This window comes from Borostomias antarcticus (genome assembly GCF_949987555.1).
Source record: "Borostomias antarcticus genome assembly, chromosome: 17".
Taxonomy (NCBI): Eukaryota; Metazoa; Chordata; class Actinopteri; order Stomiiformes; family Stomiidae; genus Borostomias; species Borostomias antarcticus.
In genome coordinates, this window is record NC_140250.1 from 16990016 (window position 1) to 17062104 (window position 72089).

Below are 72089 nucleotides of genomic sequence, written 5' to 3' on the forward strand. Positions count from 1 at the left end.
GGGGAGAAGAAGAAGGAGAAGAAGAAGAAGAAGAAGAAGAAGAAGAAGAAGAAGAAGAAGAAAAAGAAGAAGAAGAAGACATTTTGGGCCTTATCCAAGTGAGTGTAGTATTTGAGTATTTGAGAGCCAAACCAGAAAGATAAAGCTGGAATCTACGCAGTGGAAGATAAAGATAAAGGTGGAATGTACACAATGGGAAATAATCAATTATACAATATACGCAGGTAATAGTTAACTATAATGTCAATGTTTTATAAGGTACTGCAAAGCAGTATTCCAAACAACTTCATATCAGCTTCCTACGTTCCATTGCTGCCACTGGAAGAGCCATTACTTGCAAATCCATTCTATTTGAATGGGTTTTTTTTTTCTTTCTTCAAAAATGAAGACCTGTTTATCAACCAGCCTTCTAAGCCTCCCCACAGTCAGGCTGCTAGGCTCTGTTTCAGGCAGGCTTGGCTCCGGGAAGACCAACTGTAACCAACTTTCACTTAATTTAATCAATGTAATCTGTTGCAACATGCTTGTTTACACCTTACGGATTCACTGAAGCTGAATGCTCCTGTTGCTGAGGTAGGCCAAAACCTACTGTGAAGAAATCATGCAATGATTGCAGGGAATGCTGCCGACGTGAAACAGGTAGCCTATGGTATAACTGCACCTTTCCCTAGTTAGAAGTGTGGCCGAGGATGTAGGCTAAAATGCATGTTGGGTGTAGTTACACTTCTCGGTCAACATGGGGAGAATGTTCCCAAAGTCTCAAGCTTCGCTCACAACTCACATGAGGAAGAAACATTTCCACACACCCACTGAGGTGAACAAGAGTTTGACACATGGACCAGGGACGCGCACTGGACGTTAGAGGGGCAGGGGCAAAAGTTTAAAAAAGGGCACTTAGGTTGTGCTCCTTGGTTTTAACCAATACTATTAAAGATCTGCTGCCCTTGGCTGTTTCCTGGACCTCCTTCTCCTTCCTTTTCTAAATTCTTGGCATTGCGCTGAAAGCATAATTAAAATGAATCCTGTTTAATAACTTTGTAATGTTTCACAGATCAGATTGTGAAACATCTGATTTGATCTATCCCCAGAATGCTAAATGGTAAATAAACTGTATAATGCATTATTACTATTTATTGTTTATTAGCCTATGGTTGTTGTTCATCATCTTATGCTATCAGCAAGTAAGCATCTAGTTGCTCTGTGTAACTGTATAGAGTTCATATAATAAAACGACTACTATAACAACTACTACTACTACTATTACACACACCCTAAGGTAAGCCAGCAATCGTATCATCACTGCTTGGTGTCACACACGCACACACACACGCACGCGCGCATACACACACACACACACACACACACACACACACACACACACACACACACACACACACATACATTATAGAAAACTAGCTGATGGTAACAAGTACTTAGATAGGCTGTTCGTTTGTGATAACTGTACCTGCTATGCTTTCCTGACACAGCAGATGGTGGGGGGCCTGTAGGTTGTCATGGTGATGTTGTGAAGATGCACATTTTTACTCATTATAGAACATTAGCTGAATGATGGTAACAAGTTGGCCTACGTATATCAGATAGGCTGTTCATTTGTGATAACTGTACTTGCTAGTCTTTCCTGTCACAGAGTTTTCACAGTAGAGGGTAGGGTTGGGGGGGGGGGGGCTGTAGGTTGCCACTGTGATGAAGATGCATTACCTTACAGCAATCCAGAAGAATTAGGGATGTTAAAGGAGAATGCTCGTTTTTGACAACCTGGACCTTATTTACGCCATATTATAAGACGTTTGACTCACCGAGATAACTTTGGTGTAATTTGGAGGCCTGTAGAAGAAGCGTGCTGGAGCAACGCATGCGCGCTGTGCGCATGCGTGCTGGAGCAAGTGGGGAAGCTATTTTGTTTCTAAAGACGTTTGTAAAGATCATATTACAGAGGCATATGAAAAACCACAACAAGCCCTCGCTCTATGTAAGCACAACTAGCGATTCATAAATACAGATTGATGAAAACAACCGTTTCGCAGCAGAAAATAGATTTTTTAGAAGCTGCATTCTCAGTGCCCCGTCCGCCGCCATTACATGGATATACTTGGCTCGTGCTGGATTTTAAATTTCTTCTACAGGCCTCCGAATTACACCAAAGTTATCTTGGTGAGTGAAACGTCTTATAATATGTCGTAAATAAGGTCCAGGTTGTCAAAAACGAGCATTCTCCTTTAACAGTTAATCGACAGTCCGATAGGAATTTACTCGAGTAAGATTTGGTTACTCGATTAATTGCTTCTTCTTTTTTTAACAAACGTATTGTATCAACAGGAGCTGTGTGAAATGTAATCATAATTTAAGGTCTGATGTAGTTAAGGATAATTGGGATGCCGGGAAATTTCAACGACACAGCGGAAGGAAACACAAAAAGCAAAGCACAGTCCAGCGTGGGACGTTCTTATCAATTAATATAATATTGTTTGTTAAGGTTAACAGTTATCGTTTAATGAAATTCCTTGAAATTCCCATCCCTAAGTAGAATGATGAATGGTTAAGCTAGAAGGCTACAATCAAAATTGCAGTGTTTCTCTTAATGATGATATTAGAGAAAATTTAGCCTGTTTTCTTTAATTGTACAGAGAGAGAGCGAGAGGGAGAGAGAGAGAGAAAGAGAGAGAGAGAGAGAGAGAAGAGAGAGAGAGAGAGAGAGAGAGAGAGAGAGAGAGAGAGAGAGAGAGAGAGATGACGTATAAGATGACTATAGGTAATATTAGGCTACATTAGCTAACTAGCTACCAACACAATAAGACAACATTAAAAGTCATGAGGGAGAGAGAAAGACAGAGAGACTGGTTCTCGCGTTAGGGCTAAAAGGTAAAGCAATGGAAGGATACTGAAGTGTTTCTGTGGATGTGTATGTTTTAAAGAGACACAAAAGACGTCACGTAGTAGGAAGTCCTGCCTTAGCGAAGGCAAGGAAAATAGGACTTAACACAACATAGGAAATCTGTAGGTTAGAACACAGGGGAGGAGAGGCGTGTGTGAGACTGAGAAGAAATGAGTAGGAGAGGAAGAGACGAGGAAAGAGGGAACGGAGAGAGACAACCGAGAAAGGGAAAGGGGGACCTCAGAAAGAATGGCAGGATGGGAGCGCCATTCCCCCGCGCCCTCTGAGAGGTGAAGGTTGAAAGGTTAAAGGTTAAATACTAATGCGTAGGTAGAGGTCACGCTTTCATGTAAAATGCTGGGACTAAATGTAACAATTATGAAGCCTGTCACGCGTGTCATCATCAAAGAGGGAAGAATCGTATTCATTTAACAAGAATGTGGCACCAAGTGAAGTTTCGGGTTTCTGTCAGTCACGATTCTCTGACTATAACCTTTGAAGACAGCAAGCAAAGCTGGTCAGAGGGATTTTGACTACCGTATTTGTTTGACAGCTAGAGCCGTTAAAGAAAGAGTCAGAAAGGGCAAAAACATCAAATGTAACAGTTACAAGGTTTTGAACTGAAAGGTGAAATAACGACCATGTTTTAACCATAAAGGATTGCAATGAATACCAGGTGTGGGTCCTGAATGCCTTCTATACCTTGGTGGTGATGAAGTGAATTCTTGTCATTATTGACTGATTACCACCCCAGCTTTGTTCTGTGATGGTAATCAGTGGATAAACATAGGTAAGGAGGTTTTTAGACAGACAGACAGACAGACAGACAGACAGACAGACAGACACACACACATGCACATCCCAGAGGGCTGTGCAAAAAAAACAACAAAAAAACACACAGCTGAGTATTGCTTTTTTTGTTGAACGATACAACATTGCTTTTGAATTCTTTTTATTTCTTATTTTTTACTAAACACAAGGAAAATATACCGAACAATACAAGGAATAAATACAAAATGAAGAATAGAGTTCAATCATCAATACATTATCAATAGATTATCCATGTTTTAAACAGATTTAAAACATACTTAAATGTCCCTCATGTGATGTACATATTAGACTACGTGGTACACAGCAAGTTGTATTTTTACTGTTGCTCTATTTTTACATTTTCAGTAAATTATGTAGAGTATTGCAATGTATCGCAATATGTATCGTATCACAATATATCGTGACATGTATCGTGTCGTAAGGTCCTTGTCAATACCCAGCCCTACATGCACACACCAAGGAGGTGGTATACTGAGGCATACACGCATAAACACAGGTACACATGCACATCCAGAAACACACACACACAGACACACACACACAGACACACAAACACACACACACACACACACACACCACATCATTAGAAGCAGAGAGAAAAGCACATTATTCTTGTTTGCACACAGGTTGACATACATGTCAGGTTTGTGAGATGTCTGAGAAAGACAGAGTGAGATTATTTGAGTTTATTTGTGTGTGTTAGTGTGCGTGTGCATGGGCGTGAGCTACAGTGTGTGTGTGAATGTGAGGATAGGTCCTGGACTGATTCCAAGGGGACGTTATGAGCTCATTGTTCAAACACAGATTTCCACATTTCCATGTGTCACATTGGCCATTCCCAGGGCATGGTGCAGACAAACAGGGGAAAGGAATTGGAGGAGAAGTGGAGAGCACACACACACACACACACACACACACACACACACACACACACACAACAGAAAACACATAAGAACATGAAAAGCATGAATCCACCTGTGTTTTGAGATAAAACCCACAATTCCAATACCAATACGAAGGTCCACCGCATTTCCTTATTCATATTCCATCCATTTTTTTTATTTTCAAATAAAGTGTGTAAAGTCAGTGAATTAATACTGAGAATAAACACCAGTGGACACTTCCCACAAATAAAAACACAAACTCACTCCTGATGGAAATGTACTGTAGCATTCACAGTTCACACACATGCCTACTTTGCAAATGCATTCACCAATGCAGACGGACAGTAGCGCGGTCACATGAGCAAAGTAGCAACCTGCCGCTCTTTTCTCTCTCAACTAGGCCTGTTTCCACAGCAACCGTGCCCCTCCCTTTGGCTCGTAGGGGAGGTGTCAGCAGTGTGGTGTGTGTGTCAGAGAGAGGGAGAGAGAGGGAGGGAGGGAGAGAGAGAAAGAGACAGAGGGAGAGAGAGAAAGAGAGAGCAAGAGGGAAGGACAGAGAGATAGATAGAGAGCGATAGAGAGAGAGAGAGAGAGAGAGCAGCACTTAGTAAAAAAAAAAAAAAAAAAACTCCTGTGCACATAGTAAAAAGGGGAGGGACACCAAAACAACTAGAGGTGCAAATCTCCAATCCCACCTCAGAACTCCACGGGAGCAACTGACAGCGACAGCATAGCCTACCGCTGACAGATTCCTGACGCCTCAAATCACACACTACATTCCTCCAGCCTACTTTCGCCCGACTCTCAGCCCCAAACGGGATATTCAACTCCTCCAAAACCATGGGAGAAGACTCGTCACATGCCGAGCGCAGCAGCAACAGCAGCAGCAACAACAACCCAGCAAGCCCCGTGCAACAACAAGAAAATATGGAACTTCTCATCCCCAGTTTCAGCCCCCGTTCTGCCCCATCCTCCCCCACCAACACCCTCACCCGCCTGGGCCTGAAATCTCCCACGAGCCCCACTTCTTCAAGTCCGACCGACCGCGGCCAGGTGAGCGCGATTACCGTTGTCGCGCTACTGGACAAACTCGTCAACATGCTGGAAGCGGTACAGGAGAACCAGCGGAGGATGGAGCAGCGCCAAGCCGACCTGGAAGGTGCGGTGCGGGGGGTCCAAGGGGACGTGACCCGTCTGTCCAAGAGCCACACCAGCACTTCCAACAGCGTGAGCAAGCTGCTGGAGCGTTCGCGTAAAGTTAGCGGGCACATGAAGGAGGTGCGGGAGCGCATGGACAAGCAAGCCGCCCAGGTGAAAAGACTGGAGGCGAATCACACCCACCTGCTGAAGAGGAACCACTTCAAAGTGCTCATCTTCCAGGTAAGGGGCTAAGAAAGGGTAGTGCTTTTTGCGCGGGTGAAGCACCACGCTGGGGCGCGTAGGCTAGCCTACTTCTTGTGTCAGTAGTATAATGTAGTACGCAGGTGGGCATAGGCGGGGCATAAGTACAGCCTACAGGCAGGCAGGTGCAAGCTTACAGTATAAGGGAATTAAAGTTACATTCGTTTTGGGGGAGGTGTGTGTGTGTGTGTGTGTGTGTGTGTGTGTGTGTGTGTGTGTGTGTGTGTGTCCACGACAATGCACCGTGTTTTAAAAGTATTGGCTTGTTAAAGTATCTGTCTAATGTCTGTCTGAGAGCAATTGAAATATGTCTGAGGTGTGTGGTTGTGTGTGTTTGTGTGTGTTTGTGTGTGTTTGTGTGAGTTTGTGTGTGACTGTGTGTGGTTGTGCGTGTTTGTGTGACTGTGTGTGTTTGTGTGTGTTTGTGTGTGCTTGTGTGTGACTGTGTGTTTGTGTGTGTTTGTGTGTGGTTGTGTGTGTTTGTGCGTGACTGTGTGTGTGTGTGTGTGTGTGTGTGACGGTGGTGGCGGCGCCGGAGAGATCAGACCAAAGCCTAGCCTACAGGAGGACATGTCTCAGCTCCATGTGGAATACTCTAGAAGCCTGCGAAGTGTGTAAGAGAGCACAGTGTCAGCAGGGAGCCACAGTAGATGGGGTTGGGAGTGGTGTTGTGAAGACCTGTGTGTGTGTGTGTGTGTGTGTGTGTGTGTGTGTGTGTGTGTGTGTGTGTGTGTGTGTGTGTGTAGAAAAGGGGTGAGAGTACAAGGAAGGGTGTGTCTGGAGTGAAGACTGACACACACACCACACACAACTATGACTCATGCTGGTCCACAAATTTAATTCCGTTTGCAATTGAATCTACTGTACCATTGTATCCTGTATCATTTTTCATAATACTGTTTTACCCATTAGCCTGTGAACGTTTAGCTCTAGTCCTCCAGACCTACCTTACCCACAAGCATGGTGGTTTAGAGGTCCCAGAGCTAGCGTGCGTCCTCTGAGCTGCCTGGATTACATTCAGAAACACCTGCACCCCTCTGCTACACTCCCAGCGAGTGCACTTTTAAGTCAGGCACGCTCCAGGGCAGCTCTCAGAGCTTAGGCTGCCCTAACAAGGCCCAGCCTGTCACTGACTGAACACAGAAGTCACTGGAGAATAATAGTAAACGCATTAACTAGGAATGGTTCTCAGAGAGCACAGACCTCCGCCCGTGAATGCATTTTTGCGGCTCTGTGCGCATTGACAATGAACGGGGGGAAATATTTTGCTCCGGAGCGCAAGTCCAGAAAATGGATGGTGAATGGCTGGCACGGCCGTGTGGGGGGTTTGGGATTCGGATCATCTCCAGAATTTAACGGGTTCTAAGTTGGCCCACGCTACATCCCTCCACCGAGTTTCATGAAAATCGGTCTGGTGGTTTTTGTGTAATCCTGGTCCAAAAAACGAATGGACGTGTGAAAGGCCGGCTGTGTTAGGACGGCTCGTGGACCCGCCCCGTGATTTGGATCTGCTCCAAAATGTAACAGGTTCAAAGTTGGCCCATGCTACACCCCTCCACCTGTCCACTTCAATTTCGTGAAAACCAGTCTGGTAGTTTTTACGTCATCCTACTGGTAGACAGAAGGATGGACGGACGGAAGGACACACGCCACCAAAACATTACCTCTCCCTGCGTTGTCGCCAGGGGGCGGAGCTAATGGCTGAACAGAGATTCTGATGTGTGTTCAGTCAGTGAAGAGGTGGGGCATGTTGACACAGCCTGAACCCTTTAAGCTCTCAGTCTCTGTTCTTATCTGGTTTCCAAGGCGCTGAAGCAGTTGTTCAATAGTAGCAGATGCAACAAGGCTGCAGTGTGTTCAGCGTTACTGAACCGGCGGTGTGTTTGCGCTGCAGAACGCAGCCTGCGGTGGTAAACACAGTTGACTGACTCCCTGCGTGCTTTTATGGCCCATATAGAGCAACACGCTGCTTAATGGTGATGGGGAATGATGGCGCATGGTGATGAGGTCGTTCTGACTTTTATTGGTGCCATATTTGCCAACTGATTCAATGGTACCTTTCTACTTTTATGATAGAATGATTCGCGCTGTTAATCACAAATTTAGCACCCACATGTAGAACACTAAATGGCTGATCACAGCCGTCTGTGCGGGCAGGTACTTCTGGGTCTAGTACCTTATACTTACCTTAATATACTACTTAGCTCTACTCTAGAATGTGTCCTGGTTGGTTTCAGCTAACAGCACTGCTCTTTGGTAGCAGGTGAGGAAGGAATTATTTTCCCCAAAACATTAGTGGTCCATGAGTGGGGTCTTTGTGGGTGTAGAGGGTGCAAGAGAGAGAGAGAGGAAGAGAGAGAGAGAGAGGGAGAGAGAGAGAGAGAGGGAGAGAGAGAGAGAGGGAGGGAGAGAGAAGAGAGAGAGAGAGAAGAGAGAGAGAGAGAGGGAGAGAGAGAGAGAGAGGGAGGGAGAGAAGGAGTTTGAGAAAGAGTAAGAGAAGACCATCAAGCTGTCTGGTGGTTTTAATGCTGCATGTTCATTAGTGGCAAAGAGATCTTTCATGAATTAATCAAAATAGAGTAAGTGAAAATACTCCTCCCCCCATCTCTCTCTCCCTCTCTCTCTCTCCCTCTCTCTCCCTCTCTCCCTCTCTCTCTCTCTCTCTCTCTCTCTCTCTCTCTCCCTCTCTCTCTCTCTCTCTCCCTCTCTCTCTCTCTCTCCCTCTCTCCTTCCCTCTTCTCTCTCTCTCTGTCTGTCTGTCTCTCTCCCTCTTTCTCTTCTCTCTCTCTCTCTGTCTGTCTGTCTCTCTCTCTCTTTCTCTCTCTTCTCTCTCTCTCTCTCGCAGTCACACACACCACCCACCCACCCACCCCCACACACACACACACACACATACACACCCACCCACTCACACACACACACATACGCAGCACTTATTTGGTTTATCTTTAGCCAGTCCCTCTTTACCCTCAGTTCTAAGCGTGTGTGTGACCACTCTCACAGAAGCCACCTGTCATCATCCTTTGAAACCCACCGCCATCTCTGCCGCCTTCTCAGAAACTCCGCGAGAGACCGTCCGCTCCGTTGCACGCGGCAATAACAGAACGCCACGGCGCTTTTCAAACCACGCAGTGATAACGCGCGTCAGTCGAGGGCCTGACTCTGGGGCTGGCGAGGCAAACCCCTCTCTCTCCCCTCCATCTCTTGTTCTCATTGTTGGCCCGGGGCCGTCTTTCCACCGATAGAAGGACTTGGGATTCGACGGGGAACACACGGAGCCCTGTACGCACCACCCGAGGTGGAAACACCACACCGCTCCAAAGGACTCTGGGTAAAATATCGCCGTTATCCTGTAGCCTCACGGGCCGTGACGGGCCTGTCAGCCCTCTGCCGCTCGGCTGTGCTCCTCTCCCTAACGAGCCTTAACGAGCTGAGGGGAGGGGCCGGGGCATAAGTGAGGGCTCTTAATTACTAAATAGACCTTGTTTGTTTGTGTTTGTTCTCCAGTGCTTTTCCTGCCCCCCCTCTTCCTGAAGACATGTGTGGAAGATTCCAGATCATGTGCAGTGCTACAGTAACTGTTTGTGTTATGTGTTGTTGAAATTGGGGGAGGTGATACATTTTGTTGGAGTAAGAGGGTTAAGGGTCATTATGGAATAATTATAGAATGAGATAGAGAGAGAGAGAGAGATAGATGTCGGGCATCTCTCTCTCTCTCTCTCTCTCTCTCTCTCTCTCTCTATCTCTCTCTATAATTATTGTTGATTATATAAATTGGTCTGCTTACTTCCGGAAAAACAAAATAACCATCTTGCACTCTCTGGCTCTGTGCAAAAATTTGCAAAAGATTTATCCAATTATCTGAAAGGCATTTCCTCATAGAGCATTTCCACACGTCCGAATACCATTTACAACAGCACAACAGTATGTATGTACCTCACAATCATTCCATTGCTGTGCAGTTCACTTGGAACCGCACTCTTGAGAAGTCAACAATGCACCATTCTCTGCAAGGCATTCAGGTAATCTGTATGGTCTGGTGTCATGTGGTTGTTAGCTTGGCGCTACAGGCCTGCAGTATCAAAGCTGAGACCTGTAGGATGGGAAGTCCCTCAGATAGCTCGTGTTTATGGGACACGCAATCACTGGGAGGTAGGGAGGGACTACAAAAATGTAAGCTCTCTGTATCTCACTACAAAAACACTATCATGTTGGAGGAAAATATTCATAATCAAACAAACCGTGCTGTCTGATTTTTTTTAAACCCAAAACTATTGTAAATACACCTCGTCAGAAGACGTGCTGTAGCACATTCAGCGAGACTATAGTACATTAAAAAGTGTTTTGGTTTTGGGTGTTTGTGTGAGTTATTTCCATTTATATCATTATTTTGATCATATTTGTGTTTGCATAGATCCTCACTATAGTTCTGACTGAACTATTGACTAACGCCATCCGACTCCTGAATGAGTCTATATTAACATATATAGTGTTAATACCAATATACCCCCGGGATTATTTATTACAGCTATATATGTACATAACTCACCCATCAATGGAATTAAGCTGTATGCCCATCGGGCAGGATAGGGTGATCCATGCCTCCTGTCAAGCCCAACGCCTGCAAATAGCACTCCTCATTCTAAAAAAATTGATTAAGAGAATGAAAAACCACTTAGGACTTCAATTTGAACCTACTGTAACATTAATGGGCAATCATTTCTGCATTACTATAACAGTGATATTATAAATTGCATGCAATAATCCTAGCACATCTCTGAATTCTTTGTATTGTAACCATATCTTGAGAGTCAAAGCAAACTCTATATTTGAGTGTCCCCAGTGCATTAGGTCTATTTCCACAGGCTCTAGCAGGTGAGTGGTTTAAGGTTGCAGGTGGGATTTATGAATGTGTGTGTGTGTGTATGTGTGTGTGTGTGTGTGTGTGTGTGTGTGTGTGTGTTGCAGGTGTTTTGTTCCAGTGGACAAGGCTCACTAACCCTATCTTAAGGCATGGTGATACCACTGAGATACAAACAGTCTCTCTCTCTTTTTTTCTCTCTCTCTCTATCTCTCTCTCTCTCTCACACACACACACACACACACACACTCTTTGTTGCCGTTCTGATTTCCCCCTTTGCGGTCGGTTCTTTCGAGAACCAGCAGAGAAAGAGACGGAGAGATGGAGGGAGAGAACGAGATACAGAGGAGAGAGGAGAGAAATATGGATGGAAAAAGAGTGAAAGGAAAAACAGAAGGATGAGGCAACAGGGGGCAGGAGAGAGAGAGAAAGAGAGAGAGAGAGGGAGATTTACTGAACTGGAGAAGTGATAGTTATTCTTAGTGCTAGTGTGTGCTCTTTCACATTACACCACATTCAGGTTTGACAACTCTAGCTTCTTTCGGTCCCCCGAGCCAAAGCTATCTTGAGCTGAATGCCAGTACTGTACCCGCCTCAGATTCCTGGTTTGAACAGCGCGGCTTTGGCTTGGCAACTCCAAATTGCTTCGCTGATCTTTCAATTCACGTTCACAGTGTTATAAAATGAAACTTGAAACAGATCAAACTAGCAGTCAATAAGACAGTGAGGGATTGCTTTGATAACAACCAAGTAATTTTACAATAGAAACATATATCTTTAATTTCCTTTGCATACACTACAATTCCTACCTGAGGGAATATAGAAATCACACCAAATAATTACAGTTATTCTACGCGCACACAGACGAGATGAGATGTTCTACACGCCAGGTGTGGATTTATCTAAGGGATAACTGTCTAATTGGAGAGTTGCATGTGGGAGGAGGGTTGGCATGGCGCCAGCAAAAACCCAAGGTCTCACGTTGTGAAGAGGGAAAACAATGAGTGTCCTTTCGTAGCCTCCTTCCAGATCCTCCTCTCCAGACCTCGAGATGTTTGTCCCAGGAATTATCTACTTCTCTTTGTTCTTTTGTGACATTTGAAGCCCTAGCATTCATCCATCTAGGCTCAAGGTCCAAACATCCGAGATAGGGAAAAGGAAAGACAATGGCCGTCTTTTAATGTGGTTTATTCCAATAACCAAAGTCTCTAGGTAATCTATCTGCTTCCTTTCCTCCTATTGGACGCTGGTGACCTTTGACTCCCCTCAGGGACATTGTGAGTCAAAGTAAACATGGCGACGGTCACAAATGGCACTGATGAAAGATCCTCATATCCACACCGTCCTCGATCAAACAATGGTGCAGATACACACCTAACGAGATTAGCCTAGCTATGTCTTCTGCTCCAAATAAACAGTAAGACAACAGTAGCCACGGCTTTAAAATGCCACCGTGCTAGATCGCTAGCAGGCGAGCATGGGGGTTGGGTTTGAATTGGACATTGTGTTTCATAATTGCATGAGCTGTTAAGCGTCGTTTGTCCTCAGTTGTTTGCCCAGTTTGGGAGGGGTGGGAAAAGTTGTGCCCGAACTTGTTGTGACATCAAGTAAGATTTTGCTTAATTATGCTGTTTTGACGTAATGATTCTAAGCACACATACAGTATGTCAAGACAGCTGATGGTTAGTGGTTAATGGTTGTTTACTTATACTTTAGGTACCATAAGAAGGGCAATGTACTAGATCTAACTTGTCATAAGCCATTAAGACCTACCAGGACATGTACAATAAGATGTAATACCACTATGATCGTAACTTATTTGAAGCCATTTCTAGAATGCTACATCATTAAGGATTTTTACGGTAGATAATTACAGAAGATTAAGTATTAACTGTTTTGTGTGTGTGTGTGTATATTATGTCTACTGAAGTCCTATGCCTGTGTATGCCTTCATGTGTGCACACTCAAACATCCCCACCACATATTCCCTTAATATGGGGATATTTCATGTTACAGTGTGTTATGGCAACTCTCTGGTGGCAGACCTTGGTCCACGCCGGCGGGAGGAAGCCACTTCCTTCCTTCCTGCATGGCTGCCGGGCACTGACCCGGGATCAGGGGGGGAACAAGGTTACGTAACGCCAGGGTGGACCGCCCCCCCAGGCTCTGCGGAGGGCTAATCACAGCACATGCAGATGAAGGCTGATTTCCATGGGAAGAGGCTCCAGTATTGTTCTGTTTCCAGGATAGGGGGGGCGGTGTGGGCTTGGGGGGGGGGGGGGCGGTGTGGGCTGGGGGGGGGGGTGGGCGCAGTGTGGGCTGGGGGGGGAGAGGAAGGGAGGGAGGGAAGGAGAGAGGGAGGGGGGGAGAGAGGGAGGGGAGGAGAGGGAGGGAAGGAGAGAGGGAGGGAGGGAGGGAGGGGGGGGGGGTGCCGTAGATAAAGTTGAAATGAAGGGAAGGAGGAATTCGAGAGAGGGTCAAAAAACGTTTAAAGGGGAATTAGAGGAGAGCAGCTTCAAAATTAGGGAGGAAGATAGGTTTTGAGATTTTGGCTTTGAACCCTATTGCGTGTCAAACTGGAGCCTCTCTTTCCTTGATTTAATGTTGTGGTCTCAATTAAGAGTAATCCATCCGTCTCTGAATTCAGGGCTTGCACCTCTATGCTTTGAATCCATCCTTCCTTTCCTTCTCTTCCTTGATGTAATCTCATCTTGAACAAGTTTGTTTGGTGGAAAGCTATGCACTCACTGGCAAGCTTGCTTTGACCAATCCACGCTACTGTAGATCAGTGATCAGCCGAAGGGTCAGAGGAAGGAGGGAAGGATGCACTTTTAAAGTATTAAACATGACCTTTATCTTAAAGACACACAACCTCTCCTTTACTAAGTACCCTGTGTTTGTGTATCCGTGCCTGTTTGTGTGGGTGTGTGTGGGTGTGTGTGTGTGTGTGTGTGTGTGTGTGTGTGTGTGTGGGTGTGTGTGCGCGTGCGTGTGTGTGTGTTTGTGTATTCGTGCCTGTTTGTGTGTGTGTGGGTGTGTGTGTCTGTGTGTGTGTGTTCGTGCCTGTTTGTGTCATCTGACTCACACAGCCCTCCGGTAGCACCGGCCTGACTCCAACTGTGCCAACACACCTGTGCCAACATTGGCAGAGGGCACTGCGGGAGTCTTCCCTTTTCCAAACTTGTCTTCTGAAACGCACCTGCCGTTCACGGCACAAAAACACACTCAAGCACACTTAGAGCCTCGTGAATCAGGTGGAAAGGCACTCAGGGCCGAGTGGAAGGTCTGTACGTTCGGAGGCTTTTTGTCTGCCTTTTTCGATGTGGTAAATGTCACACCGTACATTTCCGTGCTCAGTATGGGAGACGCCACTACCGTATAGGGGAGGGGGGGTGATATCACTACACACTGCACCCTCCCAGTGTAACTGACACCCCGCTGAGCTCACCGGGCCGGTCGTGACACCGGCCCACCACGCCCAAACGTCTCCTGAAGAGCAGGACACGGCGTGGGATTGTCTTACAACCCCGCCCACCCCCCACCCCCCTTCCCCCCCACCCCCTCCCCCTCCCCCACCCCCGCTGCAACATGGGAACTTCTCCACAACATCGGTAGCAGGTTTACTATAGATCAAGTTGTGAGGTGAAGTCATGTTGGTTGTTTATTTATTTTTTTCCTGTGGCTGGTTCCTTTCTTCTTCTCCTCTTCTCTGCTTTCTATTCATCGTTTGTTCTCTTTCATCTTGTTCTACATTACAGACCAGTGTGCACTGTTGCACACGCGCACACGCACACACACACACAGAGAGAGAGAGAGAGAGAGAGAGGGAGAGGGAGAGAGAGAGAGAGGTCCCTTCTCTCACCTCTCTGTCTGGGTGACCTCCACGCTAATGAAGGCTGAGTTCTAGTTCTGGGCCATTCTAATTAGAGCAGAGCTCTCAATGGATCCAGAGTCACAGTGTGAGGTCCAGTGTATTCGAAACATGTAGACCCACATCATATTTCACACGCACACAAGAATTATGTACGCATGTACACACACACACACACACACACACACACACACACACACACGCACACATTCACCTCGGCATAGACAAGGACCTGGGAGGTAGTTGTTATTTAAATCCGTCAACATCAGATAACCATCCACAAAAAGTGTCGCTTTCTGTAGTGCTACAGTTTCAGTAGAAAAAAATCCATAACCTTTAATTTTCATTTTCATCTTTTAACGCTTACATACTAATGTTTTAGCATGAGAAAAGCTCCCTGGGCGTGGCCATGTTTGTCGAGCTGATGGTGAAACAGGGATAAAAACTCAGTTGTATTCATTGAAAGGAGGGATGGAGGGAAGTGGAGAGAAAAAGGGAGGGGTAACAGGTTACCCCAGAGAGGGGTAGTTGAAACCAGAATGGGAACGGTTGCCCTCGGGCGATATCACCATTCCTGGAGATCTCTCCTTCCTGTAGATCTCTCCTTTCCCACAGTGGCTCTGAGCACAACACTGGTTCCCTGACACTCTGAGCTACTGTGCTGTGGTAACGTTGATACGTCCTGTCAAAGACTATACCACCAAGACAAGTCTAGTCCACTTTTTATCTATTCATACTTCGTATTCGAACTAAAGGCGTTTTTAAGGTGAAATGAAGAGTGCGCTGGTCCTCCTTTTAGTTAGCCTAAGTTTCATTATCAGATTTGAAGTATCTGCGTTCAAGAATTGATCTGCGCTCACGGTGTGCATTGACTTGAAAGACGTTTCCACACAAACAGGTGAATCTGTGGAGAATTATGCTTCCAAACCAAAGCCTGATGAATAAGGACTTGATCACATATTCTTTTAGGATTTCCTAAAATAGGATGCCCTAGACAGCCCTGTCCGTACCGTAACATGAACACATCTGTTCCTCTACGCTTCAAAAAGACACACTTCCACCGTAAATCACTAATCTTAAAATCATCTGGACTGTCCAAAATAAACCCCATGCATTAAATTGAACCATCCGCATTGTATACAAATTAGTGAATCTGCACAGAATCTCCAATTAAATGCCTTTAATGAAGGGCTTTGTTTTTCTCAGTAGTGATGATGGGCTAGATAGAAACTAATGACAGATTTACACATCATCACTGACTAGAAGCTGCGAATGCTTGGCAGTGCAGTACACACGACCACGCCCGGGCCGTGAATCACAGCTGCATGGTTCAGATAAGGTATCTGCAGGTCCTGAAAACAAGACTGTATTTCTGGTATTGGAGTAAAACCTGTGCCAGCATGTTTGTAATGCATAATGAATGCATCAGAAACAAGCAAGCGACGCCTATGGCTGTTATAGCTTTTACAACCCATGTACACTTAAAAAAGTTGTATTGTAATACATACGATTGACAACCCTAATGCTGTGTTCACACCGGGCGCAAATTTTTCCGGTCGCGCAGCGAGTTTGCATAGAAAGTCAATACAATTTGCGTGAACTGGGCAGCAGGCAGCACGGGCTGCGCGAATCAGGCGAACCCGGTGGCGCGGCGGCCAGGATTCGCCGAGCGGCGACATTTGCAAAAGTTTAATTTTTTGAACTTTCTGCGGCGGATTCGTGTGGCAACCCATTGGATCCCACGGCGAGATTGGGGCGAACTGGGCGGCGCAAATTTTCTCGCCGCGCCTGGTGTGAACACAGCATAAAAGATATAGAAACTATAAAAACACTCAAACAACACTCATCCATCCAACCAACCACTCAGCCGTCCAACCACTCATCCATCCAGCCACTCTTCCATCCAGCTACTCAGCCATCCAACCACTCATCCATCCAACCACTCAGCCATCCAACCACTCATCCATTTAACCATTCATCCATCCAACCACTCATCCATCCCACCACTCATCCATCCAACCACACATCCATCCAACCACACATCCATCCAACCACTCATCCATCCAACCACTCAGCCATCCAACCACTCATCCATTTAACCACTCATCTATCCAACCACTCATCCATCCAACCACTCATCAATCCCACCACTCATCCATCCAACCACTCATCCATCCAACCAACCACTCAGCCATCCAACCACTCAGCCATCCAACCACTCATCCATTTAACCACTCATCCATCCAACCACTCGGCCATCCAACCACTCAGCCATCCAACCACTCATCCATTTAACCACTCATCCATCCAGCCACTCATCCATCCAACCACTCAGCCACCCAACTATTCGTCCGGAATAACAGAAAAAGTGCTTCCTAACAGAGGCGTGTCCTGTAAACACCTGAAAAAATGCGGGGGGATATTGTACTGTATTGTATTCATTGTACATGAATCATTGCAAATAGCTTTGATGTTTAATACACATCTTAGTATTATGTTGGCAGTCATACAAATCATCAACATGTGTCAGGGACTCAGTTAACGTTAGATGACGTATCGTGCTATTGGTTGATTTGTCGAGGTCTAAAGGTTGGTGGTCGACTGGCGTTCTTTCCAGAGAAGGTGTGCAGTTGGTGCTGAGTGAGCGATAGGCAGGGGGCGGGGCTGAGTGAGCGATAGGCAGGGGGCGGGGCTGAGTGAGCGATAGGCAGGGGGCGGAGCTGAGTGAGCGATAGGCAGGGGGCGGGGCTGAGTGAGCAATGGGCAGGGGGCAGAGCTGAGTGAGCATTAGGCAGGGGGCGGAACTGAGTGAGCAATGGGAAGGGGGCGGAGCTGAGTGAGCGATGGGCAAGGGGGCGGGGCTCTTCCTGACCTGGTTGGTCCAGTCCTCAGCTATGTGCTAATGACAGCCCATCGGCAGTTACATCGTCCTCCAGAAACGCTCAGCATCCTGTGGCTTGCAACATTGTTCCGTTTCCTAATGCCGCAAAACTTTTGTATGTAGCATACACACATAGCTGTCATGCTTGCTAGTACATTCATGCCTGGAGTATGTCTGAAAGTTCACACTGTGGATCTGACTCACTTAAACACACACACACACACACACACACGGCTGTATTTTAAAATACTGGTTCGATTTGGCAACAATGCAATTACTCACATACAAGGTGTATACACACACACAACACACACACACACATCACATCCACACACATACCTTCTGTGATATTTTTGTAGGTAAACAACCAGTTAACCTCAAGATGACGGTTGGTGGTTCTGTGCTTTCAGTGAGGCTGACACCTTCTCCAAATATACCAGGTACTCAGCAGAGCCGGCCACACCCATCCTTTGAGTTCACACTGTACCGTACTGTATCAAAGAACCAGAGAGTGTGTGTATGTGTGTGTGCGCGTGTGCGCGTGTGTGTGTGTGTGTGTGTGTGTGTGTGTGTGTGTGTGTGTGTGTGTGTGTGCGTGCGTGTGTGTGTGTGTGCGCGAGCGTGTGTGAGTGTGGCCCCTGGGCCTCTGCACTGATGTGGAAAACTGAACTCGTCAGCCCTCCCTTGCCTAGGTTACAGGTTGATTGCCCAACACTACTCCCCAACATCGTTGGGTTCTAGAGACAGGGCACTGCTATTCAATCTGACGTGATTTGATGAACAGGTTTGAATTCTTGACACAAAAAGGTTTCTTGTTCTTCTGTGTGGTGCTTTTTTCTCTTGTCATGAATGAATTACACACTTTAGTTATGTTCAGAATGTCACAAATCACGCCGGTGTCAAACGGGAGGATTTGGGTAGCGGTTTGAATTTCATGGGTTCACCGGGACTTAGACTTCGCTCCTCACACACACACACTCTCACTCTCACACACACATACACGCACACACACACACACACACACACACACACACACTCACACACACTCTCACTCTCACACACACATACACGCACACACACACACACACACACACACACACACATACACACACACACTCACACACACACACACACTCTGGGCGAGGCTGTGAGCGTGGAAAGAGACGGGAACATTGACCAGTAAATCATCTGGAGTGGAAAGTGTGTGTGTGTGTGTTCAGTGTATATCTGCATCATCGTACACATGAGGGAGAGAATGAATTAGTGGTTTTAGAAAAGGGGGAGTGTAGGATAACACAAAGCAAACGGAACGAGGGGAGGAATGGGAGGGAGGAAGGGGGGATGAGACGGGAAAGATGAGAAAAGACAAACACACCAATTTGGACGTCTCTGGACATTTGATCCCACTTTCTCTCTCTCTCTCTCTGTCTCTCTCTGTCTCTCTCTCTCTCTCTCTCAATATGGACATGAATTTGTTCATGGATGGAGAGATTGAGGAGGGAGGGGGAGAGAGAGAGAGAGCGAGAGAGAGTGGGGTAGTATTCAACTCATACAGAGAAACAGGTGGAATTCCTCAGATGTCTCCAGGAGGAGAGACATGTGGAGACTGGTCTCTCCAGCTCTCTCCATGGGCAGATGAACTCAACATGTCAGGATCTATAACACTTGAACTCTGACATCCGTTAATGGATGCCAAGGCATAAAGGAGCAGCAGCAAAATGAAACGCTATACATTTTGAGTACTATTTCATCCAAAATATACCCATTGACCATCATACTCAGGATCTAAACTGACTAAATTCTGTAATGAAGAGCAATTGTCCGACTTCTTCTAACTGTTTTTAGGACATGGATAAAGTAATCAATTAACCTATGTGTGTGTGCTATGTATGGATCATTCTGACTGGCCAAAGTTTATGTACTAATGTTGAGGCTAATTCTGATGAAAACATGTCAGTGTGTACGAAATGAATGCTAGATTACTTTTATATATATTTTATTCATTTATATTTACCAAATCATGCTGCCTCTCACATGACAGCAGATCCACCCCCTCCTGACATAAACCTGCTCTCTTTTCTCTCCCCCTCCCCTTCTCGGTTTCCAGGACGACAACGAGATCCCGTCCAGTGTCTTCGTCAAGGACTCGGTCAAGACCCCCCAGCCCGCCGGCCAGCCGGACGACGAGGCCGCCTCCCACGCCGCCCCTTCCGTCACGGGCGCCGGCGACACCAGCCGCTCCCATGAGGAGGGGCTCCACACCATCAGCCTCACCTCCGACGAAGACGAGGACCCCGCGGTGCTCCGTGAGGACGACGAGCTCCTGGAAAGCGAGGCGGCGGCGGCGCTGGGCTTGGGCACCGCCCACCACCCCTCCTCCGAGCGCTCGCGGGCGGAGAAGCTGAAGCGCTCCAGCCTGAAGAAGGTGGACAGCCTGAAGAGGGCGTTCTCGCGCCAAAGCATCGAGAAGAAGATGAGCAAGATCGGCACCAAGATCGTGCCGCCCGAGCGCCGCGAGAAGATCAAGAAGAGCTTCACGCCCAACCACCCCAAGAGCCCCACCGACAAGAGCTCCTCCTTCAAGGTCTCCCCCATGACGTTTAACATCAAGAAGGTGCGAGACGGAGAGGCCCCGGCGCCGTCCGAGGGCTCGCCTGACCGTGTGGCCCACGTGGAGATCCCTCCCCTGGGCAGCCTGGACGGAGACGTCCCCTTGGCTGAGGTCTACTCCCAGGAAGGCCTGGAGGGCGTAGAGGGGGGCGTGGCGGAGGAAACGGCCAGCCCCTCGACCCCGGGGTGCGCCGAGATCGAGCTGACCGTCAACGGAGAGGCGGGGGGCCCCGACATCGACCCGGACGCCGACCGTCCGGCCAAGCTCGCCTTCCCGGAGCATGACGACGAGGAGGAGGAGGACGACGACGATGAAGAGCTAGAGCGGGAGAATCCGCCGGCGACCGCAGCCCCGTTACCTGCAGCGGCCATAACTGTTGAGCAAGCATCTTAATCCCACACTACCGAGCACATACCCTGAAAAGTCACCACTTTATCCCACTGCCAATACCAGTCACCCCCCCCCCCCCCCCCCCCCCCGCCCGTTTCCCCCTACTGTACATCACCTACTGTACGCTAAACTCCATGACTCACATCAGTACACAACACGGACGACTTCTTAAACCTAAGCCCGAACCATTTATCACTCCAGCACCATTCAACAATTGACTATAACCCTCCATAAGTATCCTATCCGCTGACATATCGCCATCCAGAGGACCAGCAATCTCTCGCCAAGTGCCCCTTCTTCAGCCGGCCCTCTCTGGGGGCTACCCCCGGAAAGGCTCCAGGAGCCCGGGCCCCATAATTCACCTCCCCAGCTGGTTCACGGCCCGTCTCTCCCAGAACAGCACATCTCCAGGACTCTGCGCCAGCTATCTCCGCTCTGCTTGTCTGTCTCTGGGACTCGCTCCGTCTGACGAATGGCTTCTTTGTTCTACTGCCTCTGTGAGGGATGGTGGAAGGGCTGGCAGAGGCGGCGAGGCCCCAGGGCTCGCCGGGGCCCCCCGCTGTTGCCAGGGCGTCGGTATGGGGTGGGTTTCTACCGCTGTGGGTCTCGGTGTTAAGCTGAAGGGTGGATGTTCGAAGCGTTTGAGTGTAGATTCTTTTACTTGTGTCTTTAACGTTTTTGTGATCGCTGGTCTCAGAGGACATGTTAAGGGTGCGTCTCAATAGGCATGTTAAGGGTACGTCTCAATAGGCATGAGTGGCTCCTGTTCCGTGTAGCTTCTTATTCATCTCCATTGACTTTGGAAGACAGAAAGGACAAACGCAATATGTTGGCATAATGTGAGCGTCCACATACAGAGGGCTAGGTGATGAAACAGGGAGAATAACGTTTGTATAAACTTAGAGGACACATGACCAACTTTATTGATACCTGTCTGAGTGTGTGAATACCCTATCAGTGTGACTGTTTTATAGCCTGCGTTTCATGATACAGATTTTTTTTTTTTATATCAGGCTTTTCCTGTTTCTTTAACCCGCGCACGTTTCTAGCAGTACCAACACACGTGCTCCTCCACGTGCAAACGCTGTAATTGCCCTCACACGCTGTAATTGCCGTCCTGGAGGGACAGATTTTTTTGTGCATGTTTTGGAGGTCAAGGTCAAGGTCAACTTTATTTATATAGCACATTTAAAATCAAACGAAGTTGCACCAAAGTGCTTTACAGTATATAAAAATAAAATAACAGACAATACGTACAAAGAATACTGAATATAAAACTGCACCGAGAATCAAGAGGAAGAGTAAAAAAAGTCCGTCCCTATCAGCTGTACTCCGCTCTTCCTCCCTCACTCTTATCACCATGGGGGGGCTGATCTCAACTATGCGGACACGTCGTTCTCAAGGCTATGACCTCTGGCTACTGTTTTATATGGTGTGACATCCGCAAGACAGCGCGCAGAGGCAATGGAGCAAGATATTAATCTGAGCTTAATGGTGAACGAACGCCCCCTCACCAGCCTCTCTGAGAGGTACCTTCCTAAAACAGGTACCTACCTGTTTTAGTGATTCTGAAACACACCACGAGCCACAGATATAGTTACTTATTTAAATGTGACGATTAACTAAATGAAAGCGTTTAGCAGTTTAGGCTAAGCATTCGGGTGCAGGTTAGAGGGAAGGAGAGAGAGGTGGGTGGAAGCGGTAGAGAGAGGGAGAGAGAGAGAGAGAGAGAGAGAGAGAGAGAGAGAGAGGCATTCCTGGGTTTTGACGGATGACTGCTGGGCTGCCCATTTTTCATGCTCTGGCCTTCTCTACTGAAGTGGGGGGAAGGGGGGGGGGGGGGGGGTACGGAGGAGGCCCTTGTGGGCCACAGGTGTTCCGCCAGCAGAGGGGCCCCTGGGCATATTAGGCTCACACAAGAGAGGGAGAGGTGGGAGGATTAAGAAGGATATTTGGGCAGGCGAGGTTTATCAAAGGAAAAGAGCAGGAGACCAATTCTATTAGTCAGATGAGGGCTGTGGAAATCTGCATTTATATTAAAACACAGTAAGAAGTGGTGAAGTAGGGGATATGAGAGTTCATACTTGAGGACAAAGAGAAGATGAGGAAACAGAAGTGTAAGTTGTAAAAAGACAGAGGTGGCGACAATCTAGGTTTAGGGTGAGAAGGGCGTCTGAGGAGCAGATTGAGGATGGAGGAGCAGAATGTGGTGGTATGGTTGCAGAAAGAGTATCTGTACATAAGATGTACCTGGTCTTCCCTTTAGACCACGTTTTATAGATATTCTGTCTCTCTAACACAAAAACACACCCACACTCCCGGTCTAACTAAACCCATTTTACAACCTATCTTCTTTTGGCAAAAATGGGTTCAAATCCCAGGTAAACTCACAAGCGTTCCATTCTTGATCCTGAAGTTGAACTCTCACTCTGAAGCCTAATATGATTTGTTGGCATGTAAAAACTATGCAAGGGAAATGTTTTAGGCTTGATTCATACGTAAGCTACGCTGACGCGGTTGTGAACACAGGCTCTATGCAAGTATTTTGGTTCACTCTGAGCGCGCAGGGGTCACTGCAGGGGTCACTGCCTTGCGTCCCTATCGGTTCACGTGAAATAGTACTTGCGCTCGCGTTAAGTTACAATTTTTAGGCATGACACGTTGCTACGCAAGGACGTGTCAACGTCACCTTGCGTAGCCTTGCGTAGCTCGTGCTAGCGTAGAGTATGAATGGGCCTTTAGTCATTATAGAGGTCTGTTAAACGAAAGAACTTGATGCCTGTGATAAATTTTATTTTTTAAATCTACTCTTAAGGAGCTGGGAAAGACGCTCGGTCTTTCTCTCTGTGGCACGTTTCATGTTTAGGTGAAAATGCCATTATGCGTTACTATGGAAACTATGGAGATATTAAGTGTTAGGTGTTGAAAAGCACAATTATAATTCGGGTTGCAAACTTCTGGGAATATTCGTAAGTTGGAAACTTTCCATGGGAATTTATGGAAATTAACAGGAATAAACTGGAAATTTGGGGGGTTATTTATATTTTAACTGTATGTACCTGTCATATACAATTTTTATATACATATACAAATTATTTGTATATACAATACATATATGTTTTTGTTGTTGCCATAAGCAGACATGCAGGCAAGTATTTCTAATACAACTTAAGAAATAAAAAAAAGGCTACTCTACAACCCTGCTGTGATGTGCAGGATCCTAGGAATGACTTCTGTGCATGTGATGGAGGAATGCACAGGGCAGCGTTGAAATTCAACAGAATTTTCATTCAATCTGATTATTTTAACCAAGATCATGCTGCGAAATCTAGAATCGCATTTTATGTTTTTTTTTCCAACTAGGCCTACTTCTAATGCATCGTGTTCAGGTGCAGCTGCCCACCAGGGACCGGCGGTCTCGCCAGATCCGAGTATGGCCGGATCCCAGAGGGAGGGGCATATTGGGCCGCCGCTCCCCGAGGGTGGTCAGTTTAATCTCGGCTCCAGGGTTCGTCGCACCACAGCGACCCAGTCTGGTGTGGGAGTTCTGGTTGCAAGCTGAGAGAGTCAAGCTGTCATCTCTCCCCTTTGCTTCGCTAACCAGCTGGGCTGCACAACGAATCCTCAACAGCTAGTAGGGAGTAATTGGACACTAGGTCAGGGTGAATTGGCTACTAAATTGGGTGAAAATGGGATAAAATCCTAAAATAATTATATATAAGTTCCCTGTTATAGGCTATTTTCCATCCCTTTGCAACCCTAGTTATAATGCATTCATATGTCTAGTGATATGCTCCCTATTGTTAATATATAATATGAATGTGCTTATATGAGGGGTTTCTTATCCTACTGTAGGCCCTAGATACTGTATCACAGTACTGAAAATGTGTCAAAAAATTAAATATCTATGTACATTATGTAGAGGTATTGAATTACATGTGGCTGGTCTTGAAGGGGTGTTCTTTAGTTTATTTTCTAAAAATGTTTTACTCCGGATAAAATCCTCTGCTTCTAATTGCATTTGCAAAGCATTCTTGACGTTGTTATAGTAGTTTACACGGCTTTGCATCAACTTTGGCCAAGAGTGCTACAGTATAGCCACACACTATAGATACGATGGGAAGGTGAGTTACAGAAGATTAGGTGATGTTATATAGAATACATATTTTGTTTTTACTAGTTCAAAGCTTATGTAGTCACATCATTTCTTCAGTTTTGTAATCACCCAAGCCAAATAAGCTGTTTCACCATGGCAGGACATTTTCCCCACCATTTACTGTAATCTAGGCCTACTCTTTCCCTCTAAAACATAGTGATGAATATGCTGGCTTAAGTGGCCATTTCTCTTAGCATTGTAATACATCAATAAAGACATTAATACGTGGCTGTCTGTTGCTTGTGTGTTTATTCATAAATTGTCACACCATCATTTATTTTCATGATGTCTGATACACATTGGCTGTGACAGATACGGTGTAGCCAAAATGTTTTGCTTTTATTTCTTCTTATAAACCATTATTCAAAACAATGAAACATGATTAATATAGCGTGAGATTTAGCTGTGGACACCATCATTACAGCTAGCCTATACGGCCGCCAGAGGGCGTTTTCCAAATGTTATTTTCTCTGTCAAGGCATCTGTCTCCCTCTACTGTTAATGTAGCAAGCTACAGTTTTTTGGTTACATTCTAGTGTTTCGTTGGCCAGACCCCTGCGTTAGGACACGCAGTGTTGCGCTGTATCCTAATCTGATATATATTTAGTCTCGATACGCTTCCTTGCACATATAAAATGTCACATCTCTACAATAACACTAGTGCAGTTTTGACATGTATTTACTTACATATATGTTCATTTCACCCTTTTCGCTATCGTGTCACGGTGGCCGAGAGGTTAAGGCGTTGGACTCGAAATCCAATGGGGTTTCCCCGCACAGGTTCGAATCCTGTTCGTGACGATGTTTTATTTTTCGTCGTAAGTATATGTACGACTGCACTTTTGTGCTAGGTCATAGTATTTTAGCTGACAAGTGGCATGGAACGCTGGCAATTATGCAGCAAATACATATAATAGTAGAATACGCTAGTTCACATTGGATACAGTCCATGGCCTATTCTTGTTTAAAGTAACATGATGCTCTATCTGATTTGTAACAATCCTGTTTGTGTGGATACAGAATTTAACTTTAATTTATTTTTTTCTAGAACATATAGACAAACCATTCGAATGTCGGAAACAACCCCCAACTGAAAAGCAACAAGAAATGGGATAGAATACAGCCTAGCCTCACAATGCTACCACTACAATCAACTGAACTAATGCATACCCTTAATGTGTGCTAAATTACACTGCCTGTGACTAAACAACGTTGCTTTTCCGCACGTGTCCTCGTCGTAGATGCATTTGGTCCTCAGTCAACTTATCTGTCCAATCGCGTTGGTTGTTCTTACCGTTTTCAACTATAATGTCCATTGTCCAATCAGATTATGTATATTACAAATGGCAATGTGGCATGTACCAAATCCCAGTTACCCCTGTCGCCATTAGTATGGGTTTGTAGCTAATTTGAATGCATTTGTAATACGATTGTGTATCTGAAGATTAAGCATAATGCTTTTATTGTACATATTACACTTGCAGTCACTAAGACGTTGCGGTTTTTACACCATGTAGTTTCTCGCGTATCCCTTTTTGGTGAAACAAAATGGAGTAGCCCAAATATATAAAAATGACCGGTGTTACACGTATATTCAGTTTGGGGCATTGTTTCAGCAACGGTTAGAGGAGTGAATCTTGTGTAGCTTTTGTTAATCTAGAAGAGCCGGGGCTTTAGCTAGCTACCTTAGGTTTGGTATAATAATCATTAGTGCTAGCTATTAGGATCACCTGTACTGTTTTTCAAACAACTTAAGCGGCCATGACTAGCAACAGAGACACATAACAACTTGTGAAAGCAGAAGTTGTCCAGCTATTAACGTCAGCTTGCTGCGAGATAGCCACTTGCGCCATCATCGCTCACAAAGAGGCACAACATAGGAACTAGCTAGCATAAGTCGCTGTTTGCCGACATTGACAATAATACGTCAATTCCTGTAAACCAGGATACCGTCAGCCAGATAGCTTTGAATCCGGCTCGCTAGCTCGCTCAATCAATGCCCACACGCAGTCAGAAGGGATCAGTCTTTGTGAAGCTCACCATTGTGAGAAAACACAGACAGCGGAGGGCATATCAAGACAGAATTTATTTACGAGTCACTTGTCGGGCAACGCCAAAAGAGATAGACTAGCTTGATAGATCTTGTCTTGCCCGTTTCCTTGATTTGGGACAATTTCATACAATTCTAGGCAGACTAAATGCCAACAAGCTAGCTGTTAGCACTAGCTAGTAAAGAAGAAAGATGTCCAGCCAGAGAAGCAACCAGAGGTGGACAGTCTTTCTATCTTTCTAGTCACTGAAAAGCGAAAGCGCTAGCTGTCTTTATTAGCATTAGCTTACTAGCTAGCCTATCCGTTTCCACTTTCCTTGGATGGCATATGAGTGCACGGAAACACATAACTTGGCTAGTTAACAAGAGGCTAAACAATATTGAGCTCAACCTACTTTTTAAATACTCAGGCTAGGTAACAAATTGGTGGACTGGCTAGATGAGTCAATAGTATTCTTGTAGCTAGTTAGCTGCTGGGCTAGCTAGCTATCAGTTTGCCTACAAGCTCCACACGAGCTACAGCTAGCTACAGTTGTCTCTCTGGCCAAGTATTTTCCCAGCTAACTAACCCAGTGCCAATTAGCCACATCTTAAAGATGTCGAATCCCACAACCGAGGCTCTGTTCTTGATAAAAGACGTGAAGCCTGGATCGAAAAATTTGAATATTGTATTCATTGTTTTGGAAATAGGTAAGTTACTGTACATGTCAATGTGTTCCTCATGCAAGTCGAACTGGTTTCTGTTTTCTTAAAGGCGCAGCAGTGCAGTTGTGTAGCTACTGGGTGCAATCTGAGTCAGCTTGTTTTTAACTTAGGAAGTTAGTAATGGGATATGGCTTTTAATATGCCCTTAGTGTATCATGATCAACCATGGGATATTGGATATGTTGTTGTGTTGCCTTAGCCTTAATAACATGATAGAACATATTAGACTGTGCTTGCTCAAAAGCAATTATAATCTTGAATTACATGTTCAAAACTCAAAAAATTTCTTGTATGTGTTATTACATTAGGGCGGGTGACCAAAACCAAGGATGGCCACGAAGTACGCTCTTGCAAGGTAGCGGACAAAAGCGGGAGCATCGCCATCTCTGTGTGGGACGAGCTGGGTAGTCTCATTCAGCCTGGGGACATCATCCGCTTGACCAGAGGGTATGGGAGCCTCTGTCATTTCCTCGCAATGAAATGTGTTATCAGGAAAGGGAGATACCATACAAATTAAGATTACATAGACTTGGATAAAAGGCCTTATAATTATGCTATAACCTAATCTCTACCATTAAACCATTATCATTTTATTTGATTAGTCAATATTAAAGTCGCACTGAAATGAAAAAAGCATTCTGTCCCATTTTGGTTCACATAATTGGTCATAGTGTTCACCTATTCAACGATGTATGCCCAAAAAAAAAAAAATCTACTTTTGTTGTAATCTTATATCAAAGTATATAATTTCTTACTTCCTGGAAAACGGTAGGTCACGTGCAATGACGACAACAGGTACCTTAGATTTTAGGCCAATAATCTCACGACATCCACCCGTCAATCAACGCTATCCTTCTATCGAATCTGTATAAAGTTCTTAAAACCCGTCCACTTGTCAATGTTCCAATCAAATTCCTCTAAACATATGTCCCACCCTCATATACGTCAAACTACGGAAATACGTCAAACTACGGAAGTTAGATGATCTCAAACGTCCGTTTCAGTGCGACTTTAAGTGTAGGTCTATTGTCTTTAGATCCTAAGTCAGACCATGTTTTAGTAAGTACGTCAGAAGGTGGAATGCAAGGCACCTCCTATTATTAAAACAAAACCAGCTTGTACTTGAATAGAATTCCAGTTCATTTCCTAATGGGATCCACCTGTGCAGTCCTGAACCTCCACCCCTCTCTCCTCCACCCTTTCCCTGTCCAGCTATGCCTCCATGTGGAAGGGCTGCCTGACCTTGTACACCGGGAGAGTAGGAGACCTGCAGAAGATTGGGGAGTGAGTAGAGCTGATCCCAATCAGTCGACTATTTGGTCACTTTGCATTGAGTCGACTTAATTAGTTTGCACACAAATTAAGTCCTTATGAGCAGACCTGTCCATTCCGGAGTCCAGGGATGGCACAGCCTATGGCGTTCTGGTACTGAAATTATGTTTATATTATGCTAATATTATTTCAATTATTCAGCAATGAGCAAAAGAGAGCAGTTATAGTATGAGTATTACTGAGCACTGAGAAAGAACAGTTATAGTGTAGTTATGACTGGACACTGATTTGGAGAAATCTGTTTAGACATTTGAGGTAACCAAATGTGTTCCACTTGCCGGAACCGCAACCACTGGTGTAAATTGTGGCTCAAATGAAAACGCCAGTAGCCGATTTGTCTGACAATTCGCAAGTCACAGCCATGTCCAACTAGCTGGCTGTGTTTACATTTCAGCTAATGAGTGTTTGCCTGTTTTTTAGCTAAACTGAGAGCCAGTTAGCTCGCCGGGGAATTTACAGTAAGTGCAGTTCCCTGTAAACAGTCGAACATGCAAACGACTGTCAACCAAGATTTAGTTAACTTAGGGACAGCCCTTGGAGTGAGTGTCCATCCTGCCGTCTATTAATACCACCAGGAAGTTCTCGCCATTGGACTTCTGCCTACCACATGTCTCCTTCATGCGCTGCACTTCTGTTGTGCCCTTCTCTGTTGAAGGACTGTGTGCAGTCCTTCCATATGCTCTTTGCGTCGACGCTGTGCTCCATGTATTCCACGCATGTGGGTAGTATTAGCATGGGCTAAAATGAGCTTTATCTAGATTTCTTACACCTTGTCCTGGACCCTCTAAATCCCTAAAGGCCACGCGTAGTGGCCGCAGTTGTGTTTTACATCACAAAATGGACAGGCCCACTCTGTGTGGAGCTATAGTAAAATGGACAGGCCCACTGTGTGGAGCTATAGTACAGTGCAAAACATCTCAATTTAAACCAAGGAATGCAGCAATACCATGCACACTAGAATGTATGTGTCGTTATGTCTGTTTTGTCTTTTTTTTTTTTTTATGGACCTGAGCTGTCTTTAATAAAGTTTCTACTACAACTACTATAGTCATTTGTAGGGGAAGCCTTGCCCTCACTTTGATGTTCGTCTTTAACAAAGTAATGTAAACAAGGGAGTGATGTACAGAGTGGCGTTGATGCTCTTATGTGTATACGTTTATCAGAAATGTGTTGCCAATGTAGTTTCCTGCAGATGGACCTAACTGCACTCATGCAAATGGGAAATGAATACCTCCATGAGGTCATCTGTTTTAACTGGCAATCTCCATCTGAAGTCGTAGGATCTCCCCCTTGTACTGATATGGAATGCTAACTGTCGCTGCACAGCTCCCCCCACTGTCTAGCCAACTTGAAATGTTGTGACCATAAGAAAGAAGTGAACAAGCGTACATCCTTTGAGAGATGTCTGTGTGTGTATATATATTATTTCCACTAGATGTATTTATTACACCACTTCTTGCATTTTAAATCCTTAAGTGCACACTTGAGATGAGAGAGTACATAATCAGGATACTGGCCTTGTTTTTTGGCCTACAGTATATCTGCTAACGGAAATGATGGCCTATTATTCAGAATTTCCCCAGCAATGCCTGAGAGATGACACGCTGACTCATAATGTGGTGTAAGTGGCAGTATGCCAGCCCCGGTACACACTCAGATTGCACATGCCAAGAATAGCAAGGAAAATACCTACAATGATGTGCCTTCTTTTCATTTAAAAAGTCCTGTTTTAAATAAGCTTTATTTGTAGTATTGAATAGAATACACTTGAAATTGTTGAAGGATCATCAATATGTTTCCCCTATATGACATCACTTGATGGCAGGGAATGAAAATGCCCAGTTAGGTTATTGTGTGCTGTGACTGTCGACTGACTATCGAGTGTCATCCAAAAACTCTGCTCTCTCTCCCAGGTTCTGCATGGTCTATTCTGAAGTGCCCAACTTCAGTGAACCCAACCCAGATGCTCTACCCCAGACCAACCAGCAAAACAAGATTGTGAGTTCCACCAACCCCCCAGCCATCTCCCCAAACTGCTCACATCTTGCGAGATCAAATTGATGCCAAAGTATTGTGCGCATGGGAAAATTGTACGCGTAAAAAAAACGCTTGGGTGTGGAAAGGTTTCTCATTACAATCACGTCATGATTTAATTAACATTAGTTGTACAACTTCATTGCTTACGATTACAAGTTTTTCTTGTGCTTAGTCGTAATTGTCCTTTGCAGGTTGAGCCTTGAAGCTGCAGACAATCAAATAAATAACAAATATAAAATATATATAAACTATTTTAAAAGTGTTGTTGATGACGAATGGCTCCTATGAACTTAACTCTATAAATGGCCTAGTGTTGCTAGAGAACACGGGTCTAGTGCTTCCCCAATGGAATAAAGTGTTATCTTCAGTAATGTTAGTGAGGTATGATGATAATGTTGTTTTACCATGTCTCTTTTAATTTCTGTCGCAGGGTAAAAGTGATCAGAATCAGAGAGGGAACTCTCCACCCAATCAGAATTCAGGTACACCTACCCAGCCAGGTAAGTCAGGTGCAGTTTTTTGCTGACATAGTTGCTGTTGGAAGCCTTTATATGGTTATTCAAACATGCTGGGGTCAAGGAAAGTTAAATTTTTAAATCGTCAGTCAGTACTGAAGTTCATCCGATAAACGTATGAACTGAAGTGAAAATGACCTCAACCTTGTCAACGAATCAAAATGCTCTCCTGGTGTGATTTTGTAATGTGATGCAGACCCTGTTATGACTGCTCTTCCTCCTCTTCCTACAGGTAACGGTGCCATGCAACCTTTTGCCAATAATAATTCTCCTGCCAACAACCCCCGTGACCCTGCCTTTGGGGGCGTGGGGCGACCCAACGGCCGTTCCCCCGGCAACGGAGCCCCTCCAGTGACTGTCGGGGGACCCCTTAATGCCTCCAAGCCCTCGGTCACCATTAGCAACGGCAGGGACCCCCGGCGTGCCAAAAGATGAAATCGGGGACGCCATAAACGACTCCCCCTTTCCTCCATTTTAACCCCTCCCCTCTTCCCATTGACCTATCAGAAACACTGTCACTGAAAATACTAGTATCTGATCTATCAGTAGGGTATACAGGTTAACATTATTTGTTTATTTACTTGAGCTAATGTGCCAGTCAAGCCATCAGTTTGCAAATTCTCTTGACGTAGACGCAACACTCCAGTAGGACTTGTAAAGTGCAAAATGGTGCACAAAAAGTGACCCCCTCCACTGACACCGCCACCATCAGGGCCATTTCCTGTTCTGTGCCAGTTTTATTGAACACCCCCTCATGCGCTCACACACCTGCTCCTCCTCCCCGCCCATTGTGTTGGCTGCGACTGTACACCTACTTGAACACTTGATGCACTTTCTTCTCTTAATTTATAGCGGACATGTTGCTGTCATTTGATTCAGGATTCGTTCACTGCTGTTTTGAGGACAGGAAAGCCTCAAGGAGGCAAAAGGTGTCCTCGGACCGAATGGACTAGCAAGGCGTACTTGGAAGGGTCTCGCCCTTCTCAACCAAAAACCTATCAAAAGTGACCATGTGAAAGGAAAGGTGATAGTTAGATTTTTAACTGTAGGTTGATTTAGATAAGTAAAGCTATGGTTGTCATGAGATCAGAATTTGTTTTGTCATCAGTTGTGAATGATAACTTCATTAGCTGGGACCACGTAAGAACTAGCAAAAGGGTTCACCAAATAAATCTTAAAATAATTTTGGTTTTTCTGTAGTTTTTGATTTTTAGGAGTAAAGATAAGTGTGACGCCTTTTTTTTTTGTCTCAAAACAAGCCAGTATGTTGGAAATTATTTACACTTGCACACTATCCAAAAAGTGGAGCTCTTTGGTTTATGAGTCAAATTCCCAGAATGTGTAGGCCTTATCACGGCAAGAATATTAAACACAAGCCATAATGTTCAACGCCATAACCTTTATAATGCATTTGAACTTGCATATTAACTTGGACTGGCTTTTAAGTAGAAATACCTACAGTAGTCATTTCTAAGATGTGATGTTAATTTTTAATCAAGGGTGCCCTCTAGTGTTCACTTCATCCAAAAATTTAACTTTCATTTAGGGAAAGAAGCTATTGAGGAGTGACGTGTTACATTCCATAAAGTTGTCCTTCCTGGGTACCCTTCCATCCAAAGTTCACCTGCATTCATGGATTTGATAGACTTTAGGAGGTGGAAGTAGGAACAACTTTCAAAACTGACTGGGAGTGACTGTTTTCCATATGCTATTATAACATATCTATCACTCATTTAGAGAACTTTTGAGAATTGTATACATTAACACACCACCAAAAAAGTGCACCTGATCCAACAAGCCCTATAATGCACAATGTCAATATGCTCCAGAAATAAATCGCCATAATGTCCTTCTCATTAGGAGAATGCACAGGCCCTATCAATTCAGTCCATGAGAGCCAGTGAGCATCTGCTTCCTGCCATGTTTTCAAATATATTTGTATAGCTCATTTCATACACAGAGAGGCAGCACAATGTGCTTTACAGAGAGCAATGGGGGGCAAGTCCCTATTCCAGAGGGAAGCAAAAAAAAAAGAGTTTCATCCTGGGGCCAGAAAAGTGAGCTGTAAAAATTATTCCCTGACATCTCAACGAGAAAATCTAGCAAGCTCCTGGAAAATGTCTATTGGCTAAGAACATTTACAGAGCAGTAAACATGGGCTTAATAGCTACATCATAAGAGAGACATGACTAACAGTAGAGTGCACAAATAGTTACAGAGAAGTTGCCTACATGGTCAGCCATTATGTGTTAGCTATCCCTGTAGTCTCTAATATGATATTTGAGTGAATCATAACAAAGCACAGTGAGCACTTAGCAGAACAGGCTCATAGAGAATGCAGCAAAGCAGAGGTGGGGAAACAGAAAGCAGAGAGACAAGGGGTGGGGTTGGCTGGATAGGGACAGCTGACGACAGAGTGGGAAGGAGATGGACACGAGGAGGCACAGCAGGGGGCCTTCCAGGAGCCATTTGGCATGTTTTGGCCTTTGAGACGGTAAAGTGCACTAGGCTACTATTTCCCTCATCTCTAATCTTCTCTAGCTTGGTAAAGCTCTTCTGTTATTTTCTGTTTTACCTCACAGACCAAGTGAAAGGAAAAGCGAACGCAGTGGTCTGTCCAGTTTCACAGGCTAAACTTTTACACTACATCATTGTCTTTTTGTACTTTTTATTTATTTTTTATTTTATTTATTTTATTTAACCTTTATTTATACAGGTAAAAAACACATTGAGTTCAGAAGACTCATTTACAAGTGTGACCTGTTCACAATCATTCAACACTCGTTACACTAAGTTACAAACAACAGGACAGAATTACAAATAAAACATACAGGACTATGTGTAACAATAACAACAATAAAAGTCGGAAGTCTAAAAGTGCAAAGTGCATGGGGGATGAGAACAGGGGAGAGTTATCTTAGAGTGCAAGAACATGACATTGGCACACTCACTAAATCAGGCAAGTAGTCGCTTAAACCTTTTGAGAGAGATCAAATTGGACAACTTAAGACTCAGCTGTAAGGAGTTCCAAGAGGAAGGGGCTGCATATGAAAATGCTCTTTTGCCTCTCTCAGTACGGACCAGGGGGATGGAGTACGTTATGATGTCCTGAGAACGAAGGCCGTAGGTGGAGTGTTTGCGCGAAAGGAGAGTAGATAAGTAGGTGGGAAGCAGACAGCTTATACAGCTGTAGCCTACTGGCAGGTTGTGTTTCATAAAGCACTAACTATCCTGCATATCATGATTCATAGCCTACATCCACTTTTCCCATAAGTGCTAGTTTGTTACTTTCCGTTATTTCTTGATTACATTACATTTGTCATTTAGCTGCTGCTTTTATCCAAAGCGACTTAAAATAATTGCATTTAATGTAGGAAAAGCCAATGTAGGCTACTACAACTTGCCAGAACTCACAAGTGCATCTTCTTTCTAAAACAAGTGACTAAGAGCATAATCTAGCGCTGAATGCAAAGTGCAAGAATAGCAATCTAAAATACAAAAGGTGCTTAAGAAGCAGGATCGTGCTAGTACTTCTTGAAGAGATGAGTTTTGAGCCTGCGGCGAAAGATGAGGACAGAGAAGAGCTGTGACCGTGTGGATCGACCGCAGGGAGAGATGGGGCAACCAGTCGCCCTGAGGTAGCAGAGCGTAGCGGTCGGGAGGGGGTGTAGGATTTGACCATGGCCTGGAGGTATGAGGGATCTTCTCCTTTCATTCCTCTAGCCCAGGCATTCCCAAACTGTGAGGCGGGCCTCCCCTGGGGGACCCCAAAGAAATTCAGGGGAGCTGGAGGGATGGTTCGGAAAAAAAAAAGAAGGAAAAATATGTTTTTTTATTTTTTAAATGTCTGGTTTTTATGAATAAAATGTGATTTTAAAGGTCAGAAGATCAAAATAAATAATGGGAGAGATACATTTGTGGATAGTGCAGAGAGAGCCTCCCCCCGCAGGCATGAATTTATTGTGCGAAAACGTCATAACGTTAACTAGCAACAGGTGCCACCGAGCTAACTTAGCTGTGTAACGTTATGGGCTAGATAACGCTGCCTTGCATAATGGACAAATTTGGGGGGTTGGGGGCCGCGGTGTGTCACTGTTTTCAGAGGGGAGGCCCACATTGATGGAGTTTGGGAACCCATGCTCTAGCCTATAGACTAGGCCTACCAGACCCTTAAACCGGATGCGAGCTGGCCTTTAGGCAGTGTAGAGAACAGAGAAGGGATGATGTTGTTATCTGTACTTTCTGTGTGAGAAACACATTTGGCAACCTTGGTTAGGTACTGAAGACACATTACCCCACATCCTTTGTTACACAAAGCATCCCACTATAGACTGAAACTGATTTGGTCTGGGAAATTACAGTCCTGTTGCCCAAGTTCATACCAAACCTGTTGCATCCTGCCCTTGGTATGTATTCAACTAGGTAAAACCCACATTATCGCATGTAACAGTTGACGTACTACATGTGTGTGGTAGCCTAATATAGGCCTATATTTTTAAGGCAGCTTTATCTACCAAGGACCCTCCCCTTCGGGCTTCAAATCAAACTATCTATATACTGTAGCTCTTTTCATACACAGAGGCAACAATGCGCTTCACAGAAAGAAGGGGAGGGGAAACATATTCTGACCCTGCCACTCATTTTACAGAGGGAAGCATAAAAAACAGTTCACCTTTTTGAGTCAATATAGGAAAACTAACGATAATTCTTCCTTGACTTCACTCAACGAGAGGATTGAGCTCCTGGAAATGTTTGACTAAAGTATATTACCTATATAATAGAAACATACAGTCGAGGGTTGTGGTATATGGCCAATATACCACGGGTTGTGCTGGTCGACGGCACTCGGCTGTGCCTCATGCCTACAGTATGACCGCAGCACAACCCGTATAACACACCCTCTCATGAGTTATTGCCTCAATGACAAAGTAAAAAAAAATATATATACATATATATATATATTTGCAAATGTGTTTCTACTGATCATTCTTGAGATGTTTCTACAACTTGATTGGAGAACACCTGTGGTAAATACAATTGATTGGACATGATTTGGAATAGCACACACCTGTATATATGAGGTCCCACAGTTGACAGTGCATGTCAGAGCACAAACCAAGCCATGAAGTCAAAGGAACTGACTGTACACCTCCGAGACCGGATTGTATTGAGGCACAGATCTGGGGATGAATACAAAAAATGTATGCAGCATTGGCGGCCCCAGCGAGCACTGTGGTCTCCATCATTCATAAATGGAAGAAATTTGGACGCCCGGCCAAACAGTAATCGGGGGAGAAGGGCCTTGGTGAGGGAGGTGACCAAGAACCCAATGGTCCCTCTGACAGAGCTCCATAGTTCCTCTGTGGAGATGGGAGAACCTTTCAGAAGAACAACCATCTCTGCAGCACTCCGCCAATCAGGCCTATATGGTAGAGTGCCAGATGGAAGCCACTCCTCAGTAAAGACTTGAACCCAATTGAACATTTCTGGAGAAATCTGAAAATGGCTGTGCACTAACGCTCCCCATCCAACCTGATGCTTGAGAGGATCTGCAAAGAAGAATGGGAGAAAATGCCCCAAAATAGGTGTGCCAAGCTTATAGTGTCATACTCAAGAAGATTTCAGGCTGAAATTGCTGCCAAATGTGCCTCAACAAAGTATTGAGTAAAGGGTGAATACATAGGCTACTGTATGCACATGTGATATTTGAGTTTTATTTTTAATAAATTAGCAAAAATGTCAATGACAAAACCTTTTTCACTTTGTCATTATGGGATATTGTGTGTAGAATTTCGAGGAAAAAAATTAATTTAGTCAATTTTGGAATACGGCTGTAACAACATAATGTGGAAAAAGTGAAGGGATAAGAATTATTTCCGGATGCACAGTATTATACACACATATGATATGCATAGCATATATACTACATTATAACTTTAGGTAGTGTGCTATTTTGGACATTTAGCCCAATTTGTGGTCTGTCTACCATGAACCTGAAACATAGAGACCGACCATAATTTCACTGACTGTTCCAGTATTGAACTAGTTGCAGTTTGCAGTCAATGGAGAAAAGGCTCTCATCTTACAAAAAATGTCTTCACTCTGGTAACAAAATAATATTGTGCAGTATAGATGTGGTAATGTAGACCAAGTGACAACATGTGACAGGAGGGTTTAGCAGATGAGAAGTAGAGCAGGAAACGTACAGAGACCCACATGTCAACATGCCCCAGTCATGAGCTGGGAAGTTCCTTAAAAGATCAGGAGTTAAAACCACCCCGGAATATTTTTGTGTCGGTGATTTAATCATTGTAACCATATCAACTGATAACATTAGATTTTTAGTCATGATAATTATGAAGAATAAGATCCAGAAAATATTAAGACAATTGTTGCAAACATCGCATGTCCTATGTAAGACTGTACCACTACAAATAGACTGCGTCATACATTATAGGCAAGGTTAAGTGAGTCTATAGCCTATTTATCAAAGCTTCAACTGTATCTCTCTGTGTGTGCGTGTGTGTGTGTGTGTGTGTGTGTGTGTGTGTGTGTGTGTGTGTGTGTGTGTGCGTGTGTGTGTGTATGTATACGAGCATGTGTTATGTATTGTTTTTGAATAAAAAACGTGCTGTGATGGAGCATTGCTTAACTCAAGGTCAGTCCTTGGCTGATTTGCGTTGCACCTTCCTATTGGTCAGTTTCAGTTTCATTGTTATTCTTCTGCCAAGCAGCATTATGTTCTTTTGTCAATTGCCACATGGTGTCATCTGGTCATACTCTTTTAGTAAAGTCATGGGTTGTGTTCCTGTATACTGAAGTGCCACTGTGAAGAATTTGAACCCAACACTTAATGACCACCCGTTTTCAGGAATGTGGATGACACTTTTTTCAAAATAGAGAAAAAGGCATTAATTATATTTTGGCCACAGTATAATCATCCCAGGATTGCTTTCTACTGTATGTCACTGTGGCCATTTGACATTAGAAGTAGTTAATTATTTAGAGAAAACATCCACTGAAGACAAAATCTCTCTTGAGGGCAAATACAGGCTGATTTCATTCTGTGCTACCAAATGAAAAGAGGTGCTTGATTACTGTGCAGAAATATCAGGGGAAATATAGAACAATGACATTACATGAGAGATTACTAGAGGAAACTATCTATAAACAGATCTTACAAAAAAGATGTATATCATCTGAAGCCTATAGTTCTTAGCACACAAGAGGTTAGCACACTACTTTCTTTTTTACACACCAGAAAATATGGAACATCAACATGATATACAGTTGTCAGGAGTGAAAAAATCCAGGTCCTTCCAATATTGGGACCAATTCATAAAAGCAGACATCATTTCAGACTGGTAAAGAGGAACCTGTGGGCTGGAGGTGGTGGGGGGGGGGGGGTTGATGACGGAAGATGAGACTTATGATGTTCCCCTGACTGCTTGTCAAGTTTTGGCAGACACAATCGTTTCAAGATCAAGGCAAGATACCAACATGACAGGTGAGCATTTTTATGTGTTCATTTTCTGATATTGTGTAATTACATAGAACACATACTGTACCAGACTGGCGTACTTTCTCTCTCACTCCCTTCTTACATATATAAAAATATATTATTTAAAAATGTGTTATTTACTTTGGTGTTTACTTTTCATATGATAACCCAAAGAAGTCAGTATCTAATTGAAGTACAATTTGTTAGACAAGTAACAGTGTGATGGAAAGTAAATCTTAAGCCTTCCATGTGTTGATGAAACCTGACTTGTGAGACGTCAGATTCTGTAGGCTAATATTGTTTTTACAACTGCTCACACTTCCTTTGAACATGGAAGTGTATGTACAGTATACATCTGAGAAGAATGAACCCCCCCCCCCCTCCCCCACGTCCCATACTGTCCCACCCTCCTTTAAAATGTGCCACCAGTCATCACTGGTACAGTATACACCCACTTTACTCTATTGTAAAATAACTAACTGTTTCTGCACACAGACCACTGCTTTTTGTCTATGTTATGTTTCAGTTGAAACTGAGGATTTATAATTTCAATTACAATTTTCTCTTCAGACCCAAACACCTCCTTCTTGGTTTTCGACGACTTTGGCGAGTTCTACGACCAATTCAACTACACTGACTATTTCAATGGCTCCGAGTTCGTGGTGGACGTCAAAACCCTAACCTGTGAACCCTCCTCCATCTCCTTCATCGTCTATGTGGTCGTATGCATCTTCTACATCCTCATCTTCTTATCGGCTATTCCCGGGAACCTGCTGGTGTGCCTGGTGATTTGCTCTAGCAAGCAGGCCCTGACCCCCTCCGACCTCTACCTATTCCACCTAGCGGTGGCCGACATCTTGCTGGCTCTTACCCTCCCCTTCTGGGCTACCTCCATCACACAGGGCTGGGTGTTTGGTGACGTAATGTGCAAAATCGTAAGCCTCCTCCAGGAAGTTAGCTTCTATGCTAGCATCCTTTTCCTGGCCTGTATCAGCGTGGACCGCTACCTGGTGATCGTACGAGCCATGGAGACGCGGAAGGCCAATCGGCGCCAGGTCAGCTGGGGTGCTTGTGGCGCCATCTGGCTCATCGGGGGCATACTTTCACTTCCTGGGCTGTACAACGACACCTTCGTCCCCCACGGCCGCAAACAGATGGTGTGCGCGGAGTACTACGACCCGAGCACGGCGGAGGATTGGCGCCTGGCCACCAGGGGGCTCCGCCACACCTTGGGCTTCCTCCTCCCGCTGGGGGTCATGCTGGCGTGCTACGGCGTCACCATCGCACGTCTCCTACGAACCCGCGGAGGGTTCCAGAGGCAGCGCGCCATGAGGGTCATCGTGGCCGTGGTGGTGGCGTTCCTGATATGCTGGACGCCTTACCACCTGGCGGTCATCGTGGACACCCTGCTCCGGGCCAAGGTGGTGGCAGACAGCTGCCAAGCGAGGAACGTGGTGGACAAAGCGATGTTCGCCTCCCAGAGCCTGGGGCTGTTACACAGCTGCGTTAACCCCGTGTTGTACGCCTTCGTGGGGCAGAAGTTCCACAAGAGGCTGCTGCAGGTGCTGAGGAGGTCGGGCGTGCTGGAGAGAGTCTCGGCGTCCAGGGCGAGCAGGATCTCGCAGTCCTCCGAGGCCACCTCCACGGTCATGTGATCGAACAGGACTGATGGGGTCTGAGAGAACAGGGGTGGGAGAGGGTGTGTGTGTCTGTGACTGATAGGGTCTGAGGGCACAGGGGTGGGAGAGGGTGTGTGCATGGGCGATTTTATAGGGGGGGCAGGGGGGGCAAGTGCCCCCCCTGATTGGCCAGCCCAACTCTGCTCAAATTCAAAAAAAATAAAAAATATATATATTATTTTTTTTAACTAATTAACACAATTATTAAATACATAATTGTGGTTTGTACCAGTTTGTGTTAGGTCATCATTCATTTTAAAAGTGTATTTATTACTTAAACTAGGCTACCTTAATAAAAAAAAAAATCATAATCCACCAATGGCACAACTCGTCCGTCGACCTCACCTATTTCCGGTTTGATCTGTTACCGCAAAAAAATGAGATCTGACTGTACTGCTCAGTGCTCAACAAGCTACAACTAGACAACCTGCTCACAATGGCGAAAAGAGCTATAAAAACAATTGACCACTTCTTCATAAAAAAAGAAAATAAAACTGGCAATGCTAATGAAGAGGCTACCACTCAAAATGACCCCGCAGCAGGTGCAATCGAATGCAGAAGTGCTCCAGAGGCTATCGAAGCTAGCACTAGCAACTTCACCACATGGATGTATTAATAGAACGGCGAGGAAGCTAGGACCAGCAGGCAGTTGCAGTTTGATGTTGTGATGTTGGGTATGGCCTAGTGCTCGGTCATAAAGTCATTTTGACATGCTTGTGGTGTCTAGATGAAGTTTGAAACTTTGTGCATATTGAATTGTCATACGGATTTCTTATTAGCATACTGTTCCCAACTGGCATTCTTTGTAAATAGATGGGATGGGATGGCAGAACAGTTTTTTTTTTCTCACGTCAAAATGTTGCCCCCCCTACTCTCAGAGGGTAAGATCGCCTATGGGTGAGTGTGTGTGTGTGTGTGTGTGTGTGTGTGTGTGTGTGTGTGTGTGTGTGTGTGTGTGTGTGTGTGTGACTGATAGTGTCTGAGAGTGTAGGGGTGGGAGAGGGTGTGTGTGTGTGACTGATAGGGTCTGAGTGTAGGGGTGGGAGAGGGTGTGTGTGTGTGTGACAGAGGGTGTGAGAGTGTAGGGGTGGGAGATGGTGTGTCTGTGGGCTGGGGGTCTTTTTGTAGAAAAGAATGTAGTGTATTGAAGTGTCATATTGAAGTGTGTCTAATATAACTTGAGTGCCACCCTGTGGTTAAAAACTTTAGTCAGCCATTCAACATTCAGTGTCTGGATATTTTGAGGAAAATATATAATTTTAGAGAAATGTACTCATAAATTGACAACTGAAAGTGTGTGATGTGACTTTAACACTGATTCGTAAAAACATCATTAAACAAAAAAAAATCATTAAACATGTAAATATTGCTATATTTCTATGATAAATTGTGAGGGATTCTCGATTAATCAGGGCTCCTCTGTGAAAACTGAGTCTTTGTAGTCTGTGACTGCTGTTTGGCTCAGCAGTTATGATAATTATTTTGTATAATTGTACATATACTGTAAGTTCTTTACTAATGTATGTATATTTTTTGCTTTTCATCTTTTCTGTACCATCTCTGTTCTTCTTGTCTTCTTGTTGTTGTAATGCCACATAAAGATCATATAAAACGAAAAGCCAAAAAATGCAGGAAAAATAAAATACAGGAATAAAAGTTATAGTGCAGTGTATGAATGAATACTTTTTTGATTTAATAAAAAGCAGCAGCAAAAAGAAAAGTCTTCAGTCTTGATTTAAAAGAACTAACAGTTGCAGCAGACCTCGACCCCCAGACCAGTTTTCTTGAAGTTTGTTCCAGATATGTGGAGCATAAAAACTGAACGCTGCTTCTCCATGTTTTGTTTTAACTCTGGGGACAGAAAGAAGGCCTGTGCCAGACGACCTGAGAGGTCTGGGTGGTTCATAACGTAGCAGCAGATCAGAAATATATTTTGGCCCTAGACCATTCAGTGCTTTTAGAAATACAGCTGATACAGTAGCCTATATCTGTGCTGCATAGCACATATCACCATGGCCAGTTACCATTGTCATAATCTCATCTTTTTTCTGTTTGTTGGTGAAGTGACTGCATCCCTCTCTAGCTCCACCATAATACCCTCACGATTAAGGCTATATATCTTATAAAAGCTATTTCTCCAAAAAGTTGACGCGATTATGAATCGGATTGCCGGGAGGAGGCATGTTCGGATCACTTGTGAGTAGGTCTTAGCGAATTAGAAGTCCTCTTGACTTTGAATGAATGTTAGCAAGACAAAGATGGTAGTGGACTTTGGGAGAAAGCAGGAAAGGAACTACTCCCCCTTAATCATCAACAGGACCCCTGTAGAGAGAGTGGACAGTTTCAAGTACATTGGCGTCCAGATCACCAAGGACCTGACATGGTCAACACACATAGACACTGTGGTGAGGAAAGCACGTCAGACTGAACCACCTCAGACAACTGAGGAAATTCAGAGCGTCCCACCAGATTTGACGGAGCTTCTACTCATGCATGATCGAGAGCATCCTGACTGGGAGTTTCACCACCTGGTCTGGGAATAGCAACACACAGGAGCACAAGACCCTACAGAGAATGGTACGGTCAGCTGAACGAACCTTAGGAAAGCCACTCCCTCACCTCGAGGACATCTACACCAGAAAATGCAAGACCAAGGCCAAAGATCCTGAAGGCTTCGGCCACCCAGGAAACAGACTGTTCTCTCTGCTTCGGTCAGGGAAAAGACATGACTCTAACTAATGTACTATATACAGCACCACTATATCTAGTGGGTCAGAATAGCTTTTGTATAACATAACCATACAGGTACATGTACATGCAAACAAAAGTATCTCCTTTCAAAACCTTTGTTTATACTCGTAAAGCACTGAGGTTTCCCTCATTTACAGTGTTGATGATAATAATAATAATAATAATAATAATAATAATAATAATAATAGCATAAACGTAATCCATCCATACCGGTATCTTATCTTTATACTGTATAGATTGGTACTTATATAATTGGTCAATTGTGTATTTAGTTATCCCTCCTCTCTCCTCCTTCCCCTCTTCTCCCTCCTCCCTCCCCTCCTTCCCCTCTCCTCCCTCCTCCTTCCCCTCTCCTCCCTCCCCTCTCCTCCTTCCCCTTTCCCCTCTCCTCCTTCCTCCCTCCCCTCTCCTCCCTCCCCTTTCCCTCTCCTCCTTCCCCTCTCCTCCTTCCCCTCTCCTCCCTCCTCCTTCCCCTCTCCTCCCTCCCCTCTCCTCCTTCCCCTCTCCTCCCTTCCTCCCCTCTCCTCCCTACCCTCTCCTCCTTCCCCTCTCCTCTCCTCCCTCCTCCTTCCCCTCTCCTCCCTCCCCTCTCCTCCCCGCCACTGTGGCCCCTGTCCCACATGGTCCCAGGACCACAGGGTTGGCTAAAAATGACAAGGGGGGGGTCGGAGCCATTGGGGTGGGGGGACTGGGAAGCAGCAAGCAGCTGTCATTCTAATGCGTGCCGGGGCCGAGGCTGTCATTTCCCTGGAGGACCTGGACTGGCAGTGGTGTGTGGGGGGCGGTAGTCATGAGTGAAACGGCTTAGCTTAGCTCGTGGGACACAGGGGGCAACGTGAATACATTTTGGTTTCGGGACCTGATGCGCAGTGAATCAGAAACGGGGCGGAAGTTCAACAGGACTTCAGGGACTCTCGGAGTAAGAGAAGAGACGCTTCAACGATCCAGTACGAGAGTTTTTGCGTCTCTAGTCGTGGAAGACTGTCACCCGAGGGTGGAAAGGGACCTGAAGAGGTAGGGGGTGAGAAGCAGAGGCCAGCACTTCCAAAAGGCAAGACGGGGAGCTGTTAATGCAACATGATCCATTGGGTCTTGCCCTAAAAATACCACTGGGCAGGAGAGTTAGCACTGCTCTATCTGCTTATAATTGCAAGGATAATACACTTTTTTGTCTCCCAATTGGACTTGGAGGGTCGTGATAATTGACAGAACCCCTCTCGTTCAAGCAATCTGAAGGTAATTGTTAAAATCCAAATTGATGAATGACATTTGGCTGCATTAGTGTCATATTGATATGAGAAAATTCTAGAATGTTTGTAGCCTCTAAAGGGCTGTGTAAAATTACTCTGGTATTAGAAGATGTAGTCCACAATGTAGATCAAAAAGCTCAAGACTAGATGGTAAACCTACTTATAATCCAAGTACAAATCTATTCTTCTTGTATGATGAATTGATGACTTGCTTAGTGTTCAGGCTTCCAAAGAAATAGAAACTGGGGCCCACAATTGGACCCTTCCTAGTTGTGATTTTAAGGACCCAGAACCCCAAGCAACCTTTGCAACAATGAGAAAGGCCGAGGTCCAGATGACCCTTAAGAAAGGAGCCGACGAGGGTGTGCGTGGGGCGGCACCCCCCAGCCCGATCATACCCCCGAAACGCTCCAAAACCAGCCCGGACCAGGTGGTCCCGGACCCCGGAGCGGGCTATGCGGCCCCGTACCCCACACAGACCCCGCCCGTGTTCATACGCAAAATGAGGAACGCCGCCGTCGGGACCGGCTGCGACATCCGTCTGAAAGTGGGGGTCGCCGGGGACCCCCAGCCATCCCTCTACTGGTACCACAACGACGACCTCCTCAATATGGATAACCAGGAGTACGGGGGTCTCTGGATCAGGGACTGCAAGCCCAGCGACGCTGGTCTCTACACCTGCATTGCCAACAATCACCTGGGGGAGGTTCGGACTAGCGCCGTGCTGGCTGTGCTGGATCTGGGGGAAGGTAATACCCAGGACTCCTTAAAGTGTGTTTCTGTGTTACTAGCTCATGTGTTTCAACCGCTGCTCTGTTCTGTTCAGCGTGAAGGTTTGGCACACAAGGCCCTGCAAGCTGCTTTTGGGGATATTTTCGTGCCGTCGCTGGTTAAATGCCAGAGGCACACAGGTGTGAGTCAAGGGTCATCTTTCTTGCCTAGTCAGGTCATTAGGCAACACAAATGGAAGAGTTGGCCAATGACCTGTCCTTCATTTAGAGAAAGAGGGGGGGGATTTGGCCATTACAGCAGCAACAATGTACTGTACAGAATAGATCAGAGTAAAGAAAATACATAGAAGAGTACAAAATATATACATGCAATATATATATATATATAGAGAGAGAGAGAGAGAGAGTGAGTGAGAGAGAGAGAGAGAGAGAGAGAGAGAGAGAGAGAGAGAAAGAGAGAGAGAGAGTACATACATACATACAATCTACATAGTGTATGTCTGAGCCTTTTATGCAGGTACTGTCTTTAATCAATATAGTCCTAAACAGGGAGCACATACTGTACATTGGGCGGCCATGTTCCCCGTGCATCATTCATTCTGCAAAAGACTCCTGTTTGGCCATGGGTTCAGATTGATTGTTAGTTAAATAATTTATTCATTTTACAGATGTGAGAGACAAGGTTTTGTGGCAGTTCTGGTTTAGATCAACACAAAGTGACAGTGTGTTCATTTTCTCACTAGACGGCTGATTTATCAGACAGTACCACTTCAACAGGGACTAACGCAGAGGAACTGTAGCTTGCTTTAAGCTTCTTGACAAACACATTCTGGTCAAGCTCCATAATGTTTGGATTGTGTGGATTGTATAGTTGCTATGGGATGACAGGAAATTAACGCATTAAAATGGTGACAAAAGTAGAGACTACATTACAGAGACTTTATACGTAGAGTTATGTATGCATCCAACAGTATAGGTTATATTGTATGACTAAATTAATTATTGACTGGTATTTGATATAGTCAAATATTTCAATATGGCACCATTTTTTAATTGTTGTTTTAATTGTATCTATCTACAACAGCACTTTTGAATGCAATTGCTTTTTCATGAGGCTGCTGTGACAGGTGATTCATTGAGATGAATGAAATAGGCCAGTAATAGAAGCACAGTCATCTACTGTATAGAAGGACATAAGAACACACAGGAAGAAGACAGGAACCCAACACAAAAATCAAATGTTTTATAATTTGGCAATTGCTAGTCTTGACTGTCCATGGTCATTGCAACATGCACAGGGTTTGGGCTAACATTTTAGCACAGGATGCCGATACATTTTCCACCTCAGAAAAACATCACATAGCTATGCAATCTGTTTCTTGGCCAGCTTTGGTTTCTGAAACAGTCTCTTCTGCAGTTGAAGTTGTTTCTGAAACTGATTAGTGTTCTTGTGACTTTACACGACCCTGCTGACGGGACAGTCTCCATGTGTCTTCACAGAGAAACTGCAGTGCCTGATCCACACGCTCAGTGGATGAGTCCCAACACCTCTACGACCCCCTGACAAGACCTTTAAAGTGTTATTTGGATAGAGTTTTAACTTTTCAACTCCAGCCTCTCTCTCTCTCTGTCCTCACTTGAAACACAACATTGCAGACTTTTATCGTGACCGACTCACCTACAGCTGTCCTATCACTCATCACTGGTGCCTTAGCTCTCTCTCTCTGTCTCTCTCTCTTTTGCCCTCTCTCTCTCTCCCTCTCTCTCTCTCTCTCTCTCTCTCTCTCTCCTTCCCCCTCACCGACCACCATCTCATCCCTCCACAGTTATTTATACCACGGAATGTGCCAGGCCTCAGATTTTTGTGATGTTAATAGGCCACGGTCTCTCGTATTACACAGGAAGACATCACAGTTAATTTTAGACCCCACCCTCTATGAGGCTTTGAGGGGAAGGGGTGTCTCTATTATCCCAAGTAATCTGAATGACCAAGGAAAGAGTTACATTTAGATTTTACTCTGCATCCTCCCCATTGCAACCCAAACCAACGCCAAGGGCTCCTTGATATCTCTATACTGTAGATTCTAGGGATGTACAGTAGTACACTCCATTGGATTATTGGGCAGAGGAGCATGGGTTTAGCAATGCTGAATTTGGATCTTGAAGTATGGGGTGGTTACCTGTTGCCACATTTGATTCCTATCGCCAGTGCTCTGCACGGTATTTTAGAGCCTTACTGGACCTAACCCTGATTATGTCAAAAACATATGACAGCAACATGACACTGACCAACATATTGTTCCTTACATTCTTTTTTTCTGTATTGAGTCTCATTGACTGCTGTACCTGTAGAACTCCATTCTATATTTTAGCTTCACTCTCAAGCCTGCTAATGTGCATGTGCAGGAATTTAAATTTGATTAGCAGGAGGCTATTAAGAGGAGACTTCATGTATATACTGTAAGTAAGAAAGCTGTATTGTTTGCAGATGCAATGGGTGATGATTTCTAATAGTGAATCGTGTTATTGATATAGAATGAATGGTGATATGGAGAGCATTTTGACACAAGCCCACTGGTTGTTAAAGATTTTGGCAAAATGTAAGCAGTTTTGCTATTGGCATGTTGCATTGTCAAAAGAGAGCGAGCAGCTTGTTCTAGTTTTGCAGGTGACAATTTAACACCTGGCTACACACACTCCATCCAGCTAGTACTACTAAATGAGAATTTGGACCATTGGACCATGTCCAACACAACACCAGCAATATTTCCACTCTCGGCACAAATCAGTGGTCAATGTTTCGCAAACAACTGCTCAAACTGGCAGTATAATCTAGAATAAACATTCAATGTTGTTATATATTGATTACATTGGATGAATTAATTACTGCAGAGCATTTTTGATATTGATAGTGTCATTTATAAACGTGTAAGGGGTAAGTGGCCAGCTTGTATTGTAAATTGACTGTAGATTACAGGGCATGCTCTCTTCCTTGATAGAGTGAGATATGAGACTTGGTAGATATGAGAGGGCTTGACAGGTGTAGCTAATAAAGTCACATGCGGGGAAATCCCCTACCTATCACCATTTTGTCCTTACCAGCCTAGACCTGATTACAAATGAATGTTTATAAAGATACAAAGTTAAGGAAGAGAAGCTGTTTATCCTAAATTGGGATACAGCCCTGGCCCAGTTATGTTATGACATTCTTCCCTTCCTTACATGAGCATCACAACCTCAGTCCTCAGTCTGATCATTGGTCTGAGGAAAAACGGAAAGACACTTATACCAGCGGCACTTTGGCATATAAACTCACAAAGCACCATTATCTTTCAAATCATCACTTTTTGTGTTTGTGATTCTCTTATCGTAAGCGGAGAGTTAAAGGACAGTTCTCACAAAAGGTAAAAACTCCAAAAGTTGTCTGATGCTGAGAGGAGATGCCAGGTCCCATGCCACCTGTTGTTTTGATCCAGCTACATGCCTTAGTCTCAAATGAATTGAAAGGATAAATGTCAATGTTAATTTTCTCATTCGGTCGCAAGATTAAAGCACACACAAACTTTGGTTTTAGAGTGAACTGTGGCTTTTATTTTTGGGTAGTATTTGGGTAGCTTACCATTAGCATATTGGCATACATGCAATGCTTTTATGTTCTACTGTTGTCAGCATTAACTATATAATCTATTTTCTTGTTCTGAAACCCCCTTCTGCCTCGGTAATGAAAGTGTGGGTCAAGAGGTCAGGTCATGGAGCTTAATTGCATTATTACAAATATAACAACATGGACTAGTGTGTTAGAAAAAAAATCTTCTGCTGAAGTGTCTGCTAGCTCCTCCCAGATCTCCGTAGTCCCTGGCTACATAGTGTCACATTGTGTTGCGAGTTAATTAAAGCCGCCACGTCAGAGCTAAGGCCTACTTGCGCACGTGAGGCGAATCTTGCTTCAGTCAAATTCTTATCAGAACTGCTCAGAGAAGCACTTAGCGGCAGGGTCTCCTGCTCAGTTCAAAGGGATTATTTATCACTCAACACGCGAGTGTGACAAATATTTGTGTATCAGTAGCCTAGCCTATGGCAGTCCTCACTTGGAACATAAGATGAGTGACATTTCAGGTTATAATATATTTCCTCAAAATGTTAGCTGTGCAAGAACGTCAGTGGTAGGCTATTGGAAATGGACGTTTTTTCCCCACTAACACATTTTGTATGTCAAAACAGACTACGGTTTGTAATTCCACTTGATGGTCTGAGCGTCTGAGCCGTGTCAAACCAAGCATGAGTTCCCCTGTTGCTCTGTATTGGCGCTCAGGTTGAAAACAGCTGTGAGCTGAATACAAATGATTTCACACGGGTTGGCAATTTGTGCAATATTACGCACTTTAGGGAAATGTAACCACATTAAAATATGTAAACGTGTATTTCATGAACTGTGGGACAGTTGTAGCCTACATGCACTAGTGCAAAGTGTAGCCTACCTGCTAAACTAAACCAAAGCTGAATCCTTTATACTTTATTTTATATGTCCTTCTTCCATCCATAATAGTCTACATTTGATATAGTTCCACTTCATTGGAGGTGGTGTTATTATTAGTCCATCACCGGGTTCAAATGTTTCTTATCATTGTTGAAGGACTAATAGCAAGTGTCACGGTTTGTGAGCCGGAAGAAGAGGCCCATCTCGGCAGCAGTGCCCGGGGTGAGACGCTGACAGGGGCACCGGGGATTTCCAGCCCATTGCTTCCATTCCTCTGAACATATGAGAGGTGGGAACAGCGAGTCAGAGGTGGGGGGGAGAGGGGCGATGGAAAAGTTCAAGAGGATCAAATGGTATAGAGAGAGAGTTGAGGAGAGGCGATTTAAATTAGCCTAATCAATTTTCTGACCGAAAGCACACTTCCAATAAAGCATGAATGATTTCTTTCAAACATGCAATAGGCCAAGTCCTAGCCTACGTGCTTATTTGTTTTACCTCGTTGTTCGCTGTGTGAAGAAACCTGCCGATTTCCCCTAGTGTAGGTGTCCGTGTGGGTCTCCTGACTTCTTTGTTCTTTTCGTGTGAACAGTGGTGCTGTTTTAATGGAGATGTTCGAGGCGAGCTTACCCGGCTCAGTGGATTGATTCAGCAGGGCACCGTAGAGGCGGAGGTGCAGTGAGATGTGTTGCCATGCAATGTTAGCCTGTTATCCCCTTAAGTACGAAATCCCCACACTCAGTTATTCATGACAGACGGTGAGGGTGATTGACAGCCAGTGTTGTAATTAGGCTACATGAATTATTTAGGAGAATGAAAATCAGTGCAAAGTGGTCTGAAACTTCCCATATCTAATTTCTCAGTCCTTAATGATAGCTACTAGCCTATATTCCGTCCAAATAGCTGATTACTGGGAGCAACCAAGCAGTAGGCTAGTCTAGGCCTACTTGTAGGCTACATAGGCTACTAGCCTTAAGACAAAACCAGTGATTTGTTTTCTGTCACTGAATAGTAGTGATGCGGAGGCGTGAGGGGGTTCTGTGCCAGGCTACCCAATGCAAACGGGACTGGCTCATTAAAACAGTAGAGGAATATTAGCTTCAGAGACAAAAGGAGAATACAGAGGGAGGGAAGAAAAGGGAAATGTCAACCGTTGGGAGTAATCTCTGAAGGGCTGCCTCCCCCCCCCCCCCGCTTCTCAATCGATCATCCCGTGTGTAGCCTATAGCCTATCACACGGCAGGGAAATGTTCACACTGTTGCTGCCTATTATTGTGAGCGGGAGCTCCTCAAAAGCTGATGATCGCGCGCTGCTTCCTGGCTTATCTTCCCTGCAGATGTAGCATCGGGGCTTTTCACAAGTGCGATGCCTCGGCAGAATTCCTGACACTCCGACACTGAAAGCAACTTGTTATGTAATGGACCTAAGTGCCTTCGTTCCTATGCTTTTCTGCATTGCTTTTGCTTGAATGGAATTTCTGAGGCAAAAAAACAACCCAAAACATAATGTGATCAGAATCAACCTATGGCAAATGATTGCAGACTATGTATAGAAATATGGTAGCGTTTTACTCATGTCTCTATAAAAAATGATCAGGTAGGCTAAGCAAAAATGATGCATGGAAACCCCCGGCTTCACGAGGATATCCCTCTTGGAACTTCATACCCAAGATGGTCACACAAAGACCCTCCGCGTCAATGAAGAAAACCAGGTCAAAGAAAACCCCCCAGGTAAATCCAAGTTACCTTTATTTTAACTTTTTCCCTCTATTTGGTATTCTACCTTGATTGGCTAATTCAGACATAAGGTCTGAGGATCAGTTAAGGTCCAGTACCATTATTGTATTGCACTGTGTTGTATAATCTGTATATAATACGATATTCTATAATCCCATGTTCAAGACATTTTCAGTATGGGAAGGGACTAATCTACACTGATTTACAGTAGTGCTGCTTGTGATATGTTCTACAGAATATGTGTCGCTGCTAGGTTATAGTCACATGCATGAGTAGCCTACCTCACAGCAATCAAGGCGCCTGTTTTGAGAATGCCTGGCTTCGATGCCTTGGAGACTGAGATGTTGACAGGTTGCTGCAGCTGTGCAGAAAGTGCTCACCAAAGCCCCTATGAATATGATTAAAATGATCAAGCAATCCAGCCATCTGGATCGTCGCCATTCAAGCAGCGCATGACAAAAAATAGAACAACCACCAGATGAACTTTGAACTTGTTATGAAGCATGATAGAGGTACACAAGGCACTCTCATTCTCAACCCTCATTCCCTATAATACAATGTGATATATTTTCAGTTGACCGAGTTGAAAAGTACTTGTGGAGCATGCAAGTTGCTGATTGATAGATATTTACTCTGAATGGTGAGTTACTGACATAGCCTAGCTGTCAGATAATTAGCCACCACTTTGGACCTGTGCCAAGACAGTAGCATCTTGATTCTCAGTTCCCAGAGTGTACTGATACTACCTTGCATTTACTTGCCTTGATCACAATCTCAGATAGGCTAAATGTTACTATCTTCGATACAACCTACAGTTATTTCTGTGGATAGCCTACAGTATGCAAGATGTCAAGATGTGGACAAAAGCACTGAGTTTTACAACAACCATTAAAAACCTCTGTCAGGTAGATGATATTCTGCAAATGCTGACATGATTCTAGACGATATTCTGCAAATGCTGACATGATTCTAGACGTGGCTGAACCCATTCCTCTTCTTAAAGTCAGAGGCTGTGAGCGAACTTGGGGGGGGGGGGGGGGGCAGTCTGGTTTTAGTAGCCGGCTACGTAGCCTATGTCGGCCATATTGGAAAATGTAACAGGATCCCTGATGTTTGCTGGCTGGGCAAGGGAGGCATGTTCCACAGGGTCTTGGAAAGACAGAGTGGTCATGACACCTCCATATCGTCACACAAGCTTGCTGGCCCTGGCGTCATAACTCTCACTGTGGCATGCCAGTCAAGCTGAGTGACTGTCTTCACACTGAATCAACACTAGTTTCAATGGATTGTCCCCAAACAAAACTGACAGAGAATATATTGTATGTTAATGTATTGATATATTGATAACAATACATTACACATACACATTCTAGCAGAATCATTCAAGATGGGGATGGGGATGGAAGATTATGGGCGATAATGACTTCATGCATGGTTTCTGCTTTAACTCGTCCCCATATTTTTCTCTCCTTTCAGAGAGCCGGACGCTCAAACAAACCATTTCGAACATCAGCTCATGGCGTGTTTGGATTGAAGAGAAACAGGTTATTTGAACAAATCTTGCCATTACTGTGCGTAGTGTAGCATTTATAACATGGGAAAGTACAGTATCAATAAATTCCTTGCAGACCAAACTTTAATCGTCTGTTTTTCTTAAATCTGTTTTTTCTGCCCCCTATTGTTTTGCATGTTTTGGTCATACTCTTTCACCTGAGAAAACGATACTACTATTGAGCCAGTGTAGCTGGGAGTAACTATTGAATAGTGATTCACATGACAGTACAGTTGAGTTACAATAAAGTTGTAAATTAATCTTCCAATACGGTGAAACATTTGCATTCATTTACATAAGGAATAGTCATGATCATCATGATCATCATCATGATAGTTGACTGCAATAGTTGCCGAATACATTCACATCAGATGTTTTGTTTCTGGGTCTGAAGCAGGAAGCTTGACGTGGAGCTTTCTCCCACGATGAGGTGGACATCTTAGAGCTGCATAGTTACTGATGACTCAGTGGAGCTACATCTATTCTGAGCTCGACCCATAACTTTGATTTGGTGGAGCAGTGGACGGTTTCAAATCGCCTCAACGGTTTAGTAGGGAAGTTTTTCAGATGCTGTGTAGGGCTGTTATCGAGTCAGCCGCAATTTGGGATTGGCTTAGGTCTGGTCCGGGGTGTTAGTGTCAGGGACCATATATTTCTTCATTACCGCTTTTCACTCTGTCTACTTTTCAGTCTCTACATATAACATACTTTTATTACTCACAAAAGCCCTTTGAACAACTTAGAAAATATACGGCCATTTTATGCTGTGGATATGTGCTCTTTAAGTGCAAAAAAAGTTGTTTATGTAAAAGATGGGAGACGGAAAGTCTAGCCACCGCAGAGAAAAGGCTATCGTTATTCCAAAACCATCCAAACTCTGGTGAGCAATGAGATAATATTATTTGTAGAGTCTGAATCGCAGACGGAGTGAATAGCAGACAGCTTTACTTATGCCCTGGACCAGAGCTGTGGGGTCGGCTGTGTTTTGCTGATCCCTTATCTACTGAAGACATAGCCAAAGGGAATCCGATTTATAAGTGCTTTATTCCCATGTGAGAATAAAAGTCTGATAAGCCTGATAAAGAAATGCTTTGTCATTTTGTTTCCGGTACTCCAAAAAAGGTAATTCAATTCATTATGTTTAGCATATCACAGTATGTCTGGAGTGTCTTAGAAAGCCTACTTGGTCCAGCTGCTAGCTGACAGTAATTGAAAAAAAGATGGAGGCATTAAATTGGTTTCTATAGTAACCACACTGTTCTCTGTGCTTCCTCTTGCTTCCACTGTGGAAACGCTGTTTTCCTCTAGTGCAGGAAGCACAATAATGGTAACTATGCTTCATGCTTTGTCGTTTTATAATGGTGTCCTTATGGTTTCTTTACCTACCTGTCATTGTCTACCTGTCCACATGTACGCTGCACTTCAAGGCCTGATGGTACCTTTCCAATGTAACGTCAAACTCTTCTCTCATCTCTGTCTTTTGCTTCGTATTCCCTCCAATTACCTTGTTCAATCCCTGGGGACTAACAAGACTTACGTTGTCTGTGCATCTCTCTTGTAGACTCAGAGACGACAGAAGATGAAGGTGAAGAGTCCTATGATACCAAGGAGGAGGGCCTGGGTCTTCAGGATCAGGCTGTGCATGCAGGTATTCCCATTCAATCCTCTCCCCAGATGTACAACATCTACAGAACACTACATTTCTATATTTCAACAACTTTCAAGATGGTTCTCAGGATAATCATAATCAATCAATCAAAGCTTTATTTGTATAGCGCATTTCATACCCAGAGGCAACACAATGCGCTTTACAGAGAACAAGGGAGGTGGGCATACGACCCACTCTCTACATATTCCAGAGGGAAGCAAAAAAACAGTAATCACCTGGGGGCCAGAAAAGTGAGCTGTAAAAATTCTTCCCTGACCCCTCTCAACAAGGCGATCGAGCAAGCTCCAGGAGTATGTTTGTCTACCGGCTAAGAACATTTATAAAGCAATACATGACATTAAATTACATTTCAGAGTAAGAGAGGCTAAAAAAGCATCATAGGAGAGAGGACATCCTACGGACATGCTACGACATCCACAGCAGAGACGGGGGTATCTATCGGACTCCGGGAGGTCTGCTGGTGACAGTGGGGCATCCACTGGACCTGGTTAGAAGATAGGAGGGAGAGAGAGAGGCACTAGGGAGAGGGAAGGCAGAACAGGGTTAGTAGCACATAGAGCCATAAAAACCACACAGATATTTAAAACAGGCAACCTGGAGCAAGCTCCTGGAATATATTTGTCTAATGGCTAAGAACATTTATAGAGCAATAAATTACATTAAATTAAATTTTCAGAGCAAGAAAGGCTAAGAGCATCATACACACTCCTGCGTCTTGATTGGAAGGTAAAATTGCATGTCGTGAGGGCAGCTGGGATGACGTTGATATTAACACTGTCAACTTCAACTTGCTGAAAAATGGTCAGAATCGCTCATTTTTTATCTTACACACTGCAGTTTCTACATCATAAAATCATGCCGAGGGCTGTGTGCGCATTGTTATAAATAGAGAGAAAATGTGTACTCTGTTCAAGGTTGCTATGGATTTTGCTAAGAATTGCCTCAAGGTTAAGATTACTCACAACTATCCATCTTGGTTTGAAGGCAAACTTGTTACCATGTGGAAAATGTGTTACTGCATCCTGAAAAATGCACAGTGCAATTTAAATATCTGGTAACACATACTTTACTTTAAAGATGCCATTATTTACTATGTTACTGAACAGTAGTACCTATAGTAAAATCATTGTAGTCACACAGAATATGTTATGTAATTACATGGTAATACTGTTACTATTTAGCGGCATAGGTTATTGCACGAATGGAAGGAGGTAAGAGTAAATAAGAGGGCTCTCCCCAGGGGTACAGTATGTGGATGTGGATATTGTTCTTCTTTTGGCAGGCATACATTGATCAATGTGTGTCCTAACCTAAGCCACTAAACTGTAATACCCTGACTACAGATATGCCGATTTCTAGTCAACATTAATTCTGATTGTGTGCTTACGATTATTGTTCCATTTCTCATCCCTCTCAGGAGACAGTTGGGGAGACAATGAGAATACAACACCCCAAACGACCAGGTAGGCACAGAAAGAGCCATAGAGGAAACAAGTATGGCACTTTATTGTGTCATCCTTGACAATTTATTGTAATGAATTTACTACCATGGAGAGCTATATACATGTACAGTATGTGTATTTTAATTGTAAATGTAATCAATCAATCAATCTGTACAGTACATCAATATAAAAACAATTGTGCAAAAAATATTATTGTTGTGTTTTCTTCATCTGTCCCATCTTCGTTTCCTCCTATTTGTAAAATATTAACTCTAGCAGACCATTCTTATCTCCTTCTAGAAGTCAATCCGAAGATTTTTTAAGGGAGTCTCCGCTTCAGGCTCTCCCCCCCTCCTCCCCCAAAATTATCAAACGACCTTCCACCTCTCCAATGCCAAGCCGCTCTGGTTCCACCCCAACTACACCCCTCACCCCACGCAAGAAGGTCGTGGTGCCAACTGACTACCAAGACACAGTCCCTGGGGAGTATGAGCAGAAGGTCAAGCAGCCCAAATCCTCAGCGGGCGTGTCTCAAAGCAGCACCCAGGACTCCCGTCCTCAGACCCCTGTCAGCGAGTACTCCCGGAAGGACCTCACAGCCAGACCATCCCCCAAACTCACAAGAGCGAGCTCCAAGATCTTTGAGAAAGTGCGTGGTGTTGAGGAGAGAAGGCGAAGCCTTGACCCTCCAGAGGGTTCCATCTCTGGACGTTCCTGGGCCGGGTTCAACCGCGCCGGGTCTGTCGACTCGGACGACGGAGGTAGCCGGTTGGGCATCTCAAGAGAAAGCTCCAAGGAAGACCTACGAGAGGCTCTGAAAGAGGATGCCGCAGAGAGGAGGTCCATGTTTAGGCAGAGGGCTGCCTCTTTGGAAGAGAAGCCTCGCTACTCCCAGAAGGTTCAGGACATAGAGAATAAGTTCACCGAAGAGCTCCAACGCATCAAAAAGCTCGTGGGGAAACCTCACATGAAGAAGTCCTTCTCCACTGAACAACTATCCCTGAGGGGCAGGCAGCGCCAGCCTATGAGGAAACTGGAGCCTATTCCTCCTGAGGTCCTCCAGAAACTCCAAGAACGGGAACGTGCCCAATGGGAGAAGGAGCAAAAAGAAAAGGAACAGCCCAGAGAAATCTCACCGCCAAAATCACCACGACCAGCAAGCATGCAGCTGCATGAGCAGCCATCGTCCCAACCCCAAGAGATTGAGCGTCCTTCTACAACAATCAATAGATTAGGAGAGGTAGCAGTCACTCCAGAGTCTATGCAACTGGCTGACTTACCGGGACAGCGCTCCATAAGGGAGATAAGTAGAGTCAGTCCAGTCAGAGAGATCTACCAGAGGTCTCCTTCACCAGCAGCGTCTCGTCAACAAAGGGCAGAATCACCGAGCAGAAACATTGCCGATATGGCGCTACGCAAGTTGGAACGAAGGCCAGCAAGTCCCCTGGTGCAGAGGATATCTCGAATGCCAGAATCTCCACACGCCCAAGAATCTCCTACCCAAACATCTCCCAAGGAAGAGTTGTCGGGAAGGAAGACGCCTGTTGAACTCATACTAAGAAAAGTAGAAAAGAGACCTCCAAGTCCATTAGTGCAAAGAAAACCTACCATCATACAAGAGCGTCCTGCCCAAGGGCCACCAAAAGCTCCAAGGCTGATGGACCCACCCATCCCATTGGAGGAGAAGATGGAGTTGGAGCTACCCAAGTCTGCCCCTAAGCTTAACATCCCTACTATCATTGTTGAAGATGAGCCAATGGAAGAGGACATTCCTGCAGAGCGCGAACAGCCTCAAAGGGCTCCTGTTTCCAAAGATGTCCAAACCCAGAAGACCAAAGGAAGAGGGCGTCGCACTAGACCCCTGTCTCCAGAGTTAGGTGAGATTATTTTTATGACTATATTTAATTTATATAAAGAAACCTTGCCTACGTTTTGTGAGTAAATTGATTTCAGACTGATCTTTGATATCTGTGCACAATTGCCTACCTTGGCACTTTTTTCAGTAAATTGATTTCAGATCGATCTTTGATATCCGTGCAGATTCTTCAGATGATTCGTACGTGTCTGCAGGAGAGGACCCATTGGAGGCCCCTTTGTTTGAGTTTCCTCTTCAGGACATGGTGGCGACTGCAGGTACCGAAGTGCTTCTGAAATGTATCATCGCTGGGACCCCTCTTCCTGAAGGTGAGCTACCTATATCTATGTCCACCTCATCTTCTACTTTCAAGGCTTTTTAGATGTGAGCCAATTAGTATCTTGATTATATTTCTGTATTATAAGCCAACTGATATCTCAAAGATATCTTTTTTTGTCATGCAATGTCAAATATTGAAGTTAGCAAAAGACCTCAATTGCATATGTTTGTGTTCATCTAGTTACCTGGAAAAAAGACAGTACTAAGATCACTAGCAGCGTCGACTATGTGGTTAAGGTGGAAGGAGAGCGACACACTTTGCTAATCAAGTGGGCTAAACAAAGTGACGCTGGAACCTACTGTGTAACAGCAGTCAATGAAGTGGGCAAAGTGTCCAGCTGTGCCACGCTTTCAATCAAAGCAGGTAAGAGTGATGCTCCATGGGACATTCTATGACAGTTTAGAACAGTAAGATAGCATTACAGTTTCTTTTGTAACTTTTGTTTTTCTTGATAGTGATAGATGCAGTGTAAGAAGTGCCCATAGCCTCTACTTTCACAACAGCTCTCTGGAATGCTAATCGCGGTTTAGCTTTTAACAGGTTTTATTTGTATACTTTGCTTCAGAGAGATGAGAGGATGAAGTGAAAACGAGTCACATCATTGACGGTTGATCAGTTATTTTCACTGAAAGATTAAGTGTTATCTCAATGTACCCATCGAAGCCTCTGCATTTGGGCAGGGAGCTAAAGCAGTTATTGACTGAGAACAATCGTCAGCTAATATCAATGCAGAAGATAAATGGTTTTCTAGAGCTTTAATTACAAAGATTTTGCCAATCGGTGTGCTCAAACCCAACTAATAACCTTCAGGCCATAAATATATTATACAAAATGTTTCTCATTCACAGTGTTGTTGTTTTTTTGTAAGTATAGAGGTGGAATATGTGCACTTTCCATTGAATTCTCACATCACCCCTTCACTTGTAGTCTAATCTCCTTCTACAAAAATGTGTGAGCAATATATCCCAGCTGAGCAGCCTCACTTACAGTTACCATAGCAACCCAGGGACAAAATTGAACCTATAAATTGTTAAGACATAGCCGACTATTGTCTCTCTCGATATAAAAGTGCTGTTGGTTGGATGCAGTCCAATCTTGAAGACATTACAGCGTGACCATGTTGTGTTATGCACAGCAACAAAAACTAAAGCTGGGATTCAATATTGTTTTACTAATTTCTGCAGAATAGAAATAAGGCAAGGCAAGTTTATTTGTATAGCACATTTCAGCAACAAGGCAATTCAAAGTGCTTTACATGAGACATTAAAAGCATCAAGACAAAGTGATGAAACAAAATGTAAAAAAAAAAGGGCAAAATGCTGGAAAAATAAAATACAGGAATAAAAGTTACAGTGCAGTGTATGAATTAATAATTATTTGATTTAATAAAAAGCAGCTGCAAAAAGAAAGGTCTTCAGTCTTGATTTAAAAGAACTGAGAGTTGCAGCAGACCTAATGGAGAAATAAAGGAGACATTAAATATTCATATTTGACCTAGAATAAGAGTGAGTGAAAGGGCAGCAATATGAGCGAGCAGTATCTTCAAATTACACAGAGAGCTAGGTTAATATTCAGAAGTATACAATTAACACTTTTGATAGAAAGATTACTTATGAATTTGGCACATTTATTTGACACATAAATATGTTTTTTAACTGCATCCTCACGAGCAACAGTAGTCTATTTTAGATTTGAGAGGCGTTTAGATCACTTGTTATATCTAAACGCCTGTAAGCTTAGATCACAGGCGCTTGAGTCACTTTTATATATAAGCCAACCTACTGTAATAAATACATACCAGGGTAAGAGGAGAACTTTTCACAGCATCTATTTTCTACCTTATTTACTTATTTACTGAACTTCAACACTAACTTATTTGCACACTGATGTACATAGAATTGTGAAAGTGCAACATGGAATCATATTGTAGAGTTTAGTACATGTCTTAAAATGTCTACATTTCCAATGTTAGGGTTCTCTTAACTTCTCTGACTATTATGTCCTGCCCATCTATTGACTATTATGTCCTGCCCATCTATTGACTATTATGTCCTGCCCATCTATTGTCCACCTTCCGAGACACCTTTGCCAGCTCCCTTTCAATGCTGGAAAACACCATGTTTAAATATGTTACACAGTTTGTGACTGAACCAATGTTTGTGTTGTTTGTTGTCAATACGATAACAAAGCTCCATAATTTCAGACTACACTCTTTCTCATCTGTGTCTGTGACCTATGGGAGCGTTTGTTTGTGTTTGACAGAGCCCCTCCAGGATTCGAGGGGGAACTTAGATGTGCCTATGGACATCAGCAGCCCCATCACATCCGACGAGGAGTACCTCAGTCCCCTGGAGGAGGGCATGGATTTTGGAGGGCCAGAGCCTAAGAGGGTAGTCAACCCCTTGTTCAAGGAGCCCCCAGCCTTCCTGGTGAGCCAGTGTACTGTAGTGCTACAGTAGGCCCAATCCCAAACGTCTCAGCCCTATCCAGGGGCCTTTGCTGACTCAATATAGAGGCAATGGTTTGGGCTGTAAATGTGGGTTATCACACTGCAGTACATGCAGTTCATTGCAGATCATTGCATGATATATTGTATATTACAGATGATATGTCACATTCACACGTATATTATAGATGATATGTCACATGCACACGTATATTATACGATGATATGTCACATTCACATGTATGTTATAGATGATATGTCACATTCACACGTATATTATAGATATGTCACATTCACATGTATATTATAGATGATATGTCACGATCACATGTATATTATAGATGATATGTCACATGCACACGTATATTATAGATGATATGTCACATTCACATGTATATTATAGATGACCCATTTCAAGATCCCACTCCATTTCCCCAGGTCACCATGAATGATCAAGCAGTCACAGAGGGTCAAGAGGTCACCATGTCTGTGCGAATAAGTGGGCAGCCCAAACCCATGCTTTATTGGTAGGTCCCTCGCCATCAATTTGCTATTTTGTCCTACCATCAATCTGTAAATAAATACAGACAGTTGATTAGATAAAACATTTAACAGCATTTTAAATGAACATGAGCATGAACAATACCGTGTTTTGTTCGGCATATTAGCCATGCATGAATGCTTCCTCTATTTCAGGCTCAGGGACAGAGTGACGGTGAAAACAGGCCCACGCCACCTCGTCCAGGAGAAAGAGGATGGAGCGTTTGAGATGACCATCAAGTCAGCGGTGCATTCAGACAGAGGAGTGTACACCTGTAAGATCATCAACGAGTATGGGACAAAGCAGTGTGAGAGCAGACTAGAGGTCAAAGGTAAACTTTTTTTTTTCTCTCTCTCTACTTATGCCAAATATCAAAATAAGAGTGTCCTTTAAATATACAAAAATATCATCATAAAAACACTGTTATAAAGGTTTGTGAAAAGTATCCTGTAGAATATTAGTATATTAGTCGGCTATCTAGTAATATTACTACAGCATATTGCTATTTTTTTTTCTTAACAGTACCCCTCATCCAACAATATCGTTGGATATTTCTTTCTTGGAATTATTGTAAATCAGTTTCAACTTGTTTCATTATTTTGTTAACCAGTAAGTCCATGTAGCGACATTACCATCTGACAAATAATCACAAAAACCTTTTGGTTGGTCCACAGTAAAATCACCTACCCAGAGTCAAGGGCTGGAATGCTATTATTTATGAGCATGAATTCACACAATATTTTTCCCTCAAGTTCTATAATATCATCCTTATTCTCCAGCGTCGCCTGCAGAGCCCGGCCTCTCGGTCCTCCGCCCGGTCAGGGACATCATCGCTAAGGCTGGCGAGACAGTTCTGTTTGAGTGCCACGTGATTGGTCCACAGGACACTGATGTGGATTGGCTGGCGGATGGGAAGCTGATCCAGCCAGCCCTGCTCAACTGCAAGATGCATTTTGACGGGAGGAGGTGCCGACTGCTGCTCAACTCGGTGCACGAGGACGACAGCGGGACATACACGTGCAAGCTGAGCACAGCCAAAGGTGAAGGTCACGCCACACTTGACCCTGGTTGCGTCTACGCGTTTCGCAACCCTAACCCTACACCTAACCCTAACCCTACACCTGACCCTCACCCTAAACCTAACCTTAACCCTAAACTCTATGGTGTTCGAAAAGTAATCTCGCACCCTGGTTCACCTAATTTCACCTTTCTTATCAAGGGTGGAGGCTTTCATTTTAAGACGGGACTGTTGAGAATAAACACTACATCTTTTAACGTCAACTGAATGTCACTCTTCAATAAATAGCAGTGGCAATCCTTCTCTCGCATTTTTTCGCATACCTACTGTAGGTTATGCAGTGTTATGCAGTGTGAAATGTAGATGAATCATCAATATGCAGTATCAAATTGTGTGTGCAAGTTGGTAGATGTCATATTTGGACAAGTAAACAGAATCTGTTGACTTTCCTACTGTTTGTACTGTATATGAATACCTGTGCCAGAAAGAAATGCACCTTATGAAAAAACGACATGGCTGTAGCCACACAATAATCAATCATTGCTTAATTTACCTCTTGTAACTTTGTTTTTTAACATCAACCTGCCTAAATGGAAACTAGCATCTGGGCTACAATCTGGCATATTTACATGTATTGTACATGTTCATCAATATGCACTGTACTGATTTAAATAAATTAAATTGAATTGAATTGAATTGAATAATTTTGTTGCAGAGGAGCTGATGTCAAGTGGCAGACTCAAAGTGGTCCCCTCGTTCGAGCCTCTCTTTACCAGGAAGCTGGACGTCTTGGAGGTGATCGAGGGGCGCAACGCCAGGTTCGACTGTAAGGTCAGCGGGACTCCGCCCCCTAGGGTCACCTGGAGCCACTTCGGTAGGAAACAACGTTCAACCTGCACGATGTTAATGACGGGGCTTTTGTCAGTTCTATTGAAGGTAGAATTTACATAATATACAAAAGACAAAAACAGTAAATGACAGGAGGATTTTTATAGAAATGCACGTATACTAGACTTATGTGCACAACACATTTGTAAAGAATCCCTCCACAGCTCTCACACACAGAGAACAATGTGAGTTTATGATAATGTAATTAATACATCTATGCAAATTAGAATCCCCTGACTACATACCAGTGACTTACCTCAAGAGACAAGTCACAGAAATGGAATTGATCTCAGGAGATCTCATGTGAAATGGAATTGATCTCACTAACATCGATAGTATTATTATATCAGGCAAGCAAAGCAGCTTGTGGTCCCAAGAGCCCCAGTGTTCCCAATATCCTGTGTTGTCTCTCCCCAGATCACCCGCTGGTGGAGAGGGATGACGTGCATGTGGTGCAGGAGGGTGGCCGTCACTCCTTGATCATCTCCCACGTCACCAACGAGGACGAGGGTTTCTACACGGTGGTGGCGCGCAACGCCCAAGGCGAGGCAGAGAGCTCTGCTGAGCTCTACGTGCAAGAACCTCGGCCCGCCATCTCCTCGCAAATGTACATCACGTTCACGTGTTGTTCACAACAAAACGCTTCACAGAAAGTACCCAAGGAAAAAGACATGTTACTGTACCTCCCTGCTCTAGTGCTTCTTGGTGTTAACTCTCCCTTCTCCCCACCTGTTTCTCCTCCCTCCATCTCCCATTTCCCTTTGCTTTCCTCCCTCATACATCCTGTATCATTCCCTCACTTCTCCCTCGCTCTCCCTCCCTCCCTCGGACCCTCTCCTCCCTTCTTCTCCTCCCTTCTCCTCTCTCGCTCCTCCCCTCTCCTCCCCCGCTCCTCCCTTCTCATCCCTTCTCCTCCCTTCTCCTCCCTCGCTCCTCCCCTCTCCTCCCTGGCTCCCCTCTCCTCCCCTCTTCCCCTCCCTTCTTCTCCTCCCTTCTCCTCCCCTCTCCTCCCCTCTCCTCCTCTTCTCCAGGGCCAAGCTGGAGAAGATGCCCTCCATCCCCGAGGAGCCCGAGGTGCCGGAGAACGAGGTGGAGCGCTTCACCATGCCGGACTTCATCAAGCCACTGTACGACCTGGACGTGATCGAGGGCAAGGAGGCGGTGCTCAAGTGCAAGGTGGCCGGCCTGCCGTACCCCACCATCGTCTGGTTCCACAACGGGAAGAAGATCAACAGCACAGACGACAGGAAGATGACCCAATGTGAGCAACGTTAAAAGTTGTGTTGTGATATTATCATTGAGTGTGATCAACTTTTATAAGCGGAAATGATCTTGCTGCCCTTGACCACAGTGAGAACTCATCCAGTAAGGGAAGGAAAACAGATCAGTTTGGCCCCAGGCTACTTATGTGTTTCCAAGAGAATTAATCTACTGCATTAATCTACCAAGTCAACTAAAAATACATTCTCTAAACAATCTCCAGGAAAAATTATCAATAATGCTATCAGAAAAAAACATGAATTTCACCTAACATGATAGCGTAGGATTAGATCAAGTAGACGAGTCTGAAGTACTACTAGCTGTACTTTCTGGAATGTTCCAGTGCATCTCCCACCTTTTACTTCACGAACCTCTGCTTGTCCTCCAGTCAGAGACATCCACAGCCTGGTCCTGCGCTCGGTCAGACACGCCCACGGAGGGGTGTACAAGAGCGTCATCTCCAACAAGATGGGCAAGGCAACCTGCTACGCTCATCTCTATGTCACAGGTGAGGGAACGTTCTACCACCTTTAGGAATAATTAGCAGGGGACACTTTAGGGTATTTGATTTCCTGGAATGTGGCCCATTCCTTCTAACCTGGAATTTAAGTCTTTGGAATATTCAGGAACACATTGTGCATACTGTAGCTTATTTAACCTGGTTAATTTGCTACTATAGAACGTGATAAATGAATAAACTGAAATCTTACTGTACCTCGAGCACCTTTAATATACATGTGAGACACTGCCATCTTGTCATTTCTATTTACCCGATACGTTGGTGTTTGGCTCTTTACAGATGTTCTTCCAGACCCCCCCGAAGGACCCCCAGTGGTACAGTCCATCACTGGTAAAACTATCACCCTGAAATGGAAGAAACCAAGAAGACTGGATCCCTCTATCGGTACGGCCATCTTTCGTCTTATATGTTGACACTGATATGGTAAATGGTCTTCAAGGTTTCATGAATGTTTATTCATCTTATGCACAAGATACAGGTACAGGTACCATGTACAGTACAATGCTCATGTTCCCAAATAAGTGAAGATTCATACATGTACAGTATCACTGCAGCTGGACACTTTACAGAGACACAACCACAAACATTCACATGACAGAAAATATGATTTATATGAGAGTGGTCAACCATTGAGATAGGTGCTAGGTGGACTACGAGTGGGATTAATTGAGGTCAGACAACAACGTCACCATGCAGAACCAGCCTTAGCTGATGTGTTTTCCAAGGCCTCAGCCAGACAGCACACAGCCACGATTCAACAGATTCCAATTGAAACGTTTGCAATTCATCAGACTCGATCGAATGATCTTCTTGTTTTTAACAGACATTGAAGCTAGAGCTGCTTCCCTCCGATACGGAGTTCAGAGCCGTGGCTCTAGACATTTGTTCCTCAACTTGTCACTGTTTTGGATCTTAATTGTATTATTGTTGTAAATTGCTTATGTTTTGTTGATGTTTGTGTTTGCTTGTGAGCTTGTCGGCATTGGAAATGAGGGAAATCTCAATTGCCCCACGAGTTTAAATAAAGGTTTGAATTGAATTGAATTGAATTGAATTGAATTGAATTGAATTGAATTGAATTGAATTGAATTGAATTGAATTGAATTGAATTGAATTGAATTGAAATGAATTGAATTGAATTGAATTGAATTGAATTGAATTGAATTGAATTGAATTGAATTGAATTGCAGATCCCAACACTTTGATGTACGCCGTCCAGCAGCAAGCGCTGGGCTCCATCCAGTGGACGATCATCGCCTCCAGCCTGAAGGAGACCACATACACAGTCGCCACGCTCTCCAAAGGGGTCCGCTACGCCTTCCGAATCCTGTCCATCACCACCAAGGCCTTCAGCAAACCCTCTCCTGTCACTGACCCAGTGCAGCTTCTGGATAGAGGTACCATGTGATACCATACCATATACTCTATTGTCCCCTTAGGGAAATTTGTCTTGGACTCAATACTGCGCATTTATATATAGATCGCCTCCATAAAGAAACAGAAAACACATATCCCATGTTGCACATAATACATATATTGCACATAACCCATATTGCACGTACCCAGTGAAAAAAAGACCTTGACCCATTGCACAACCCCCACAACCTCACTTAACACCATTCAAATATGAATATCCATCCATATGTAATAATATATGGAGCAACAGATTCAGAGCTGCAGTGGTATTATTGAAAACCTGTTTGCCCTTATATGAAACATGGTATTCATAATGAGCTGGGAGAAATTACAAATATATTAACGTAATATGTTCATGTAACACATTTTAAGTTGAGCTATGCTCCTTTATTACCTTCTTCCGAATGCTGTTCCAAGCCAACAATGAGAAAATACTTGGGTGGGCTGCAGTTAAAATCGATGGAATAATAAACGAAAAATCTTTGTGGTATAATAATGTTATATTTTCCCAAGGTCCATATCTCCAGGAGGCCCCGGTGATCATTGACAAGCCAGACATTGTCTACGTGATGGAGAACCAGTCAGTCACCATCACTATCACCCTCAACCACGTCAATGCAACAGTCATCTGGAAAAAGCAAGTCACAACCTGCAGTCCAATTATTTTAGGACTTGGGAAAATGCATGCATCTCTAACCAACTTAATGACGGATTAATGTCAGATGACTTGTAGATTTTAACATATTGACATATGTTATAGTCTCAGACTAGTTTTGAGCTATATCTGGAAAACCTTCAAATGACTCTGAGACAAAAGCTGCCTTGTTTTCCAGTGCCCATATAACTGACATGATGTCCCATGCATTTAGGAGGGGGATGGTCCTAGCCAGCAGACCTGGTCTATATGAGATGAGCATGCCTGACGATGACCAGCACACGCTGAAGATCCTGAGGGTCAAGAGTGCGGATGTGGGCCAGCTGACGTGTGTGGCCTCCAACAGGTTCGGCAGCGAGACCTGCCAGTTCAATGTGGAGATGGCAGGTGGGTCTTTCAGATGTCCTCTCATAGGCCTGGGATGGGCAGGGATTGACAATTGACATAAAACTGAATTTGAAAGTGATATTTACTTCTGAATTTGACAATTTTATATTGAAATTGACTAATATGGTCACAGCCATTGAGTGGTTTATCAATTCCATTAAATTCTTAATCTCTACTATTATGAGTTAATTATGGAGAAGTTCAAATTCACCTGGCTTCCCCTATTTCATCTACCGTTTCATAGCTCCTGTATTGTTCTGTGTTTTTGTACTGTAAATGAACTGGAAATTTGGATACAGCCAGCCAAGCTGCATCTAAATTAGATGATACAGTAATTTATTCAATTCAATTATTATTCCAGATGCGTGTTGTTTTGGCAGGAATTTAAAACTCATGCTCAAAACTCTGTTATTGAGGAGTGTAAATGATTTTTTAATAGGCTGGATCTGCTTTCACTGATGTATTGTTGTGTACAGTATGTCTTTGCTCTCACTGTATGTTTTGCATCATGTTCTCCAATGTTTTATTGATTGACTGGCATATTCTTGACCAGGCCAGCCCTTGCACAAGAGACTCAATGGGTGTTTCCTGGTAAAATAAAGGCTATAAATAGGAGGAGAATCAAGCCTTTTCTCTCATGTCCTCTCTACAGCACCACCAACGTTTGAGAGCATCATGGAGGACCTGGATGTGCGCGTAGGGGAGACGCCCCGCTTCGCTGTGGTCGTGGAGGGCAAGCCTGTCCCTGACATCTTGTGGTTTAAGGTTCAATACAGACTTTTGTGTGCGTGTTTGTGTGTGTGTGTGTGCGTGTCTGTGACTGTGTGTGTGTGTGTGTGTTTGTGAGTGTGTGTTTGTGTGTGTATGTATGTGTAAAAATCTTGACTATTGATCAAAATAGTCTATAGTCTAGTCAAAATAGACTATTGAAAAATGACTACTTTGACTAAGTTTTGTTGTTCTGTCATTTCCAGGATGACACACTACTGTCAGAGAGCAGTCACTTCACCTTCGTGTACGACGACAACGAGTGTTCTCTGGTGGTTCTGAACACGCGTGAGGACGACTCCGGCGTGTACACCTGCACGGCTAAGAACCTGTCCGGATCCGTGTCCTGCAAGGCGGAGCTCACTGTGCAACCAGGTGATCCTACAGGGCACTCTAAATTTGTCCTCTGTAAATATTATTACCTAATTATACAGTCAGAATGATGTGCAGTCTGACGGTCACACTGTGAAATGTTTTCTCTATCAATATTGTGTGATCCTCACTTGCATGTGCACATGATCCAGTTCAAAAGGACAAGGAGGATTCCATGGAGGATGAGGAGACCATTCTGAGGAAGAGACGAAGGCTGACAGACTACTATGACATCCACAAGGAAATCGGGAGGTGAGTCTACTGTTAGGAGAGCCAAGGCAAACACAAATTCCAGTTCATTTTAAAGACAATTTCCTTCAAGCAGGCAAGCTAAAATTAATTGTCTATTTAGCAGTTTCATTGACATAACAAGTTTCACAGAAGTTACTCTAACCAACTGAGGCACACACTGTCTGTATTTCGGAATTTACCTATTTTAAACATGCCACTGAACTGAAAACCAATCCGACTTGAATAGATCTACTTTTGATTGAAATGTGACTGCCACCAGAGGTTTGGTCCTGATGTCTGCCAAGGTCATTTTTCTTTTTTTACAGATTATGAAAGTGTAAATTGTAAGCATTCAGATGATGTGCCATGCATTGAAATTTGTAAATATTTGAGGAAGATATGCTTCTGTGAATGTTGGTAACCTGAAATCACTAAGCAGAGAAAAAGGGTTTCAAAGATTCAGAGCTGTTCACACTTCTCACAACCAGGTAATGGGAGGGAACAGTAACTGGTTAACCTCGCCCCAAACCACTCCCCCACAGGACTAGCTGTCATTATCTCTCAGTGGTAGTCTGATGGGCTTTTCAATGACAATAATGTGGCTGGTACTAAAAAGTAATACATTACATTGACTAAGGGTAGCGCTCATAATTCCAGTCTACATGGTTATATATGCACATTGCACAATGCCCATGTATTATTCTATGAATAGTTCCAAAATGACAAACCATGATTCTACCGACAGGCCATTACTCCAGCAACCCTTTTTTTTTTACTGGCTGCTCTGTCTGAAACTTTAGAGCCCCCGTAGCTGGAAAGATGAATGTCAGTAAAACATCCTCTGTCTTTGTGCTCCAGAGGGGCTTTCTCCTATGTGAAACGAGTGACCCAGAAGGTGGGGAAGATGGAGTACGCCGCCAAGTTCATCTCAGCCAGAGCGAAGAGGAAAGCCTCGGCCCTGAGGGAGATGAAACTCCTGTCTCGCCTGGACCACGAGAGAATCCTCTACTTCCACGACGCCTTCGAGAAGAAGAACGCCGTCATCATCATCACAGAGATGTATCCTTGTCTGGTTTCACACTTAAATAATGGCAGGTGCCTTTAAAGTTGATCATCTTGAAGAGAAAAGAGAATGATATTTGAGACTAATGACTCAACTACACTACAAGCGTTGTATTGAGTCGCCATCAGCATTGTGTTAAAGTGACCTGTGACCTTCTACACAGATCGTGTTTTGAAAGCGGAGTATGAATGTTTATCCATAATATTTAAACAAGTGTCTCTGTAATTCATTTTCTGATAGTTAAGGGCTTTTTTAAGCATGTATTTTGTTACATGCTGCACACATCACCATATAAGTCACCATTAACAAAGCTAAACGAAGTGTAATTGCTGTAATTATTTTTCTGGTTGGTTAATTGATTGATTTGTCATGCACTCGAGGTGCCTAGCCTGCATGAGCTTACAGTATAAGACATGGTACATACATTATGTATTATTATGTACAATAAAATGAAATAAAAATAATAATAATAATAATAAACAAATTATCTCCCATGTTTTACAAATAACATTTCCTACAAAAAATAGTTTTCTGAAGCATAGTTCAATTCTTTCATAGTCATCTAACCACAAGAAATGATTAGAGATAGAAGTCATTCAACTAAAAAGTGCATCTCTCATTTCATCATACGGTAGAATATAAAATAGTAAAGCCTAGGGCTTTGTTTAAATAGTAGTTGAGTTACAGAGGTGTGTGTGGGCCTGGTAACGGTTCTTGTTTGAGCCGGCATCACCATGGGCATGCTGCGCTTTGGGGTGGACACCATCTTTTTCAGGGAGCACAAAATTCCTGGCAGTGCCCCTGCTAGTAGGATGCATAATAACAATACCTGAAACCCCTTTTTGTACTGAATTAAATATTCAGATTGAAAAAGAAAGTAATATCTCCTTAATCAATATGTGAAGTTGCAATGAGGAGCTACTGGAGAGGTTTACCAAGAAATCTACAGTGATGGAGTCTGATGTAAGTTTAGTCACTTTGTTTAGAGTTACCCCCTCCAGCTGTCTATATTGATTCTGCAAACGTGATCACAATAACATGACATTAACATTACAGTAACATTTCCATGTGTGTGGTGTGCTTACAGATCCGCTCCTGCATGAGACAGCTGCTGGAGGGAATGGATTATCTTCACCATCAAAATATCATACATTTGGACATCAAGGTATGTTTCATTGAGTTAAAGCTGTATTACAGCCTGGCTTTTTAAAATTCTATATTTATTTTACTATTTACATCATGTCCAATTTGAATACCGACAGGATCCAGATTATGGCCCCTAGATTTTGAAGTACAAATTATTATTTTGTTTCATTATGATTCATGATTATTTAGGATGTAATTTGATTGATCTCTCCTCACAGCCTGACAACATTCTCATGGCCGATCCCCATGGCGATCAGATCAGAATCTGTGATTTCGGCAATGCAATGGAGATCACACCTGATGATGCTCAGTACTGCAAATATGGCACGCCAGAATTTGTGGCCCCAGAAATTGTCAATCAGACTCCTGTGTCCAAGGCAACTGACATCTGGTAAGAAATCTGGAGCCTATGCAAAAATTGAGAAAAAAAGTTTTATATCTTATTCTTATATAAGATTTATATCTCAAATATATCTAATTTCCACTTCAAATCCTCAACTTTTATCCCTAGGCCGATTGGAGTCATTGCATATCTGTGGTAAGTGAATAGAAGTATTTGCCATTTTGTGTATGCATGCTTCAGAAGCGATTTGTATTTGTGTTCTGCATTTGTATGCTACTATTCTTGAGGTTTCAGTTTAACAGTAAGTGAAATGGAAATAAATCAGTGTGTCTGTATTTCAGCCTGACGGGAGTGTCTCCATTTGCTGGTGAAAACGATCGCAGCTCTGTACTCAACATCAGAAACTACAACGTGGCATTTGAGGAGAGCATGTTTGCTGACCTCTGTCGAGAAGCCAAGGGATTCATCATCAAACTGCTGGTGGCAGACAGGCTGTGAGTGGAACAACACACTTCATCATTATAACACTGCTATAAATGTTACTGCAATACATGACTTACACACAATACATGACTTACACACAATGGTTTATTACTACACCTACAGGAGACCTGATACTCAAGAATGTCTTCGCCA

At 44.0% G+C, this 72089-nt stretch overlaps 4 protein-coding genes across 4 annotated transcripts in view; all 4 read left to right on the top strand.

The window, feature by feature from the left end:
- Positions 1–5448: 5448 nt before the first annotated feature.
- On the top strand, positions 5449–20626 carry cavin2a (caveolae associated protein 2a; the record flags this gene model as incomplete). The annotated part of the gene is made up of 2 exons (XM_084452187.1): positions 5449–5988; positions 19730–20626. The coding sequence occupies 2 exons, from the start codon at positions 5449–5451 to the stop codon at positions 20624–20626; spliced, it is 1437 nt and encodes a 478-aa protein (XP_084308313.1).
- A 5859-nt stretch (positions 20627–26485) lies between these two features.
- On the top strand, positions 26486–32439 carry nabp1a (nucleic acid binding protein 1a). Its single transcript, XM_084452249.1, has 6 exons — positions 26486–27519; positions 27843–27981; positions 28747–28818; positions 30780–30864; positions 31334–31403; positions 31651–32439. The coding sequence occupies exons 1-6, from the start codon at positions 27426–27428 to the stop codon at positions 31851–31853; spliced, it is 663 nt and encodes a 220-aa protein (XP_084308375.1). The 5' UTR covers positions 26486–27425; the 3' UTR covers positions 31854–32439.
- A 6479-nt stretch (positions 32440–38918) lies between these two features.
- LOC311320298 (C-X-C chemokine receptor type 2-like) lies at positions 38919–40574 on the top strand (the record flags this gene model as incomplete). Its single annotated transcript, XM_084452030.1, has 2 exons — positions 38919–38925; positions 39490–40574. 2 exons carry the CDS (start codon positions 38919–38921, stop codon positions 40572–40574), a joined length of 1092 nt encoding a protein of 363 aa, XP_084308156.1.
- A 4338-nt stretch (positions 40575–44912) lies between these two features.
- Positions 44913–72089, top strand: part of spegb (striated muscle enriched protein kinase b) — a gene marked incomplete at its 5' end in the record, with an annotated part of 39818 nt that continues 12641 nt past the window's right edge. The window contains 28 exons of the mRNA XM_084451508.1: positions 44913–45348; positions 54655–54741; positions 56180–56225; positions 56505–58081; positions 58245–58388; positions 58580–58762; positions 60662–60828; positions 61284–61372; positions 61542–61717; positions 62166–62426; positions 63120–63278; positions 63710–63899; positions 64324–64553; positions 64941–65060; positions 65352–65456; positions 66263–66469; positions 67002–67125; positions 67358–67530; positions 68183–68295; positions 68505–68673; positions 68823–68922; positions 69760–69960; positions 70870–70927; positions 71052–71129; positions 71329–71501; positions 71622–71648; positions 71795–71947; positions 72060–72089. The exon at positions 72060–72089 is cut by the window's right edge and continues 13 nt beyond it. Coding sequence (XP_084307634.1) covers positions 44913–45348; positions 54655–54741; positions 56180–56225; positions 56505–58081; positions 58245–58388; positions 58580–58762; positions 60662–60828; positions 61284–61372; positions 61542–61717; positions 62166–62426; positions 63120–63278; positions 63710–63899; positions 64324–64553; positions 64941–65060; positions 65352–65456; positions 66263–66469; positions 67002–67125; positions 67358–67530; positions 68183–68295; positions 68505–68673; positions 68823–68922; positions 69760–69960; positions 70870–70927; positions 71052–71129; positions 71329–71501; positions 71622–71648; positions 71795–71947; positions 72060–72089 — 5576 coding nt within the window. The remainder of the gene's footprint in view (positions 45349–54654; positions 54742–56179; positions 56226–56504; positions 58082–58244; positions 58389–58579; positions 58763–60661; positions 60829–61283; positions 61373–61541; positions 61718–62165; positions 62427–63119; positions 63279–63709; positions 63900–64323; positions 64554–64940; positions 65061–65351; positions 65457–66262; positions 66470–67001; positions 67126–67357; positions 67531–68182; positions 68296–68504; positions 68674–68822; positions 68923–69759; positions 69961–70869; positions 70928–71051; positions 71130–71328; positions 71502–71621; positions 71649–71794; positions 71948–72059) is intronic.

Coding starts and splice junctions, on each gene's coding strand:
- nabp1a (XM_084452249.1), top strand. CDS start 27,426: ATGTCGAATCCCACAACCGAGGCTCTGTTCTTGATAAAAGACGTGAAG. Junction 30,865..31,333: donor CCAACCAGCAAAACAAGATT/GTGAGTTCCACC, acceptor TTTCTGTCGCAG/GGTAAAAGTGATCAGAATCA. Junction 31,404..31,650: donor AGGTACACCTACCCAGCCAG/GTAAGTCAGGTG, acceptor CTCTTCCTACAG/GTAACGGTGCCATGCAACCT.